Source organism: Malaclemys terrapin, chromosome 7 (assembly GCF_027887155.1).
Source record: "Malaclemys terrapin pileata isolate rMalTer1 chromosome 7, rMalTer1.hap1, whole genome shotgun sequence".
NCBI classification, from domain to species: Eukaryota; Metazoa; Chordata; order Testudines; family Emydidae; genus Malaclemys; species Malaclemys terrapin.
Window position 1 is genome coordinate 86606457 of NC_071511.1, and position 60948 is coordinate 86667404.

The 60948-nt window shown below is 42.5% G+C and overlaps 2 protein-coding genes across 2 annotated transcripts; one reads left to right on the forward strand and one right to left on the reverse strand.

The window, feature by feature from the left end:
- The first annotated feature begins 4508 nt into the window (after positions 1-4508).
- PCBD1 (pterin-4 alpha-carbinolamine dehydratase 1) lies at positions 4509-10897 on the forward strand. The gene is made up of 4 exons (XM_054033332.1): positions 4509-4648; positions 8990-9121; positions 9604-9684; positions 10182-10897. Exons 1-4 carry the CDS (start codon positions 4646-4648, stop codon positions 10278-10280), a joined length of 315 nt encoding a protein of 104 aa, XP_053889307.1. The 5' UTR covers positions 4509-4645; the 3' UTR covers positions 10281-10897.
- Positions 10898-12008: 1111 nt separating this feature from the next.
- On the reverse strand, positions 12009-60503 carry SGPL1 (sphingosine-1-phosphate lyase 1). The gene is made up of 14 exons (XM_054034274.1): positions 60314-60503; positions 42401-42566; positions 38961-39028; positions 36329-36476; positions 32449-32528; positions 30423-30551; positions 23644-23732; positions 22184-22289; positions 21455-21553; positions 20192-20341; positions 18791-19029; positions 17315-17461; positions 15387-15507; positions 12009-15266 (listed from the first exon to the last, which is right to left on the reverse strand). Exons 1-14 carry the CDS (start codon positions 60314-60316, stop codon positions 15126-15128), a joined length of 1686 nt encoding a protein of 561 aa, XP_053890249.1. The 5' UTR covers positions 60317-60503; the 3' UTR covers positions 12009-15125.
- Positions 60504-60948: the final 445 nt, after the last annotated feature.

A 60948-nucleotide genomic window follows, 5' to 3' on the forward strand; every position in this document is an offset into this window, starting at 1 on the left:
GCTTTGGTAATAAGTTTGCCCCTGCCAGAGATTTACCCCTCAGCAAAGCTGGTCTTCAATTTTAAAACAAAGCAACGATACATTTTAAACTTAATATTTTTGTGCATTCTTTTCACTGTGGTTAGCTCAGGTGCAGCCACAGAGCTGCTGGGAACTGACGCATTCCTCTCAGAGTACCCTGAAGCTCAGTTTTATGGTATCATTTTTTTGGCCTTGAGATTCCCCCAAGGCACTTTTGCCTGCAGATGCACAGACCTGTTTTGAAGTAATTGAGACACTAATGCATTGTTTGATGTCTGCATTTAGGCCTTTTGACCTCAGCAGCATCAGCACACGCCAGCAGGTCCCTCAGATTCAGAACTGTTATGAACTGGTCCTAGTAGAAGTGTTTCCATTATGAACTTCTGGTAGGGTTACCATATTTTGTGTGTCCAAAAAGAGGACACTCCACAGGGCCCTGGCCCTGCCCCCAGCCCCGCCCATGCCCCCGCCCCAACTCCACCCTCTCCCCTGCTTCCCGCGAACATTTGATTTGCAGGAAGCCTGAAGCAGGTAAGCAGTGGGAGGAGGTGCGGCCCAGTCTGGGTCCCCCCCAACCGAACAGCTCCCTCCGGCCCTGCACCCTGGGCCAGCTCCCGGCCGAGCGGCCCCGGCCCCGCATGGCCCGGCCCAGCACCGCCAGCCCCTGGCCCAGCACCCCCGGGCCCTGGTCCAGCCCGGCCCAGCACTTCCCTATTTTCCTGGACATGTTTGGCTTTTTGGGATTTCCCCCCGGATGGGGATTTGAGTCCCAAAAAGCCAGACATGTCCGGGAAAATCCGGCTGTATGGTAACCCTAACTTCTGGGGGACATTCTGGACAGGGCCAACAGGCAGCTGCGATATGAGAGGGAGAAGGATTTGCGGGCCATGGAAAGGCAGAAACAGGCTGCAGAGCAAGACGATGGAAGTGCAGCGCACGAGGGGAGGCTTGTAGTGCAGTTTCTGGAGCAGGAACATTAGTTGAGAGAGGAAGATAAAGCGCAGCAGAAAGATCTGTTTGAGAAGCTGCTTACACTTATGGCTGCCAGAGTTCTGGCTCCTACTGCACTTACACCATGGCCTGACTCCCAACCATGGTATCATGGGCTGCAGCCCAGGAATATTCCGAACAATTCCATGGTTGGGTGGCCTATGCAACTGAGACTTAGCACCTGGACAGGGCAAATATACCCCATGCAGTCCTCCAGCCCAGTGCAGGCCCTCACGCATGTGGAGTGGCACTATTTACAATAAACGTGCAAGGAAGAGAAAGGAGAATGGGGGACACACAAACATTAGGGGATGGATTTGTTGGCACTCTTCAATGTTTGATTTATGCACTTTGTTTTATTAATGGTTTTGATGTTGATTTCTTACTGGTGTTTGGGTGTGGCAATGGTAGCTGGCCTACGTGGCCATGGTTTAATGTTGGTGTTTTTTTTTTTTTTTAATATATCCATGTTCACAAATAGACTTATTTTATTAAAGATGTTTATCATCATCACATCACAATGTGTATTTCAAATAATAAACATACAGTAAGGGACAACTGGGACGAAATAGCCAAACAATTTGAGTACTTTTATCTAAAACCAATAGTGTAAATCCACAGGTTTTGCCACATGTCCTCCTCCCCCCTGCATAAGGGATCGTTATCCACAATGACAATGGATGGTAATAAGCCCCCCTCAATACACATGTTTATAAGTAGTCATATCTATAAGTATAATGCATGGCAGTCAACTCTCCCCACCCATTTTATTGCATGATCTGGCCTCAGTTACTATAAACATTGCAGTAACAATCATAAACATAGTATTCTCCCTCTACTATTGGTCAATGCAACTCCATGTGGGAGCACAGAGCATCCCTGATTTGTTGCCCACGTGCATCCTGCCCCAGCTGTGAGGGGTGCACTTTCTGGCTGAGCGTACTGGTTCAGCAATCCTTTGCTGTCATAGCTCCATTTCAGGGGCAAATGACTCACCTTTGGATTCACAAAGATTGTAAAGAGCACAGCAAGCCACAATAATACAGACGGCATTGATGACACCAATCCAAATGAGTGCATAAACAGCACCATTCTGAACCTACTGTGAGTGTAATTGCACCTCTTGAGATCAGGCTATGGTTTTATTAGCCAATATGAAAGGAGGTACGTGGGGTCCCTCAGGATAACAATGGGGACAGTAACTCTGTTTATGACAAGGTCCTATGGTGGGACGTGTCCCTGCCTAGGAATGTAGACAAACCATCAGAAAGCCCCTAGCATCATGAACATTTCCAGTGCAGCCCACATTGGTATCCATAAATCAGCCTGTGAATAACAATGGAGTAGTGTCATTTGTGGTTCATGTACTCATGCTCCGATGCAGTTGGAAACCCCATTCTCTCAAAACCAGCAGTTACTTCAAGGCTGTTGTTTATGCCCACCATCTTTGGTGGAATCACACACCTGATTGCCTGAGAAACCTCCCCCACCATCTTACCCTCAGCTGACTTTTCAATGCCAAACTGGTTAGCAAGAGGCTCTTAGCAGTCCGGGGTAGACAATTTCTAGACAACGATAGAAACCCACTTCTGGACCAATATGGCTGCCCTCATGTGTGTCCTGATGCTGGAAAGTCAGGGCAAGCTGGTCACAAAGGTCCAGAAATGTGGCTTTCCTCATGCAAAAGTTTTGGAGCCACTGCTGGTCGCCCCAGGTCCACATGATGATGTGATCCCACCAGTCTGTGCGTGTGGCCCCGCTACAGAAGCACCAGTCTACATCTGGGGCATCAGCAGTTATACCAAGAGTTACAAACAGCATCAGCCAGTTCAAGTCTTCCATGCCTGTATTATCCTCATCCTCTGTCAGGAACCTTTGGTAGATCAGAGAAGGCCACTGGAATGTCCACCAGCATCTCATGGATGATCTGCCCATTTCCTGAAACAGAAGTGGAAAGCCCAAGCAAGAGACGCCCTCAAGTGGTGACTTCTCCACGTTGCTGGCTCTGGTAGCCACAAGCATGCAGACTCAAGAGGGCTCGGCAGGATGTGTTGGCAGCTTGCAACAATTTCCTGTAACATGCAGGATGGAGAGTCAAGTTTTCCTACACTGTACCACGAGCCAAGGCCTACTGCGACCACAGCAGGGGAGAATGCTAGGAAGCCTAGAATATGGTAATTTGACTTGGATCTGCATGGGGATGCTGGAGCCCAGGTTTGGGGGCCAGGTCCAGAAACTCTAAACCTTTGGTCACCTATGGGTGGAGATGCTCCAGCCCTAGGCTTACAAACTCAGTCTGCATACTTGAGTCTCACTAACCCTGACATACCCACAGATGCCCCAACTCGTCTTTGTCAGAAGTTCCTTTGCATTTTTCACAAGAGCCAGATTTTAGCTTTGGTCAAATCCATTTTGTTTCAAACTACCATCTAATAGGATATTGTATTCTTTATTTCCTGCCTACATCATCATATAACACTGCTTTATCCAGTCAAACACTTGCAGCATTATACACCAGGAATGACTGCATTTCAGTAGTGGGCGATGTAATGATTAACTCAAGCTCTACTTTTTCCAACACACACACACACACACACAAGTTTACTTGGAGGGTAGGGAAGTGTTTTAAGTTGTCCCAGCATGTTGTTTTAGAAAAACTGCGCAGTAAGTATACACAGAGCTGTACATAACACTCCAAGACTGTTATTTTTATTTGTATTTCATTAGAGCCTTCGTGGCGTCAGCAACATTGAGTTAGAATAACTTGCCAAACGAACAGATTGTGAGACTCTTGTGTGTAGATCTGCCAAAACAAGAGCATTTGAGGTTGCCATGAAGGATCTGTTGAGATCACTAGTGGGATGAAGTTGAGTGCATATAATTTCAGTCTCTATTGGTGATAGAAGTGAGTGCCTTATGGATGTGTGTTATTCACCCTGCAGACTCTTCCCTTAACTTATTTACATGTTTTTAAAGAGGTTGGGTAGGTTGGCCCCTATTGCCATCTGAACTCTCACCCCTGAAGTTTTCATTTGTGTTAATTTTCAGAAACTGTATTGTGCAATCCCAGGAGGGAAGGGTAAATAAAATGTTATCACACCATCTCGTGATCAGTCAAACAACCCTCTTATGTAATCAAATGTATCCCCACCAGCAACTGTACATGTAAGCTTTCTATTTTAATCATTATCCTGTTCTTGCTTCAGCAAGGCGCCTGGGATGGCAGAAACGGTTAGTCTCCAGCTGAGAAAGGAAAGGTGGACACAGACCGTTGATGCTTCTACATAAAACAGATGCAAACACAGAGCAATTTTAGCATACCTCAATAGACAGCCAATAGGTCCTGCTGTGTCCATGACAGAGTGCGGCAGAAAACAAGCAATCTCTGCCCTTTGATTCTACTATTGGTAAATCATTAGGACCTGGGCAACAGTTACAGCTGTTTGTAGTGGGTGGATTTAAAACACTTGCCACGCCTCCTCTCTCCCCCCTCCCCTCCGCCTTACCATCTGCAAGAAGAGCTCAGACACAAGCTGTGCCTCTGCCTGTTGCTCATCTGGTCTTTCGTATATACACACACATGCATTTGCTGCATCTGAATACCAGTTACTGAGTCCACAGGCAATCTACAGCCATGGTAAGTCACGGCTTCGAAGGCCAGACTTTGCTTTGCAAGTAACAGCTATGCTATTTGGAAAGGCAGAAAGGTTTAAGCCAGCTGCTCTATTGTACAAGAGGAGGGAGAAAAGAACAAAGCTTTCGTCTTTAGTAATGACTAACCCAGGCAACCTATAGGCAGCTACTCCAGTCCTAAGTGGGTGTTCACCAATGGGAATCTCTCGGGGGGTGTTGTTGGGCTTCCCTTTCTGCAAAGCAGTTACAAATATGAATAGTCCCCATTAACACTCCATCAGAGATGCAACATCCACTGCAATCACTCTATCTTGTGAACCACATTGGTAAAAATTTATAACACTGCTTGGTTTACTATATAGTCCCACTGACTCTTGCATAGAAAACCTTTGCATTTTTTTCCAGATGCATAGGGCCAGGGCTCTGGTACAGCTAAAGCAGGGATGCTGCAGGTTGGACTTGTATCTTATGAACAGAGCTCCATAGGATCCCAGGCTTAGAATAACAGAAATTGCAGATCAGGGCTAAGGGGAATAGGCAGAGCACTACAATAGCAGAGGATGCTGCATGTAAGGGTTGAGATGCACTGCTTTGGGCACATTGGTCATTTGCAGCCCTGCTTGCAATATATCTACCTCTAGCCAATAATAGCGGCTTCTCACTTTCATAAGCACCAAGCAAACTCTAAAAGGAAATTGCTGGATTTGTGTATGGCGATTTTTTTTTTTTTGATGAAATTGCAAAGACTAGTCGAGTTGGTTTCTGTGCACCATTGTGTGGCAAGTCTGCTGTTTCGGACAGGAACAAACAACAACATGGCTGCTGGAAAATCCAGCAAAACATTTTAAGATTTATTAAATTAGCTGTAATGGGAAACATGTTTTAACCAGTGAGAGCATGTGGAAGGCATTAGCTGGCAGTACTGACAAAGAAGCAGCCTCGTGGGGCCAGACTTCAGGACAGAAAACTAGGACACTTCTAATACTGTCCAAGGGGGAGAGGAGGCTGTACAGGAGCATTTGGGTTTAGAGAACTCAGGCAGCTTTGGTAACTGGGAGGAGGGCAAGTTTGTGTGCCTGTCATGACGGGAGGCAGCAAGAGGATTCAGAAGCTAAAGATTACTGGGACTGACGTAAGGCTATGCCCTATCCTATAGCAAGTTCTAGCCTTGATGAGGGAGACTGGCTTTACTGTTTTGCCTCTTTGCCCAAACCTGCTATGGCCCCTCACGCTGGCTTTGAGCTACTCGGGCATGCAATTGTGTCTGGGGTACTCCCACTTGTGAAGCTGGGATTTAGAAAATCCCATAGCTTCATTACACTCTTAATTCAATAGGGAAGTGAAGCTCCAGTGCAGAAGCAGCTTGAGCCAGAGTCACAGGTGGAGGGAGAACGGCCAGGCTCGGATACACTAGTAGCCCATGGGAAAGTCAGCCAATCATGGTGGAACAGGACCACGGTTCATTGCAGTATAGGCAGCTAGGACGTACCTGCAGAACTGAGGGCCTGTCATCCTACAGCCACCACAGTGCATTTTATGGTGATGCAGTTTCTGTTACAACAGCTGCTGTTTTGTAAGAGACCGTTGCACAGTGGGGGAGGGGACGCATGCGTGAGGAGACCATAAGGGTCATGTTCCCATAATAAAGGGGAAAGTACACCTGTCCCCTGCTTAGTCATCACTAACTTATCTTGTTTTCATCATAGTCCCTCCCCCCTGTACTGCTTGCCTAGAAGCCAGACGCACTTCCATCGTGACAGTGGCTGGACTATTAACCTGTTCAGGCATTCAGGTGGCTCTAGCCATTTTATAGCACACCAAGAGGAAAGCAATAGCCCCATCAGAGCCACACACTGGCCAGACTGTTCTTCCTCTGCTGTTGCAAGTCAATTTGGAGGAATCGTACTTGCACGGCAGCCTGGAGCCCTAATCTCTAGATTACCAGGCAGCCAGAAAACATTTCAAAGTGTTGAAATAACCTAAGTGATTCTCCCCCCGCCTCACTCACAAACATGCAGCATATGGGGTGTGTTAACAGCTTTTCCCTTCTAGCTAGTGTCTATGCCACACAGGAGAAAGTGTCTGGTTCTGATGGCGTTATGGTAAGTCAGCTTCCACCCCGCTTTATCCTGGTTGCTAAGATACCTAGAATAAGCTTATCTAGAGATCACACAAAGGGCATTGGCTGAGGTTTTACTGTGCTGAGCGGTGTTTACACTGCATCTTTAATAAAAAAAAAATCTCTGCCTCAGATCACACAACAAAGCAGCCTGATGGGGGACAGGGCTGAAGTGAGCAACAGAAATACAGGGATACCATTAAAAAGTAATACTTCTGTGAGCAGGGAGGGTGTTTAGAATTAGCTTGTTGGTAGACAGGTACAAGGAATGCTTTCACAAAATACACTTTGAATGAATCACACACCTTAAATTATACCTGACATTGATCTATATCTCAAGAGAAGTTATGAAATAAATTCAGTAGCATCACATTTAACCTAGTGTTTCATCTTGCATTCTCTCGGATACAGTTTATCCAGAGCCCATCCACTGGTTTTAACTTAAGTTTGGGTGTCACTATAGGGCACACATACCTGTACCTCATCATAACTGGTTAGTGGGTTCATTTATGATAAATCCTGTCTAGCAGAGGATTATATGTGCCTTTGCCTACATGCGTAATTATAGTCCAGTGTGCTTAAACATGGGCATTCAGAGTTTCCATACAGAATGGCTTGTGGAGCACAACCCCCCCCCCCCCCCCTTCCCCAAAACACACACACAAAAAGAGAAACCCACAATACTAGAGAAATAGTATCTGCTCAGTGACCAGCCTTTTGGGCTCTGCATCCTCAGACTACCTGAATCAGAGAAAACCATGGTTCTATTTCTTTGTCCAGATGTTTCAGAAAATAAATACTAGGATAACTGACCAAAGACTAAGACGACATAGGGGAGTTTAGATTGAATAACACGCTCAAAGTAGCACCACACAAAATGCATCATTTTAAGCAGCTATCAAAAGTCAGACTTCCAAGGCATCCTGGCTATTCACCATTTAAGATTCCACATAAGTGCGTGTGTATGCAATTCCAAAAATACATCAACTTCAGCCCCAGTGAAGCTAGGATTTTTAAAAGGCCCATTATAAAACAGAGCATCATCTAATCTGCAAGGATTTGGGTTGCTGAAATAAGGCTCTGACACCAGCTCACCTATTGCTCCTGCCCTCTTCAATAGGCCCAGGATAGGTGCTATTGGGCAATTCCCACTTATCCAGTTATGCTCATCTTAAACTGAATCATGCTCCAGTTTATCTTGGCTGACTTACTCCACCCAAGCGTGATGTGTTGTAAAACTGAGTCATGAAGAATGGCAGTATTATTCTAAAAAACTATAACAGGAACAGCTCTAGCCAACAATAATGAAAGACAATGCAAAATAATCACTCCTCCCTTTCAATTTTGGGTCACAAATAGCCTCCCTTTATTTAGTGGTTAGATGGAAGAGGTGTTCTGAAACTTCTGCTGTAATGTAGGCACATAATATGGAAAAGTTTAAGCACTGGTTTAATCTGACCAATCGCAAAATGTTCCTCCCAAGATCCAAAGACATCCAGGGACAGCAAAGTGGGGAAAGCAGTTGCTTAAACATTAACAGAGCAATAAATCTGTTACTATGAAATGGTTTGTCCATTCATGCAACTTTTCCTATACCCTCCTGGGAGGAAAACACTGCAGTTTGGGTAGGATGGCATATTGCAGCCAGCTTTCAAAGTAAATAAATCTTGGTTAATTTGAGGATTCCCTCCCCTAACTTTGAAAGGGGCATTCCGCACCAAAGCTGCAGTCCAGATAGCTCCTTTTGTGGAGAATGCTGGATTGCCCTTTTCTTGCCTTCTGGAAATGTTTCAGTTACACAGAACTCGTAAATATCTATCCCTCTGAATAATTTAGTTTTAGTATTAGTTGAAGTTTAAAGTATACTTGTTTGGGAGCTTCTCAGCAGTACATAGCAGAGATGGTTCACATCATACAGCCATCACTCATTTTAGCCCAGTTTGTAGTACATGGTGAAGGCAAGCACAGCCCTGGAGTGCTGCAGGTCGTGACCAATAAGCATTGGTAACCGTAAAATAGCCTAAGGGGCTTAAGTTACTAGGTGGGTGCTTCAGCTCATGACAGAAGTAAGGAAAGCCTCATTGCATGTATACTTTATCTGTGCCTCACTGATTTGAGCACCCACTTTCTATTTACTCAGAGAAAGGAAGCATTACCTCTGCTCAAGCAAACGTCAACAGCCTGTGTCTTCTTGGTCCATTCTTCTACTTTTTATTTCTCTCCTAGGCAGGAAAAGCCCACAGGTTGAGCACTGATGAGAGGGAGCAACTGCTGCCAAACCTGAAAGCTGTAGGATGGAATGAGGTGGAAGGGAGAGATGCCATCTTCAAAGAGTTCCATTTCAAGGACTTCAGTCGGGTACAGAAACTGACACCTACGTCCATACTGCCAGTGCTCTGCATGTCAGTTTAGGGATCCCACCCAGGAAGTTAATGCTTATTTTAAACAAACTGTTTTCCTCTGTTCATAGATGTTTAGATCAGAAGGGACCATTCTCATCTGTTCTGAATACTTGCATAACACAGGCCATAGAATCTAACCCAGTAACTCCTGCAACCAGTTCATAAGCTTCTGGCTGAGTAAGAGCATCGATTACTGAAGACATCCAACTACTCAACCAGTCAGTCAGTGTTTTTGTAGAACTTTTCCCCACACAGAGAGGTGGACGTCTGTGGAAATCTTAGGCAAAGGCAATGTAGTGTTAGGCAAGTTTTGTGTTTGCCTGGATTCCCAAAAAGGAAAGGAAGTTAATTCCATCAAGGACATGCCAACCATAAATAATTGTGAGCCACCATTACAGTTGGCTTACAACTAACTTGTCTTTTGTTCCCTCTGGGCAGGCCTTTGGGTTCATGACCAGAGTCGCTTTGCAGGCAGAAAAACTGGACCACCACCCTGAATGGTTCAACGTTTACAGCAAGGTAAAGGATGGCAGTGGGCGATTAGATCTCATAAGATGGAAGGTGCTTCAGGTTTGACAACGGATAAACAGTATAACATTTTCTGTTTGTAGGGCACTTAGGACGATGGGATGCTGGGCCATGACTCAGGCCCTTAGGTGCTATGGCAGTACAAATAGATAACGCTTAGCAGTTCCTTCTGTTAAGAGTGAGGAGGTTGTTTACATGTTGCGAGGCAAGACAATTGTATAAATCATGCCTATCCCCATTAATAGTATTGTAGCATCACAATGAAGCTCTAGTAGTGGATCCAACTCACAAAAGTTGGAGTGCCATGAAGTTTGCACCCATCTCTTGTTTCTGCTGTCCCACTATTAGAGATTTTATGGGTACTGCTGGGGGAAAAGTAATGGAAGTACTTAACACTACTTCAGATATACCAACATTGTAAATGGTTGTCTAAGTTTAGAATATGGCTGCTCTTTCCATCAACTGCAAGTATTTTTGTTTTGTTTTAGGTTCACATTATCCTGAGCACACACGAGTGTGCAGGCTTATCCGAGCGGGATATCAATTTGGCCAGTTTCATAGAGCAAGTTGCAGCTTCTCTGTCTTGAACGAGGCTGGGAGTACATAAGCCTGAATTGGCTGAACAGCCACCGTCTCCTCTCTCATTCTTAAAACTGAAGTTAGAACCATTTGCTGGTTCCACGCAGTTCCTGATCCAGGCAGAAGACAATGCTATGCTCGGCTCCTCTTCCACCACAGCTCAAAGTTTCAGAGGGAATAAGCTGCCCTAGCGTAAACATATTTCCTACTTTTCAGTCACCAGGATGAAAGCTGCCTTATTTTTTGGTCCAGTGACTACCAGTGTAAAATTGCTTGACCTCTGGCACTTTTGGTATATCTGGCCTTTAGCGGAAGAGAGTAATATTATACAACTGTCAGTGCAAGCAGTTTGAGTTTATTGTTACTCAGACAGTTGTGTGCTTGCTTCTTACTTTACAATTATACTGTTTTGTCTACAGTGAAGCCTATGTCCCCTGGTCTCTTCTGTTAGCAGACCAGTATCTGTGATGTGCAGTTTGGTTACATTTGTAAGCTTTGTTCAAATAACTGATATAATACTATGTGGGATTACCTGTGTTGCAACTGGCCATAATACAGAGCTGGGAGCCAGGAATGTCAGCTGAAAATATCTAAGTGTTTACAATAAAGTTCTCATAACATACCAGTTGTCAGTTTGAAGGGAGCATTCACTGCATAGTTTTGACTGAACAAACTAAGTTGAAAAAACTAAGCAAGTTATTCATATTTGCTCTCTCCTCCCATTCCTCCTGTAATTCACTCCACATGTCTCCAGGTCATTGCATGGGGAAGCCTTCCTGAGGCATAACTAACTTCTGGAGCAGTTGCATGTGCTTTTAAACATCTCTACCTCAAAGAGAAGTGGTCAAAAAACAGGGTCCAGAAGGGGACATCCATGAAACGGAGCTGGTAAAGCTAGTAATAATAAATATCCAATAATTCTAAATAGGGAAAGGTATCCTTGGCTCACAGGGTTTGAAGAGTCAGTATTCAAGATTGTACTGTAGGTATGGTAGGACTTTGAAAAACAGGAGAACATGTAAAAGAGCATAGTGCAGTGTTAAGTAGAAAGGCACTCTGCCTTTAAGCCAGAGTATGATGAAAGCAGTTTGACTCTAAGGGTACGTCTACACAGCAGTTAAATCCCGTGGCTGGCCCGGCTCAGCTGACTCAGGCTGGTGGGGCTCTGGCTGCAGGGCTGTAAAACTGCTGTGTAGATGATCGCGTTCAGGTGCTGCTGTCCAAGCTCTGGGACCCTGTGAGTGGGGGAGAGTCTTTTATTCCAGCAGAGACTTCCCCTAAAAGATATTTTGGCACTGTAGTACTGTCACCTCTCATGGATGCAATAACATGGGTATCTGATTTTGTCAGGGCAAAAACCACAAGATCAACATTCTAAGAGGAGCTCTACAAGTGGCTGACTCAGGTCTAACCCTTATATTTGTCCAACGCCAGAATTCACTATAGAAAATCCACAGCTCCTTAATATAGCCTTCCTTTAATACCCTTAAACACCACACGTTAAGAGCAGTCAGAGGCAATGCCCTTATCTGGGCAGCAGGAAGAAAAGCAGTTGCAAAGCTGTAATTCACATTAATGAACAGGAAACCACACCAACGCACAAGCCAGGAGCAGTGGCCTAGGCTACGTACCAGCATTGAAAAGACACCACCTCCCTGCAAAATCATGGCTGGATCACCAAGGATTCCAGCTAGTGGTTTAGAAAACCCTTCTTCAATAAATACAGTGGGCTTGGATAATTAAGTGAACCATTTTAATACAAAAAGGACTCTCCACTACAGCATTTTACCATCTCTTCAATAATTTCAGTCTACAGAGTTTTAACCAGTAATAAGCGAGAGTGAATGTTACAGAATATCACCATCAGAGCAAATCCTGCCCTGGAGGCCCCTTAAAAACAATGGGTGCACATGTAATGTGTGTCATAGTCTCATTATATGCATCTTAATCTTCTTGAAAGCATCAAGAAAGCGCAGATGGAATCAATGGCTCAGCAGTATCCACTGCACCCTGACACTTTACATAGGATATAGTGTTCCATTTGGCAAATAAAGGTCAAACATCTGCAAGCAGCTACCTTCCTTGTGAGCCCTTCACAGGCACATTAATTCCTTTCCACCCTGAAACATTGCCAGTGTTTAAATACCTTGTTTGAAAAACTCTTACAGGAAGATAGAATTTGATATTTTGAGAACCTCCTGCCCCTAGAAAAGTACCATCAAGTTTCAGATTACAATCCACCCTGTAGAGTTTAAAACCCAGTAAATAATGTATTAATGTCACCATTTTTCTAAAAACAGTATGCATGATAAAGCAGATACAGATTCTATATTAAAATGGCAAAGGCAAATAAAAACTGCATACTAGTAACATACAGTGTGCAGAACAGATTACATTTACAGTATAGATCAAATGTACATAAAACATAATCAAAGAGTCACAAGCATCAACAGTACATGAAGCCCAGAATGGAGTACACAGAGACAAATACCTCTTCAAGTACATGTAAAAAAAAAAAAAAAAAGTGAATTGAAACACTGATTTGTTAGCCCCATGTAATTCCTGGGGAAGAAGGTAAGGAGAATTGGAGAGGGTTTTTTAGAACTGTTTTTCCCTTTTTTTAGGTCTGGGTTGGAAGTCAACTATCAAAATAGCCAGGAATTTATATAGAAGATCCCTTTCCAAAGCACAGTATACTGTGAGAGATGTAGTGATCCTCAGATGGCAGGATGCGAATGATTAGGTCCAATACATGTTGGCTAAGTCAGCAAGACACAAATGGAGTATCTGGCAATCTGAATTAAATGTTTCAAGAAGAGGGCTGAAAAGAATTCTTTGAGTAAGTAGACATGTGCCCACCTTATCTTACTGAAATCTATAAGATGGCTACGCTGTATTGACTCAGAGTTCAGAATAGTAGATATTTTAAAAAAGAATATCCTCTTCCACAGACTTTGAACCCAGCACTAAGCTTGCTTTAGCAATGGCTCGTAATTCACTCTCACTTTGCATAGCTACTGTGCAAGTGTGCGTTTCAGACATGTTGAGTCACTCAGGAGCAGTCTGGATGCAAGCAAATCCAGTACTGGAGGTGAAGGGGGCCCTCCTTTAAGATTTACAGCATTTCCCGCCACCTCCAGGAAGCATTGCATAATGCAACCACCTCTTGTGAGAGCTGTTTGCATTTGAAGTGTCTAGTAGTTTGCAGAAATGGATCAAAAGAACGAGTATTGGAAAACGCACTCCACCCTAATTATAAGGCTCTACAGGGCTAACTACACCAATGATTAGCATCAAAAGCTTTTCTAGTTTGTTTAGGGGGCTGCAACCATTTTACAAGTCTACTCAATGCAGTCTGCATAAAGGACAAAGTAAGCTAATTCTTGATAGAGACCCCCCTCCTCAGAACCAAGACCTTCATATTTTCAATATTAATTAGATCCCACCATAACACCTCACGCTCAGCACTATATCAACACCTTTATAACACTGAAAACACTTGGCTCAATAAGATTATTACATTGAGGGTGGAGTGTACTGTACCTGAGTCCAATTTGCTATGGATTATTTTCAACATAGTACCATAAGGAGATGACCATGGCCACATCACAGTCAGCAGCTGATCCATCATACTCTTCCTGACGTCTCAGGAAAAGCTGGAGCAGTGTCAAGGCACACTGGTGAATGCCCTTTGAAAATGTGCCTTAAAAGAGTCAGTGCAAAGAGCAGACAGAAACCACTACTTTCTTTTACAAAAGTCATCTCTTCATATTAAACGACTGTGTAAAAAAAGTTAACTTTGGTGCCATATGTTTGCACAAATCCCAAGCCATTACACAGAGCAAGGCTCAACTGACTTCACTGCAGCATTTTAGGATAGTGCAAAACCTTCAAGTTACATACAATAAAATAATCATTTTGCTCTCCTCCAGAGTTGTGCAAGATACAACAGCATTATGGGTGGTAATGTAAAAGTTCTAGAACAAGAGGCAGGAAAGCAATGATACTGCATAAAGAGTGGTTCTTGCCAAGTACCTTCAGACTCTTTCCCCTATCCTACCAGTTTGGTTTAAAATTAATTTTCTACTTCTATTGCAATTTATACAAGGCTCAGGAAGAGTTGCTTACATTAAGAAAGTCATCCAAAGAAATTACTATCTATAAATTGACAACTGTATCTAACTGGATCTCCATATGTAGAGAATTCAAAGACTGGATTGGTGAATCAATAAAGGAAAGACTATCATGTTCAGAGTTAGCAAGATATAATCCCCCCCATCACACAATTTGTTAAACACGGTTTCCTACAGTAGTTAGCAGTACCGTTGGAGGAGTCACTGAATACTTGTGTTCAATTCACTTTCTACCTCCAACTTCTGGGGAGGTTGCCTCAATGTCTATGTTTCAGACAATTACAGAGAACCCAAATCCTAGTGGGGCATTCACTAAATAAAAGATCCACAGCTTTTCTTCCAGGAAAAAAAAAATAGTACAGAATAAACAAAGACAGAATACCTGAGGAGTTAGGGGGTTGTGGAATGGACATTCAATTGCCATAACAATGCCATTCCACCCAAGACTTTTAGGACTAGTCTTGGTAGCTAACTACGGTGATACAATAGAAAAATTAAAACTAAACCAACTATTGAGAAGTGACAAAGACAGCTGAAATTACTCAAAAGTTGATTTCAGAAAGTAGAGGAATGAGACAAAGAGAAAGGGGAGGAAAGTTCTGTAGATAAAGCTGCCGCCTGCATTTGCAGGATCAAAGACAGTAGCTTAGTATGATCTCCTTCCTCCAGGAATTCAGAATACCACCTCAGAGCTGGCTGGTAAAGTACCAGTTACTACATTCAGGAGTGTCCAGGAGAACCGTTCATGTGTTTGTCACTGGAAGGGATGTCTGTGCTATAGAGGCAGTCCAAGTATGCATGAGAAATCTCTGATACCATGTTCCTGTCTGGGATGGACTGCGCCATTCCATAGATGGCACCCTATGGTTAAAAAATGAATAAATTATTATGCAGTAAAACTCTATCCCAACAGGGATGTGTGAATTTAGAGATTTAATCATTTCAATACAACTTCACTCTTATTGTACAGGGTCTCCTTACCATGCCGGTGGTCTTGGCTTTAGGGTCCTTCATGATCTCTAAGACACAGTCTCTGACATCCTCCAAGAATTGTTCTGCAATGCCAGGTTTTGTGTGCAACAGCGTAATGCAGAGATGGATGCTACAAGCAAAGGGGAGAGGAAAGATAAGCCATTTCACAATGGAAAGGGCAGAAAACTATTCCTTACATTTTCAGAGTAACTAGGAGGGTTTAAGTCATACCACTCCCCTTGACTGATGAGGCCCCTTCGAAAATTTAAGATATAACACGTTGGGCCTGCCAGCACCCATACGTAGGTGTTCTAAAGAATAATCAGATTGATTGATTTTCAAAAAGGAAAAGCAGGTAACTCACTGCTATTGCCCCTTCAAATACAATAAATCCAGGGAGAATACACATTAAACAGTGTTTCCCAGACATTTGAAAGCTGAGCCCTTCTTTACAGAAATGGCAGTCACACCTCCCTCTGTAACCTCACCACATGTTAAAGACCCACGCATCTTAATACATGTAACTACAACATCCCACCCTTCTCTAGTTAATCTTTCATCCTTTCCCTCAACACACACACACTTTAGGAAATGCTTGTGTGGATCTTCATAATATACTTCCCTCTACTTTCTTACATGCTTTGAAATATTTTAAAATCTCAACTCTGATAACTATTATTAGTATCTGAGCTAGCACCTATTGAAATGAATGGAGCAGCTCACACCTCAGAGCTATTGTTTCAGCTTCTCTACAAACTCACCTCTACCTTAGCCTCATGTTTTGAAGGTTTTCTTTAAAAGCGATTTTTTTTTTTAATTGCAAACTGAGAATCTGGAGAACAAGTGAGAGGTCTGTCCTTGCCTCCCCACTCAGGTACTGCTTCACATCCTTGAGGGGCATGTGCCCCACCCTTTGGGAAATACTCACCAAGTTCTAGCAGATTGTTGTATGTAATCAACTTTTAACACAAGCACCCTCAAATGCTCTGTAATTAGTGTGCATTTTCACTAGGAAGTGTGTACTTACTTTGTGTTAGCCAACACGTTAACTAACATGAGATAGAATACTAGCAAGGACAAGGCAGTTTGTAGTTTTCACACATTAGCAGGTTGAGGTGGAGAGTAATAGGAAGCCCAGCGTTTACCTTGACCTAACTCATGTTCAAGCTATGAACTGCCTTGTCTTCCTTAAGATTTTAATGTCCATGCTTTGATGAGCAGTGAGGACAAGGCCTAAATGCAAGTTGTTAGCAGATGTGCATAACCAACTCTTGACAAAGCAAGAGGGGCCATTTCATACATAGGACATAAAAAGCAACCATTTTGTTTAGTCAGGCTATGCAGACAGCTCAAACACAGTAGGCTAAATGGGAATATTTACATATTGTAGAAACCCACAAAATTTTGCACCATTCTAGGCTTCCAGAAAACTCTAGGAACTAGCATAATTTAGGTTCCCCTCCAACTTTGCACCTCAGTGAGTTTTTTTCTCTGTGTTGTGCAGTTTGTTTGGTTGTGGTTGTTTTTTTTATGAACACATTTTAGAAGTCTACTTTCAGAGATGCTTGGCTAAGAACTGTAGACAACTACAATCTCCTGAAAACCAGAGATCTATCTCGACAGATAGTCAACATGGTGTAGAGACACATAGATGTGACTGGGTTTCAGGAACTCAAATTCTAATCCAGACCGCCACTGACTCACTGTGTGGCCTTGGGTAGCCACATCACCTCTCTGACTTGATTCCCTCCATCTGTAAAGTGAGGGTGCTACTTATCTACCTCCTGCACAGGGATGTTGGGAGAACTGGCTATAAGAAGTGCTGTAAAGTTGCTCTTCCTGGATCTAAAGGCATTTCTTGACCACAGGTGTATTTGTCCATCTGCTAGGCTACAATTGGCCTAAATTAATTGTTCCCATTTTGGCAGTCAACTCACCTTGACGGGTACTGCAGGACATTTAAGTTCCATCCTCTAGTGCTTAACAAATTTGACAGCCGATAGATATCAAAAACATCTGATCCGATAGAGATGACAGACACCTCAGGTTTCCCAAAGATTTGGATGTTGTCAATTTTCCGCAACCTTGAAACAGTTAAAAGTCATTTATTTTCTCAATAGTAATAGAAGATAACTATTTTGTGGGCCTTCTCAGGCCCAAGGGAGGGAATTCCATAGCACTGGAGCATAGAGTGAAAGATACAGACAGTATCCATGGCACCAAAATCCCTCAAGAATGGGTAACAGTTCAGGGAGTCAGTATGTAACTAGGACACAGCCTGTTAGCCTAAACTTAACCCATGCCCACAAAAGGTAGATTTAGTGATCTACATTATCAAGTGCTCCTAATAAATCCAACAGACTAGAACCAAGATTATCCAAACCCCACTTACCCAAAACAATCATGTTTCCCAAGAATCTCAGGTACATAAGGATGACTATCTCCCTGCCACTTCTTGTGGGGGAAATGAACTTGTGTATTTACAATGTTTACTGAAGGGCAGACATTTCCTCCCCACCCCGCCCTCAAGCCTTCTTATTGGGGAGCCAATTCACTATGGAAGTTGCATGTTATGGAGAGTCAGGAACAACTTGGTCACTCACGAGACACCCATGGGATGCGTTACTGGTGCAAGACATTAGTTTCTGGAAAATTTAAACCTTTCATTTAAAAAAGAAGTTTAGCTCAAATGGTTAACAGCAACCTGCTGAACAAAGATGCCATGTTATTTTCCTGTTGTAAGTCTACAGACAGCTTTAATGCCTGTGCTTGCTGCTCATCGCGCTGCCAAAAGCATCAGTACAAATCCTATGGTAGCAACAAAACTGTCTAGAATTACACTGCTGCAGCTGCAGCTAACCACTCAGGAAAGCTATGAGACCAACAATCAAGAGTGCTCAGACAAATAGAGGCTGTGAAGAGAGTGAGGTAGCAAAGAGCACAAGCCCTTTGGGGCCAAAAAGCACCAAGGTTGTCTTCAGAGAGAACAGCTGCTCCTTCTTTCAGCCAGTGGAGTGGAAAGTTTCACATTTCATAACCCATTAGCTAGTGGCTGATACAAAATACAACACCCCCAAAGCAAGGTTCAGGGACAGCAGTGTGGTAGAAATTCCTACACCTTTTCCCCTCCCCCCACCCCAAACTGTAAATTGCAGGGAAGGGTTGGGTTTGAACCAAGGCATTATTGCTAACTTCATGGTCAGAGACCTGGTCCCCTCCTCACCCTCATCCTTTGCACGAACTTATGGCTAGTCGGTGTTTGGATAAGCCCATAGCATATCGAGTAACACTGGACTTTGGGCTCTAGCTTCTTCAGTCTGGAGGGTGGGAGCTAAGCAATTTTGGGAGGGGTTCTATGTTTAAGCTCCAGAAAGGCTCAAGAGGGATGACAAAAATAAAGCCAAAAAACATACCCTGATTCAATGAACCGTGCAGTACTAATGATCTTCTTAGTAGCCTCAACATAACCATCTTCTCCCATGTACATCAGGGTTGCCCAGCAAGCTGCAATGATGCCACCAGGTCTGGAGCCAGCAATGGTGGGGGAGGCATAGATGCCCCCTTGCCAGTCAGGTGCAACAAAGAACTGATAGTGCCTGTATTTCTTGTCACTGTACAATACCACTGAAGAGCCTTTTGGGGCATAGCCATACTGCAAGACAGACACGACGACAGGCAAAGGGTATGTATGAGCACGTACACAGGTAAAAGACTACAGATAAATTGAAGTTCACATTAGATAAGCACTGCTGGCATCCACATTCCCACCCTTTCTCATGTTCTGAAGTATCCAAATATAGAAATAGTTCATTTTAACATCTCCCCTTCCCCTGCCTTTCCTGGATATTAATGCTACTTTATGGTACAGTGGTGGCACCAGAAAAATTTTGACAAGCTCTGGCAGAGATCCAATCACTCAGGCTGCCTGGGGAAAAATGCCAAAGCATAGCAGGAAGGAATCAACTTATTCTCTGAACCATGATGTTGTATATTCCCCTTATTTAGTACATAACTATAGTATTATGGGTCATAAAATTGTCCATTCTCGTTCTACCTGTTGAATTTACAAGATATGACAATATACAAAAATATACTAATTACAAGTACTAGATATATATATTTTCAGAGGACAAAGAAGAGTTCAAATCCAGCTTCAAACACAAAGTACACCGAATGATGAAAGACTGCATAAAGCAGAATTTCCTCTCTTTATCCTAAATGGACTGCCCTTTATTTTCATTGATAGTTTCTTTTTGTGTTAAGGAACAGGGCTGAAAAGGGGGCTAAATACTTACTGTACCCATCATGAAGCACATATTTTCTGAACTGCAGCAGTGAATCTGAGATGTTCTTACCTGCTTTGGAATTTGGGTCCATAAGAAAAAGGGGACGTTTAAATACATACTGTTGCAACACAGTACGATTGGACCACACCCAGGCAGAAAAATGTTACTCCAGATGCCTAAAATCAACCCCTAATGCCAGCAAGAATACAGAGCACTAAGATGTTCATTCATGTGCATTGGTTCCCTGGCAGTTCCCACAGCCACACGCAATTTTATTCCTGTTGTATTTCTGCCACATCCTCCTCCTAGCTCAATTCTAGTGGAATGCAATGGAAGCAATACAAAGTGCTATAGGAATGCCAAGGACAGGGTTGACATTAGAACTCTTCCTTGAATGTCCATTATGGCAGGCCTGGCTACTCCACTTTTAAACTGTAACCGACTCTTATAATTTCTTAAAGAAAGTGGATCTGGTGCAAGCAATACCATTTAATTAGATAGATATCCCCAACGGCTTCTCCTTCTCACCTTGTGGGTATCTGCAGAAATGCTAGTCACACCTTCCACACGGAAGTCAAATGGACGCTGTAGCGGAAACCCTGCCTTCTCCATGAAAGCAATGAGGAAGCCACCCAGACAGGCATCCACATGGAAGGGGATTCTATACTTCAGTGCCAGCTAAACAGAGACAAGAGGTCCTAGTTAGTTACTCAAGCAAAACCAAAGAAGTAAGTTTATTAGAGTTCTTGGGACAGCTGAGTTAATTTTGTATTTCACATTTGAGACAACGTTTGGAATCTCCAGAAGGGTCCAAAAAGCATTACTGCATCAATTCTCAAGCAGTGGAGCACTTGGTGGGGGGTCCAGAAGATCTGGCTGATCATATGATGTTGTTTCTTCTTGCTTCTAGATTTAAAAATCCACTATGAGACTGCTAAAAATGTATTACTTGTCCTGTTATTGACATAGGAACGTAACATGACTTGAATGGGAGGAGGTGTCCACGATACACTACTATGGCGTGGTCCACGTTAAGAAAAAAAAAATTAGAGTCCCCCTGATTTGTAACATAAAAAATAAAGTGAAATATAAATCAAAAATGTATCCAATATTCTCTCCTCCCACCACTCCAGTTATGAACCCACATAAAGGTATTTCTAAACCCTTTGATTTTCCCCAAGTAGTTTTCTAATCATATTTGTTTAAATGAAACTGTTCCTCCTCCAACTCCCCACCCCAGCTCAACCTCCTGCTGCTCTCCCCAGACTTGGCCCTGCAGTGAAGAAGTCTAGTGCCAAACAATTGTGAAATAGCCTGACAATAAAGCATCTTCAGCAACAGAAGAAGGAAGATACAAGAGACTGGCAGTGTATTCCACTTTTGAAGACAGAAGCATGCATTTAAAATTTGCCATTTTGTAAGAATCCTCATCAGCATGACATATCACTGTATGAAACAGTTCAAGTTGTCATTTGAAATACTTAAATCTTGCACTATTGGGGCAAGTTTTAAACTAATCTGTAATAAATTATACCGAAACCTGAGAATCCTATACTCCCGCCCCCCGCCCCCAGACTGCTTCCCAACCTCATCACTGTTGATTAGCAGCTGATCTGCTTCAAAACAGTTGCTCTATTTCCCACTAGCTTGTTCCTCCTTCTACCAGATTCATTCAGCAGTGTCACAATTCTGCATTTACATCCTTTTCTACAAAGGAAACACTTGCCCAGAATATTCAAGTTTTTTTAATCCCTCTTCCCTTCCAACCTCATACTTCAAGGGGCACTCTACCTTTGCCACCTCCTCAATTGGATCCATAACTCCATGGGGGAACTGGGGAGCTGAACAGGTCAGCATCGCAGTGTTCTTTGAAATAGCCCTTTTCATTGCCTGAAGATTTAAAGACAGAAGATAATCACATGCCATTTTCCAATTTCCACCCTGCCAAAAAATGAAGCTACTAGATTTAAGATAAACCAAAACACAAGAGCTTATGAACAGTGTATATAGGAAGACCTTTGTGCACAGGCTGTAGATGGGTGTTCATTTCTACTTTCTGTAAGAACTCTAACTACAGTAGTCTGTATCCTGTCACTTCAATTTCATAGCTGTTGTAATGAAGTAGCACACTCAGCACTTCAATTATAGACATAAGAGACCAATTAAATCCATTAACCCAGCCCCTGTCAGTTCAAGATTATATCCCAGGTTTTCTAATATTTTGTCTGAAACCCAATTGAAAGTGCTTCTGCAATGCCTAGACACAAGGATATATTCAATTCTAAATTAATGTGCTAGGCCAAAGGGAACAGTTTAAATCTAAATTGTTTACAGCATGGCCCAGTGTAGAATGCAACAATTATTTTTGCTACAGTTTTATTTGCTGTTTCTGATAAGCACTAATCATCACCACCATGTCTACCTATCAACCCATCCCTGATGGGCAGACGACTGCTATTTCAGGAACATTATTGAAAGTTTCCCACAGAAGAGGTGTCTAGTGCTGTCTAAGAGCAATACCTGAACATCCACTTGCATGGTCTTGGTCAACGGTATGTGCACAATCTTCAGTCCAAAATAATGAGCTGCTTTATCGAATGCTGCGTGAACACTCATTGGAACCAGTCTGAAAAGAAGGAAAGGCAATACTTCAACCAAGGAATGTTTAGGCTGAATTTGAATACCTATCCAGGTGCAAGCCAAAATTCATACCGCAGGCATTTGTACACCTTATCCCTTGCAGGCAGGATACTCAGCCTATTGGCACGATTTATTAAAAACAGGAAATGCGGGCCAAAGCTTATTTTGGGCACACAGGCCCTGTGCTTTTCTGAACTAAAATATACAATGTTCCACCATTCACTTCAAACTTCAAAGGGACAGTTAGAGGAAACTGCTTCAAAAAGACTATTTCTTTGTATTGACTTATATGAAGTAAATACAAAACTCATCATTCTCCAGCTCTTTAAAATAAAGTTCTCTCATCTCTTCCAAAATGAAGTCCTGTTTATAAAAAAAGTGTTGAAAATTGTGCAATGTCACTGAGGTTTGCTCTGCAGGAGCACATCAGAATACAAACACGTGGGGATGCAAGTACACCAAAGGAAAGTAACATGCAATCTATAGTAAATCCAATAGATGGCAGTGACTGAAGGCTCAGAAAGATTAACCAAAGATGAATTAACTTGGATTCATGATGCTTCACAGTTGTTCAGCAGTCTGCAACAATGTTAGGAAGAGAGCTCCTTCCTTCAGGCTTAGAAATTTGGAATCAGACAAAAGAACACTGTTCTTATCTCTATTATAATATTTCCTCCACAAGCAATTTACCAAAGAAACGCTTACTGTTGCTTCATGAGCTTTAAAAGAGTACACACTGTATGAAGAAGAAATCATTGGAGCTTGATGATGTAGTGCTCAATACAATAGCCTTTCAAATTCCAGCTCAAAATCATATGCAAGAAGTATTTTGGTAATCTTAGTCTAGCCCTCCTATTTGAGCAAATCAAAACTCCAACACATTTTAAACTCTGCTCCAGAGAGGTCCAAAGCTGAAATGGTCTGGGTTTTGTAGGCGAGCATTTAGGTATTGGCAAAGCTTTTGGGGCTTGGAAGTGGAGATGCTTCTCACCTATCTCTAATTTTAGATTCAAGTGTGCCTATGCCCCGAACATATACACTCAAATTCAAATTAGAAGGGATGAATCATGAGCAATGCTGTTCATGTTAATGTCATCTCAGACTGTTGAAAGCCTGCTGTACTATTTTGCATTATTTCTTTCAGTTTGGGTTTTTGTCCTAGGTTTGGCCCTCAAAGTTAACAAATGAATGGAGGGGGACGTAAGAGATTAAGAGAAATGAGAGAAGAATGCAGCACACCACCTGCCCCAAGCCAGGGCTGTGAGGTGATCATTTTTCAGGAACAATAAAATCAGACAAATCATTGAAAGAAAAAACAAGCCATGGAGGTAGTTACATACATTTCTGGGTGCTTGATTCCTCTCTCGTAGGCTAGATCCCTGTAGGCTTTACAGGCCATCAAAATGCTCTCAGTCCCACCAGAGGTCATCTATTGTGAATAGAAGAAACAAATGAAACAAAGTACATTTGCAGAAATAGGGGTGGGAAGGGAAGGGAGGAGTTGAGAGGTTAACATGCCAATGCTCTGAGTGAGGTTTCAGGCCAGAGCGTCATAAGAAAGGCTCAGTTCTACAAGTGAACTGGAAACCAAAGAAAAGATTAAAGTAGCTTTCTAGTGCTTGAGAACCATCACAACACAAAATGTGTATCTAAAACACAAGTTGTCTTCATTCTGAAGACAGGTGGCAGAATAGGTTGCTCATTCACAAGTTGGTAGAGATGGTTTTATCACAAATGAAACTACAAAGGGCAATAGCGCACCTGAGTGGTGCTTTTTCGATCACAATACAGGAAAGCAAAAATCTACAGACTTCTGATCTTCATATCACCAACACCAATGCCACAAAGAGCTTTTTAGAGTGCTTCAGTTATTTACAAAGGAGAAAGAGCTAATCATATGGGAAAAGTGTTTAATACAGACCAGTAATTGTTGTATAACTACAGCTATCTATACAGTTGATTCTGCCTCCATTAACTTTGGAGCATAGAGGCATAGGTATGAGAGAGCAAAAGCATAGACAAAGCTTTAAAGAGAACATTCCAGGGTGCTCTTGTGGGAAAAACTAACCATTTAATTTTCATATTAGTCATCTTAGACTGTAAGCGATTATTTGCTGATCACCTGCTGCATATAAAGTCACTGCTACCCTGGGTCAGGGGTGGCCTAAAGGTTCCAGTTAACTGGGCTAGATGTTCATAATTAATTTGCCTTTGGAGAGCTTTATATTTGGATCATCAGCCCTGCTTGCCAATCCAAGCACCACTAACATAAGGTAAATCAGAAAAAAGGTAACGGTCAATGTTTTTATGCCTTAAGATGTATTGCTGGTCTGCTACAAAAGCACAAAAAGCAACATCTGCAAAACTAAGTGGAAGTGCGAATGTGTGACAGTGACTAAAAACACATACAGATATCATGAATAAAGGTCACAAACAAAAAATCCCTCTGTATTTATTCCTGCTGCTCTTTGTGCCAAGCAGCAACAGCTGCTTCAGGCCGTATCCACACCAGGGATCTGAAAACAAACTGTGCTCTTCATAATTTGCAAAAGCAGCAACCGAAAGGCCTGAGGTAACAGAGCTTCAAATCGGGAGGGGGAAACCGCTGTATTTATTGTTAAGCAAGCAGGTGGTGGCAGGAATATTATAAACATGTTTTATAAGCCACGTCAGTCATTCCCAAATTCTTCTCCAAGCCCTTAACCTTTTTTTTTTTTGTAGGGGGGTGGAGAGGTGGGAGAAGCGGGGACTGCTGACACATTTGGAGACCTCCCTACTTAATGTAGTATAATACTAACAGAATTGTTCCTCTTTATTATTAGTTGGTGGTATTTAAATGAACATGTCTTATTTATTGAAACACCTACATTCTGCTATTTATTTACCACAATCTTCCATTTATATTATTAGATGCTAAGTGGTTTACGCTACCAGATCCTGGTGCTTCGCTGAGGAACTCCCAATCTTGCTTCAGCCTCTCCTTCACTTTCGGGACAACACCGCCACTGATAAACTGAGCAGATACCAATTTGCTGTGAAGTTTAGCTTGTTGCACCCGATAATGCCAGCCACAAAGTCCTTAAGATTTCTGTCAGCATAGCTAGTCAGATATGGGTGTTAAAGGTTTTCTATGATCCTAACCAACATAGCTATACCAGCAGAAGACCTAGTGTAGATGCAGATATACCAGTGAGAACATCCTTTTGCCAATAAAGCTTATTTTGTTTGGGGAACTGTTATAAACTAGATCAGCAAAAGCACTTTTTTGCTGGTATAAGCTGTGCCTCCACTAGGAGGATATGCCAGTATATAGTTATATTGGCAGACCGTTTCTTGTGTACACAAGACCTGAATCATGTCATAGGATCTCTCTTCCTCTAGTGTCTGCGGTGAGCTAGGCAACTGGCCAATGTAGGGTGATTCAGCACCAGCTCACAGCCTTCTTAGATATTTCTCTCTGCTCCCTTCAAAGGAAAGTCAACGGTAACAGGGAAGTTGAAAGGATTAAAATCAGACACTGCTTTTGCGTTTTTCTTACCCTAGTACTCTAGTTTCAGAAGCCAGTACAGAAAAGCACATGCAAAAATCAAGAACAGGAGTGTGTTTTGGGAAATGGAGGATAAGAAACAACAGAATCCCTCCATCCTTTCTAAAACTGTGTCAGTTGTTTCCTTATGAATTCCCTCAGAACTTCAAAGTACCTCTTTATACATCTGAAGTTAGCGTTTAAAAGTGAAAATGTGATGTTTAACCAGAGATAGATTCTATCCTTGTCTCTTTCTCAAGGGAATGAAAGCTTATGGGTCCTTACAAGTTACTATGAACCACCACCCTAAACATATCCCTTTTCCATTTACCTCTGCATTAAAAAGAAGAAACCCATCCGACCCCTATCTTAATGCCTTTCGCAGAATTGTGGATTCCAGAGTTTAATTGTTGACTAGGAAATAAAACCTTTAGAGATGGGAGACAAAGCTGGCAAAAAATCCTTGATTTTCCAGGTTGTACTAGCCCCATGAATGATATCAACAAATTGTAGTTTGTTGCTGGGGAAGCATGTACACCAAAATCCAGTGCACAGCTATTCCATGGTGGCAGCATCACACAAGGCCGCTACAAGCCAACCTCCTGTCAATCCCACTACTTACACCTCACAAGGTGATCCAGTCTCATCATTGGTAGATAAAACCCACAGACCTGCAAAAGGGCAAGTCTAGGTCCACAAGAATGGTGCTCACATTTCACGTTTAAAAGCCGACTTCCAACGTGAAGCTAGCTACCTGACAAAAGTTCAAAGCACTGGAAATTGGGAGAATGGCAGAAGGAACAAACATGCCAAGTTTTAGAGAAGATACAAGGGTGACTCATTTTCTTTCCTCTTTCTGCCTCATGTACATACTTTAGGCAAATAACTTAAAAAAGACACAGGCAAAGCTTTAAAGAGAAAAAACACCAAGACTTTATGGTAGCAAAAGCATGTGCACACAGAAGTCAGCAAGAGCTCTGAGTTGACTGCTTGTCTCCAGCTGAGGACAGGGTGGGCACGAGGAGAAACAGGAATGGAGAGGGTTTTGTTTTGTTTTTTTTAAAGTGCTCCATTCTCCTCAATGACACTGCACTCAAACCAGGTGCTAGTCTTTAAAATGTCATGGATTTTGCTGAATAACGGGGGGGAGGAGGGGGAGGAAATTCATTAACTGAAGTTACATGGAAAATCCCCTCTTCACTGGAATTACAGGGGAAATCCATAAACATTCTCAGAAGGACGCCTACAAAAAGAGAAAGCTTGCCGTTGAGAATCCAATTCCACATCATAGGAGAAAGAAATCCCCAGACTATGCAGTGAACATTACATGATTCAGAACTGATTGTAAGCCTCCATCTGGAGTCTCTTGTTACTGCCCCCTAAAATTAAGGGCCGCAAAAAAGAGAACTGATTAAGAAAAAACTGGAAACACGTTTTCCTGTTGGAAAAGACTAGCTTGAAATATTTCCAGAAAAATGAGCATCATCGTAAAAAGTAATTCAGGGGGGAAAAGGTGAGTTGAAAACTCCTACAAGGGATTAGCAATAGTAGTATTTAAACATAAGGGGAACAGTTTTATGAACGTGTCCAGAATGAAGACAACTCCCATAAATAATGAAAGTTGTGCATCTAATTTAACATTCACTACACTGATAATTTACTCTATTTTGTTTTTACACTCGTCCAAGGCATAAGTATCATTCAAAATGCTGCAAGAAGTCATACATGATTAAGAAATAAGAAATCCTGAGAGAAATCCAGTTCTAGAGTAACAAGGAAATAAATTTGACCTCAGTGGAAAGCAGTTACAGAAACAAAAACCTGTTCCTATATATTCCCCAGCACTCTGGACACTGAATTTTTACTATGTTTATCCAACATGTTCCACCTGCCTTAATAGACCACTGAGGGGGGCATTACTGAAATTGTATCAACAGTCCCAATTCAGATTAGTAACAACAGTGGTCACCTCATCCAGAATGAAAGAAACCAGACAGTAATGTCTCCAGACATGGCCAGACTATATGTCTCAAAAACAGCAGTTATGGCCAACAATTTCAGGAGCAAATGTATATTTTAAACTACAAGATTGTAAGTGGAATAAAAGTAAATCAGAGACTTTATACATTAAAAAGGGACAACAACTTTCAGACTACTCAAATTTGTTTAAAAAAAAAAAAAAAATCACAGAAGTAGATTCAAGCACTACAGCTGTCCATGGTCTGCTTCATTTTGTTGCCTCACACACCGCCTCAAATGTTTCTCTTTTAAAGTCTGAAAGAGTCACACAGAGGGAAAGCTGACTGCCCCATACAAGGTCAGCAGTGTCAAATACATGAAAAAACAAAGCGAAGGCACAGATAAAAATGCTTTTTCCCTGGCCCTTCAGAGACAGTGATCTTAGGTGTTAATCTGAACAACAGAAGGTGGGGGGGAAACATGCAAGTCTGAAAAGTCTTCGAAGAAATATTCCTTTAACTGTTTGGCACAACTCTCTGGAATGACTATTTGAGCCATCAGAAATCTTGATGAAATATTTAGGTACAAAACCTTACCTAGAAGTTACTGTTTTGAAATCATGGCCCACTTCTAACCCTTTGAGACAGTCTGTCACACTATGTGCTCAAAACATCTGGCCTCCACATCACCTCTCTGGGGCCTTCCTTTAGCTCTGACACTTCCCCAGGATCGTGAGGCACCAAGAGGTCCCTTAGTCACAAACTGCTAGTTCCATTTTTGAAATCTGCTGTTTCAAAGCACCTGTCTTGTACATTGGGGGAACTCAATACCTGCAAGGCTAGTTTCAGGAAGTTAATTACAGGGTTAGGTCAATTTTATTAGTTTCTGGCTAACCATTTCAACTCTCCCACTGGCCTTGCATATTGGGTAATTATTCAACAAGGTAGTATGTAATTTCCACACCAAATTTAACACTTCCCTGACTGTGGCATGGAACCTTCTGCTTGAACCTCAGCAGGACTTATGCCTTATACCCCAATTTGCAGAGCTTGAGGGAATGCTGCAAGGCCCGTTTAATTACTCAGGCTTTAGTGAAGGGAGAAGGACATGTGCTGGTATTTTTATTAGGGGGTATTTGGGGGGCTGTCATTTTTATAATTTATTTTCTAGTTATGAAGAGAGAAGCAGCTGGTGAAATTTTTATTTACCTTATATGTGACTTGTATTTTCATTTAGATAATAGCGCTAGACCGAAAGCTAGACACTTTTTAAAGCTATCACGAACAATTAAACACAAAAAACCCATTTTAACCATTTTAGGTGTTGAGAGTTTGTGAGTGAAGTTCTCCAAACGCGAGAGAAGTGTTGCAAAATTCTGCTAAGTACATGACAACTATTAAATTAGAGACCAATTAAAACCACAATTGTAGAGAGAGATTGGTGTGATCCAAGCTACCCTCCTCAGATAATTTAGTCAGTGTTCTATGCAACTGCAAGTCAGTATTGATAAGAGGTGGGGGTAAATGTCTTTCAGACACAAAGATTTTTTTTTTTTTTTTTTTTTTTTAAACACACACCTTCAACTGGCCATATAGTACACCAGCACAGTCACCAGCAGCAATTATGTGGCAGGTTCTGACAACTTAATTCATGATTTGCCACCAGTACCTTGCCCACGATAGAATTAGTTCTCTACAACTTACAAAGACAGCCTACTTCTTACTTGTATTGCAGTAGTGCCAAGAGACGTCAATTACTGACTAGATGCCACTGTGCTCGGCACTGCACACACACAACTACAAAAATAAATAAACAGCCCCTGCCCTGAGAAGCTTACAATCTAACTTTGAGACAAGAGGAGTATAAGAAAATACGTGCTGTATTTTTATGGGAAGGATCCATTTCTCAATGCAACAAAAAGTGTGACTGTTTAGAAAGTATGAAATGAGGGACATGGACTAAAACTCGTTTTGCAAGTAACTAATTCAATCAATGCTTTCGAATTGTTAATTTCAGTGCCTGTGAGCTTTAAAACCATGCAAGCTAACTTGTGCAGACAGCTTACAAGTTGGACAAGGATAATATGTACCATACCCTATTGATCAAAGCCATTTAATACCCTCAACTGCTTCTTAGTGGTCTCCAAGCCAACCAGCCGGAATTGTTTGCAATCCTAGTTGTGGCCTGATAGATTTCTAGATTAGAGCAAAATTAAAGAAAACCTACCCGCCCTCAAACACACCACCCCAAGCCAGTTACATTTTAGAGTCGGTTGTGTCCCTTCCCCCATCTAAGGCCTGGTCTACGCTTACAATGTTTTGCCAGTATAGCAATGTCAGAAGACATATGCCCATTAAGACATAGCTATGTGGCTATGCCAGAGTAATTTCTCTCTTTCAGGGAACTGGTATAAAACTATACTGATGAAAGAATTTGCTAGTATAGCTACACTGGTAAAGCCTCCTAATGGAGACTCAGTTTATACTGGCAGAATTCTTTTTAAGTGTAGAAAAAGCTTAACACGATATACAGGAATAATCTTAGCACAACTAGTAGAAAAGGAAGTGTGCGGAGTCAAATTAGGAAAGTTCATATGTTTAAGGCGGGCGCTGATTTAGCTTCTAGATTACTTACTACTCCACAGGAATTAGGTCCCCCATTGAAGAGTGTGCAGGCCATCCTCACCACCTCCGCTTCCATCTTCCTCAGGCCTGGGAATACATCTGGATGAAGGGGATTACTCCATGCAAACTCCTCATAAACCTTCAGAAAGAAACGAGCAGGTCTGTCTTGCACTGATATATTGCAGAACAAGATCTGGGTTATTGTTTAACAAGTTCTGCAATGGGAATCAAAGGTGGCAATACAGACAGCATTACAAGTGAGCTAATTCAATGAGCTATTTTCAGCCACAGTAGCATGGAGCAGCAGCAGCAAGTCTTAGGCAGCCCAAAGCAGTGTTTTGCAGACTTTAGCTGTAGTAGGAGTTTCTACAAGTAATTGAAGCTACAAATGTGACGGAGACACTCACACCGTCTACCCACTGTGGCTAACTCCAGAATTACCCTAGGGCACATTTGGCCCGTGGTACGATTATGCAACAACGACATGAGGAATGGCCTATTTCAGTAACAAATGTTGTTTAAATAAGTTATAAGGTGCAAATACACCTGTTCTCAGCTTACCTCTATTAAAAGAAAACAAATGGCTGCTTTACAAGATTAACTTTTACAAGTACCAGTTTTTATTCTTTTAAAAAAAAAATAAGTGACTAAAACTCTCATTAGTACAAGAAGCAGTTGATACGTTTGTTTGAATAATTAACTTTAGAACGAGATCTACAACAGTAACAGACAAGTTTGTGGCCACAGGAGAATTCTGGAGTAACTTACAGGCAGATGGTTCAGCTGGGAAAACAAACTCTTAGAAGCAGTAAGACTGTCCACCCGATATGCATCAAAAGTGTTCTCAAAAGCTACCATTTCATACCAAAGTATTTTGCAACCATGGCTTTACATGACAAGCAAAAGCTAGTGCGGGCCTGATTCTGTTCTCCACTCGCCAGAACCAATTCTACTGAAGTCAGTGACAGCGTAATCAGCCAAAATACAGAACAAGTGTCCACCTATCTAGAACCAAAGAATTTAGCAAGATTTCCTGAAGAAAAGCTGTGATGGGGTTTATACACTCAAGCACCTGAAAGCAAGGAAAATTAATAGGCAATCAAACACTGAGTTAAGTACCCAAATGAAACTCATTTCAATTACTAAAAAGGCTACCCCCAGAAGAGGCTAACTAAAGAAAGGACGTTCTTTTTTCCTGGGAGAAGAATTTCTGATCTAGGTATCTAAACAGGTCTTTGGGCTGTTTAGAACTCTTTCAACCTTCCCAAGGAGAGAAGTTTCTGGCTACGACACAACAGGGACTTGGATAGAATCATAGAATATCAGGGTTAGAAGGGACCTCAGGAGGTCATCTAGTCCAACCCCCTGCTCAAAGCAGGACCAATTCCCAATTACATCATCCCAGCCAGGGCTTTGTCAAGCCTGACCTTAAAAACCTCTAAAGAAGGCGATTCCACCACCTCCCTAGGTAACCCATTCCAGTGCTTCACCACCCTCCTCATGAAAAAGGATGAAGCAAGCCAGCCTTCTGATTTTACTACCGTCAGAATATTGGCTGCACTATACAATTTGTTACAAGTGTTCATTTGCCTTGGCTGCAGGGCCCAGCTCAACAGGCTGTCCCAGTCAGAACTTCCACAGAAGCCTAGACCTGGAATAGGTAGCTGCAGGCCAGATTCAAGGTGGTAGTCAGCCAATGTCAGTTTACTCATTCCCTTGTAATTTGTTACTTGTTTTATCATTCCAAATGTTTTACCCAATCTGTTCTTGAATATCTACAGAGACAGGGCTTTGACAGCCACAGCCTTTGGTCATCTATTCCATGGCGCAAATGTTTTGCTAATACTCTCGTTCCTTCAGCCATATCTATCTCAGTCTTTTCCTTTGACTTCAGACCAACGTTCTTTGTTCTACCATCTTCCAAGACAAGATAAATAGGAATTATAAATAGGGAATGAAGGTGTTTATGGATCTTCATCCCACAAATGTATTTGTGTGAATCACATATAAATTATACTTCTTGAACACTTATTTACCTTCACTAACAGGTGAGTGAGTTTCTCTTCCCCACTGTATACTGTCCCAGAGACTTTCCCATCCTCCCAATGTACTTTACCTGAAAAATAAAAAGCATAAACAGCATACGTTTGCATAAGCAACCATCCTGATATGAAAGCTACACAAAAGTGCAAAAAATAGCATCTATCCTAGTAGCAATGCATACTACAAGCGTGATCCTCTCAGTTACTAATTAGCACTAAATTTCCTCCATACTACCATTAAAATAACTCAATTACATGAGGAAACTCAACTTTTTAAAATCAAGGCAAAGAAAGTAACTTAACTGGAGTGCCTGACTGACTAGCAACTTCTAAGAATTGGCACGCCCTATGTAGGTTTGTCCAAATTTTGCAAATGTTTAGGTCAAGTTCCCCCCGTTGATTATCTATTACTGGCTCATAATGTAAAAGGGCTCTGAAAAAATAAAAAGGCTGTGGTTAGTATGTTACTTCCAGACTATACTTGGGTGGAAGCATTCAGAATGTAAAATGCTAAACCCTTCCTCTAGTATATTTCCTGCTTCCCTGGTATCAGGATGATTAGAACAAACAAAATGTCATAGTAATAAATTAGAAGCCATAAGTATTCAGTCACATTTTACCGAATGCAGTGGCTATAAAAGATGCAATAGTTGAGCAATATGCAACTACAACAGAGTATATGTAGTAAATGTAAACAACTTTGGAACTTGAATGGGAATTATTGCAAAAACTTGTCCACACTGCTGGATTCTATTCACTGAGGGTGGTAGCTATACCAACAGAACATTTAACAATGTTACAAGATACTTGAAAAACAGTTCAAACCAATCTGTACTGCTAAAATATGCAATGCAACCTCCAGCAACTGTTTTCACCTAAAAGTGCATGCAAATTACTGCAACTTCAGAACATAGCAGGTATGTTTGGCAGAGCTAGGGCTGCGCCCTTACCAATAAGCACCTCCACATGTTGTCCAGCATCCAAGTGTTTTAACTGGGTAACCTTCTATCACTAAAGCAAAGCTGTAATGCAAATGCACCATTTCAGGGAATGTTTTCAATAGGATTTGGTTCCCCGCTTTACCCAATACCATCTTTCTCCTTTTAACCCCCACCCCCCCCCCAAAAAAAGTTCCTCTTCCACTTGGAAGGGGAAACTTTCATAACTTGGGGGGGGGGGGGGTCAACTTCACTTGCATACATAGAACTCAGGACCAATGCTCTCCCTCCCAAATAGCTTTTGGAGAAAGGAGAAGTGAACAATAAAGGTAAAAACAGACGGGGGGGGGGGGGGGAGAAGGGAAGATGGCACTGTAGTAGTAGGATTTTGTGTTTGTATTAATATAATTTAGAATGAAGGATAAAGAATAATAATGTAGCATGTATTAAATGTATTATGTATGATTTGATCATATCCTGCCAGCCATCCTTTTTGAATAACAGAAAGGAATGGCCTAATGGGCCATTGGTAGAGATATATCAGCCAGAATCTGTGTCTGGACTGATTTCAAGGCAGTGACAGACCTTTGAGGGTTACCAATTTGTTGTAGGTTTAGCATTTTAAAATAAGTAAAAGAATGCAGTGATTGTTTTTCTTTTGCATTGCAATTTGATGTTCCTGTTCAAAATGTTCTGTGTACATTAATTCTGTTGTGTGTGTGAATGAGAAATGTATGTGTTAAGAGATAAGTTTGAAGGCCATCGCTGAACCAGATGTACGAGGGAGGAACCAGAGACAGATGCAAGGGCGCCAGGAGGCTGCAACGCCCTTTATTGAAATGTCAGAGGAGGGCAGATTGACAACGCTAAAGATGAGACAGGCACCTATCAATGGGGAAGAGATAGCTGTGATAAAGAATGAGAAGGACAATTTAAGAAAACAAGCTCTCGTCAAACAACAATTGATTACAGCATGACAGAGCAAAACTCATTGGTCCCAATGAAAGAAAAATCACTATATAAACAGGGTGCCTTGCCATGACACTTTGGGTTCGTCCTGCCAAGACTTCCCCAGAGCATCGTGACACAACCAATGGAACCTGGCTCCTCCCTACCTCGTGATCAACCTAGCTGGCCACTAGGTTGATCCGGACTGGTAACTATAACATCGACTGGCAGGGCAGTGTGCATGGTGTATGTGTGACTGAGAAGCATATGCTAATTGTTGTATCTTCAATAAATGTGGCGTGTTGCTTTCTCCCCTACAAAAGATCAACGGTGCTGTTATGCTTATACAAAGCACACAAGAGGGAGTCTGAGGAAAAAAGCATTTTGAAAATAGAAAATTGAGGACATAGAAAACAGACACAGAAAAAGAGGGCACAGCAAGCTCTAGAAGAAGTTTGGAGAATAGGAAAATTGTAAGATTGATTTTACTGAAAATTTTCCTACATGCAATAGTGTTTATTTCAGATTTAGCAGTGCCAAACTGTTTCGAGAAGAAAGTCCCGAAGCCAGGAATGGTACAATATTAGCCAGTCCTCCTAACCAGACTCTTTTGGAAGCTGTAAACCCCCCCTAAGTTTTCTGATTAGAAGGTGGCAGCTACGTTAACGGGAGTAGAGATTTCAGATGACAGAAGCAACTCAGCAGTGAGGTTTCAGATGCTGTCTATGTGGAACCAAGCCAATGAAACACTATGGCATATAACAAACTACAAGTCTCAGTGACGGAGATAAGCAAGAAATTTCATGTAAGCAATGTTTTGTACTTTGCTTTTTGCTTTAAAAAACAAACAAAAGCCTCGCATTGGGTTAACTGCTCTGAAGCATATTCAGACCTGACTCCAAAATATTTTCCAAGTTACAAGTGTCAGTCAAGAAGAAACTGTCTTGCTTTTCTGGGCCAAAGACTTAGTGTTAGGACACTGCACAGTTTAAAAAGAGACCTCACTCTTTCAATAAGGGCAGTTAAAGTGTTTCCCCCCCCCCCCCCCCCCCCCCCATTGCATGCTCACTGATTTGTTGCGGTGGGGTTGCTCATCAGAGCTGGACTACTGCCGCTGATTTATTTCCCTTAGGATTGGAGGTGGAGAAAGGAAGAAAGTGCATTGATGCATCTGTTTTGGAAAAAAGATCCCCAGAAGAGTAGTGGTCAAATTGGCCCATCCCCACCTCAGACAACCAGGAGACTATCCTTTCCTCCTTACTGTGACAGACTGGTCAGTGAAACAGAATAAAGACTTTCCAGTTACCTTTGTAACCATTACCCTCAAACCCAGATTGTCTGCATTATATATCACTACCATGATGGAACAGAATTACTTTTCCATTACCTTCAGCATTAGAACACCAGGCACCTGAGTTTTTTTTATGGGATGCCTGAGTATTAGTTAATAATTGTAGTTAACTAGAAACATGAGGATTGGTATTAGTCATTTACAGGACAGCACCAATTAACATTTGATGAACACCAAGAAAAATATTTAAGCTGAAACTATTTGTAGCAGTCACCAGAGTCCATTTTACCTTCATAGGTGTGTAAACATATAGCATAATTCTAATATTAAGCCTATGAAGTAGACCTGCATACATAGGCGCCAACTCTGTGGGTGCTTAGGGACTGGAGCACGCCCGGAAAAGACAGTGGGTGCTCAGTCCCTGCGATCAGCTCTTCCCCCACCCTCCCAGCGCCTCCCATGGATCAACTGTTCAACGGCATGCAGGAAGCACTAGGGGGGTGGGGGGAGGGAGATGAGGAGGAGCAAGGCTGGGACATGCTCAGGGGAGGGATTGGGAAGAGGCAGGGTGGGGGTGGGTGCTTGTGGGAAGGGGTGGAGTAAGGGCGTGGCCTGGGAGGGGGTCGAGCACCCCCTGGCAATTGAGAAAGACAGTGCCTCTGCCTGCATATATACCAGTATATTCTCACTATCATACCCATAGAGCTGTACTCCTTCATCTTCTCTAGTAGTACAGGTTGGCTCATGCCTTGCGCTGGCAATGCTTTGATATAACCCTTTCCGTCATTCAGGAAGTGCAAACCAGAGGCTACATCATCCAAGGCCTTGTTAAACTGCTTCTGTATCTAAAAAGAAAATGAAATGCCTTCAACAATAGGGTGCACACATTTTATGGTACACAGAACATTCAGTGCTAATGACTGGAACAGTGAGCTCAACACTTAACTGTGTTAACTTCTTAAACGGATACTGTCAAATAGTGTGCATGTTAATTTCATCCTTTAATGCCTATTTAGAATCTTGAAAATGATTTTGTTTGTCAAATGTAGCAAAGCAAGATGTTGGGCTCCCCTCCACCCCAGCATTTTTATGGTGTTCAAGACCATGATGTTGGGGTCCACTAGGCATAGCTACCAGGTAACTCGGGAGAGTGGAAGGCCACAAGTGCCGATGAAGCTCTTTTGCTCTGGGCCTATCTGAACCCCCAAACCCCATCTTGTGAACTCTCACCTACTTCTATGCTAACTGCTTACATGCTCTGAAGTAGGTTGAAGCAGAAATGTAATGTCAGCTTTTTAGCAGATGGCTGCAGTTTCACTCACACTAGCAGAAATAATAGAGATAAGAAGCGGGGTAGTTAGTTTGCAGGCGTCTAACTCAAGGTCGCAAAGATTGAGAAAGTTTTCTCACAAGCTTATGTAGAGCTTATTGTAACAGTTGTCTGGAAGGGAGGGGTAAGGAGGAACAGCCAGACAAAGAGATGTATGTAAACAGTTTGAAGTATAAAAGGTAAAAGTTGTTTGTATTTGTTGCACTGGATTTGAGACATGCTAGTCTCCTAGTGCCATTTCAGAGCTCTGAAATAAACTTGGCTTGCTTTCTCCCCTCAGTGTCTTTATTGGTGCCAAGCACACCGGGCGACGGACCATTGTTGTCCCCTCGAGCCCTTTAGGGCAGGCAACAATGACAATATAAATAGCTGATTTTATACCAGTTACAGTTTCAAGATGAATTACTTTATGGACCATCTTGCTTCAGAAATCAGATATACATTTAAAAACTCTGAAAAAAATATCTATGTTGCACAATAACGTAACACAATGAAAGAACACAGATAAGATTAGGACACTTTCACTTCTCCCCCAATCTACAGTTTGAAGGCCCAGGTCTGCCCTCACAGCAGCACAGATCTCTCTCCCAGAAGCATTATCTAATATAGCTGTTGAGATACCATCAGTAACAGAGACTTTTGAACATTGGAATACCTGGACATCAAGGCCTCTTGTAAGCAACATGATAGGCTTGTGTGTCAGACTCTACTGATCAGTGGACGCACTAGGCAAATGAGACATTAAACCGTTTCTTTGCAATGGGCCAACATCTCAGTAGCCCTATCCTGAAAATGTGGGTCATGTAAAAATAAGAAATAGTTGTAGGGAGCCCAGGACTACTTTGTGTCTCCTTTGCCAATAAGCAAGGAACAGACATAAATGGAATATAATATTAAGTTATAAATTAATCTGCCATAGCTCACTGGTTATGACAACCAGGTCAAACGATGGAATGTTTTGGTCAGGACATCAGCATACAGGGAGATACTTGTAGCTTATAAGAGCTGGATAAAAGCTTTCAAAACTAGTTCCATGCATCAGTAATAATGCCAAGAGAAGATCTGGGAGAGAAAGCATTCTTTATCATGCTAAGCCAGTGGTTTTCAACCTGTGGTCCCCAGCCCCCTGAGCGTTCGCAGACTATGTTTAAAATTTCCCAAAGGGGTCTGCACCTCCATTCAAAAAAATTTTAGAGGTCTGCAAATGGGGGGGGGGGGGAAGGGTTGAAAACCACTGTGCTAAACCATTCATCTGTTGCATCAAAAGATGAACTTAAGACAAACCTGGCCCCCGAATCCTTCATTTTATTTAGTTTATCTATTGTGACTGATGTCCTCAGGGCAGGAACTGTACCTTGTATGCCACCAAACACAGTATTGTCATTACCAAATACATTTTAAAAGAAGTTATACCCTTCTCGATGGTAAGAATTCATGACAATTGCTGAATCTTGTAGTAAATAGGTTTAAGTTTAAGTAAAAAAAAAAAACTCCATTGTATTTCTTGTTTTAATGATTACATAGCTTCTGCTCTCTTAAGAGTAGAGTCCAAGCTATTCCTAACACAGATAGGAGTTCTAAACCAATCAAAGACAAGGAGAATAACCTCTTCCTCTTGCATAACACAAGATTCAGTTATCACATTCAGTTAACTACATGTGGAGGACACAAACAGAATGGTAAGTTAGGCAGAGAAATAACCCAGAGTAAACTCTGTGGCCTTCATCCACCACTTAAGGCTATTTTCAGAAAGTCTGATAATATACAGAAAGGAGTTGGGGAAACTCAGCTGCTTGGTATTACTGGCAATGAAAATGTCATCTCCCTTTTCTGAGGCCAATACTGCTACAGAAAGATTACTTGGACTGTAAGCTCTTTGGGGCAGGGACTTCATGTTTGTCCAGCGCCTAGCACAAAGGTCTCCTGGGCATTATTGCAATACAGATTACGACAGACAGAGAGTTGGCTGAATGTTAAGGAAAGCTGTTCAGATACTTACTATGGCGCCAACAAAAGGCAGTTTTCTTAGAGTTTTAAAGAACCATTTTTTACTTCGTGATGTTAAACCTGAGATAAACAAGAAACAAAAATCAAAATTGAGCAACCTGCTCCGAAATAATAAACCAAAAAAACCCTAGAGTTTAGTATGCAAAGGTGATTTAAGATCCTTGTTTAGTCATTAGTAGGCATTTGTCTAACTCACCATATACATATATTCTTGCATTATTTGGCATTCTGGACAGGAAAGCTGTAAGAGGAATACCAGAGGAATACCAGAATACCAAATTCTGGCTCTATTAAAATCAATGGGAGTTTCTCTCAACTCCAGTGGAGTCATAATTTCACCTCAGGTGTCCAGCATGTCTTGGGTGAGACAGGAGGAGAACAAACATGAATAGCACCAGCCTGCAACACCTGTCTGTAGAGTTCTAAATACTGGGGGGAAAGGACAGACAGACAGACAGACACCTCATTTCTATGAGGACCATTACTCAGAAGAGAAAGAAGTAGACGCTTATTGAAAGCATTTTTCCATTTCATATGCAGAATATTACTGGCCAGTGATTGCACTCTGACAACACAATCTCTGCTTTTTGTTGCAAATGGTCAAAGCAAGTGGCCAGGTACCAGGAGAATACTGTACATGTGTTCTGGTTAAACTACTACTATCTCCTTTTTGGTGTGGACAAAGTCACCTGATTTGTGCCACACACATCCAATTTTCCATCCTGGTTATTTAGAAATCTCATTGAAATCCAGATTCTGCTTCTGACCTTTGCTGGAGAAGCAATGATAGGGTTAGCTATGCTCAATACCATCTTTGGAAGGCAGTCTCTCGACAGCTATCGGGATTTAATCCAGCAGAGGGATGCCACAGATCCTTTAGCCATAGAAAAGTGACTTGAGGTTAGATCAGAGGAATTAAAGACCCCATACACTACACACACTTAGGTAAACATTGGCAGCTACAGATAACACTTTCATGAAGAAACAACTGAAACTATTTTAAAATCTCACTCTAGAGACTTCATAATCTTTATCTTTGATACTAGTATGACTCCTTTACTCTGCTTCTTTTCTTCATACTATCTATCTTGCAATCTTGAGACACCAACAGGAGAATACAAACTCAGCTAACTTTGCACTAATGTTCTGCAGTAAATACTTAATAGCTTAGACTTTGGAAAGAATTTGTATTACATGCATTGTCGATAATCTGCTTTTTGTTTGTTTGTTCGTTCATTCCTAGGAATGCAAGTTTCTTCAATTTTTACTGTATACTTAGATTAAACATCCTGAATTTTATGTAAGATTTCCCAACACTATGCTAGTATTTAAAAAACAAATATTAAGAAAACTCAGGTACTAGTACTGTTCTAGCTTGAAACTCAGAGCCAAGAAATCTTCTGTTTATTCTTGCTAAAAAGAGTGTTTTTAGCTATTCAAATGTACTTTTCCCTCCCCTGGGAAACTGTGGGGGAAGTATAAAATTAAACATCAAATTAATATGCTGTTACTCCTAATAACAGCCACTAGAAACTACTACATACTCCTATGGGACTCACAGGGCACTACAGCCTCCTCTCTCAGATAGGTCCAGTGATCTTTATCACCACCTTGCCACAATAAAGAAGAATGTACGGCAATAGACCAAGAGATCCAATTTAATTTTTACAGTTCAAACAAGGAAAAAGGCTCAGAACAGATGAAAACATGTGGGTATGTACCTTAAATAACTGACTCTCAGACAGTAAATATGTATGATTAATGGAAAGGAAAGGGAGCCCCCTTCTTCAGCCCAAGATGCGTTCTAGACAATCCTCCACGCCTGATGTTCCGCTATTGTATCATGATTTCCCATCATGAACCTCACCAGAGTCACCTTTGAGTTCTGTGCGATTTCTGACTTTTGAGCCACAGGAGTGACCAGCAAATGAGTGTTGAACCAAAAGTCCAATGGGAGGGGAGGAGCAGGGCAACTTTTCTGCATCACACAGGCACACTCTAGACTGTCTTCCACCACTCCCTAATATGGAATGGTTTAGCTACTGAAACTTTGCCACATCTTGACCTTAATATGATAACCAGAGATTTTACTGGTACATTCTGGGTTATGTCAGAAGCCTGTTTATAATGTTGTGATGCATGGCCAGAAAGGGTTAAACATCCTACAGGATGAAGGACTTAAATTCAACCCTTAAAGACATATCGGGAGATAATGTTTGTGTTTTAGTGTATTTTTACATAAATATGGGTAGTGGTCAACAATGTAATCAACAGACCCTGTCTATGCTGTATTCTGATAATTCAGAGATCAAAAGAACATCCTAGCATTTAAATGAATTGTAAACATGGGAGATCACTGTATTCATCTCTTTGAAATGTATAGCAAATCATCTGTGAAAGGTGGAGAAACAGGCCATTGCCTTATGTTAATCTGTGTGAATAATTTAACAATGAGTCTTAGGGAATGGGGGCCTATTGTTCCCCGAGGGACTCCAATTCTGTCAAAGAAGGCCTGAAATTGTATAAAAAAAATCCTTGGGTCCCAATCCTTTTTATTTCAGATCTGCTTAAGCTTCATCAGGGGAAGTTTGAGTTGCAAGATTGAGGTCCCAGTTCAGCTGGAAACACCCTGAATACAATATTGGACATTGGACTACAGACAGTCCTCGACTTTACGACACAGCACTTATGACGTTTCTGAATTGACACCCTGATTCAACTTACGACAACTGGTTTCGACTTTACGACGCTCTGTCCGCGGATGAAGTGCATTGTGGTTCCAAGTTACGACATTCTGATGCATGACGCAATTTTCAGGAACCAATTGTGTCGTAAGTCCGATGACTGCCCCTATAACTTATGAACTAAATTCTAAAAGAACTCTTTGTAACTACAAAGCTCACCATCTCTGCTATGTATCTGAACCTCAAGAATTGAACTTGTGTGTATGAATAAATACATTTTAGTTTAGTTAATAATAATTAGCTGCAAGCATGTATTTGGGTAAGATCTAGAATATTAATTAACCTGGGAGGTAATGTGTCTGATCCTTTGGGATTGGTAGAACCTTTTCTTTTATATGATGAAATAAGATTTTCAGAAATTTTCATTATATTTTACTTGGGTACCTGGATGGAGGCCTGAGACTGGGTCGCTTTAAGGGAACTGCGTTGTTGGTTTCTGGGCAACCAGTGAGGTAATAAAGACACTGTTTTGTGCTGGCTTGGTAAATCTAAGTATTGAAATATCCACCAGTTTTGGGGATTGTCTGCCCCATTCTTTGCAGGCCACCCCTAATTGAATGACCTCAGCTGGCCCTCACTGGGATCCCAGTCACAAATGTATAAACAGAAGAATATTTACATGAGAAATAACTGTCCCCACAAGCGTATTAGAAAACCCGACTCCAGAGAGACGTGCCAAGGTACTCACTCTCTGGTTGGAAGAGGATACCGTGCAGCCACACCACCACCAGAGTAGAAGCAAATGTCGAGCCAATCAATTGCCAGGGTTCAATGCCAGCACACTGTCCATTCACAAAGGTCCTTGCTTTTTCTAAATACATGAGGATGATTTCCTTATAAGGAACAAAGGTGTCCTGGGGGGGAAAAAAACAAACAACATATTACAGAAGGTAAGTCCACCCTACACCTTTTCAAATCCTATGAATAAGGGCATTGAAGAGTTGTTCCTAAAATAGACATTGAACTGCCTCCCAGTTAGATAGAGCTCCTACTGAAAAAAAGTGTTGCCAACTCTCAGAATTTTATCATGAGTCTCTTGATAATTATTGTTTTCCTTAAAGCCCCAGCTCCTAGAGTCAAGGGGATACATGATGATTTCAGCCTCCATTCTTAAAGAAAAAGTAAGTTTCTAGCCCTTGTGGCTGTGGAGAAAACTTCAAAATGTGACCCCGGTGCACCCTAAGGCTCAAAAAGAAGGCAAATAAAAAACACCAAATCTAGTATTTTTACATGATCTCATGATTTTAAAGCCCCCCTCATGATTTTAGAACATTTGGGGTTGGCAATACTGCGACATACTTCCCACAAGCAGGACAGGCAGGCAGTTGTCATGAGTTGTGTTCCTGATTAGCATAGGAGAAGCAAGTGCTAGAATATGTACCGTATATACTTGTTCATAAGCCGAATTTTTTTTAGTAAAAAAGGGAAGCACCAGAGAAGGGGGTCGGCTTATGAACGGGTATAGAGAGGGAGAGGTGGGACACAGCCCCTCCGCACAACAGAGGGAGCAAGGAGAGGCAGCAGAGCCAGAAAGGAAGAGGCGGGGCCAGAGTCTCTCCGCTTCTAGCCACGCTGCTCTCCCCCAGCTCTGGGGCTTACAGGCTGCAGCCATGCCGCTCAGCCCCGCCCCACAGAGCACGCTGTGGCTGCGCCGCCTGGCCCAGCCCACTGGAACATGCTGCGGCCGCGCCGCCCGGTCTGGCCCGCCGGATCAGGCTGTGGCCACGCTGCCCAGCCTGCCGGAGCAGCTCCGGCCAGGCCAGACATATCCTTCCCTGGCCCTCCCCAGATAAGGTGGGAAGGGATGGGAAGGGGAAAGTGTGGGGGGTTCCAGGGGTTACTCCCCTGACTGCCAACTCTCCCCCCCCACCCCCAAAAAAATTTCCCCACCAGTTGCTGTCCCAGCCCGTCAGGGTAAGCAGATGGCGTGCTGGGACACTTTGTTTACTTAGGTTTACCTCCATGCCTGCGGACGCTCGAGATAAACAAACCATCTCGGCCTACCAGCGGCTTATCCTGATGGCCCGGGAGCCAAAGTTTGCTGACCCCTGAATTATAGGGTTGGCTTATGAACAGGTTATAAAAAATTTTCATTTTTCCTTATCCATCTTGGGGGGGGGGGAGAGGAAGGAGTCAGCTTATATACTCGATCATAAGCAGGTTCGTTTATATGATAGTTTGTTAAGCCTTAAAAAAAAAAAAAAAAGAATAATTTTTGAAGCACTCTTCAACAAGAAGTTTTGAGCAGTTCTGACCTGTAAATAGTAAAATTCTGTTTGAGCACTTCCCAATGACTTCAACATTCTGCCTATGGGTATGTATTAGGGACCATGCTTTTTCTACTGTGTTACCTGAAAATCTTACTATTGGGCCCAATAGCAATTAAAATGAAAAAGCTACCCATTCACCACAAAATACCCAATAGCCTCATGATTAGAGTGCTCGCCTGGGATATGGAGACACCCAAATTCAAGTCTTTAGTTTGGTGCCAGACTATTGGCTACTCTGCAGTGGGTGGGGTGGTGCTCTAGCTCTCTATTGTTTTTTATTAATAATTATTATTATTATTATTATTAGGAAAGCTCTCTTTCATTCCAATACAGAACAGGAACATTTTTGAAATCTCAAATTTTCACAGGAAAGGAAACCATTTTCCATCCTGTTCTAGTTGCGAGACTCCCATTGAAGGAAGACAGGATTCCCTGCAAGCAACGTTAGCGTACATTTACCATACTTTGGAAACCTGCTGGAGAGAATGTTTTGTTGAATGGTTTCTATTTGCTTCAGAAAAGCTGCATTTAGCTACAAGTAGTGGAATTAACATCTATTTGCTTGACAAAGAACAAACTATAGACATATCAAGAGTCCCTGCAGGGAAACAAGGATGGTAGCTTAAATCATTAGTGATAAAGGCTAGAAGTACTACCATTGGCCTCTTAGAAGGTAGTCACATTTCACATTATCCAAGTTCCCATAAAGTTGTTACTTCACTTAGAGCTAAATCAAGGTGTCCTTTAATCTCATCTTCTGTGCAACTAACAGTGTAAAGGCATAAATCTTTAATTTTTACTTTGCTTGTTCAAATTTCCAAGAAGGCAGTACATCTACTCCCCTTCAGGGATTTTTTAACAGAACAGAAACAAACACTGATGCTTTTGGCTTATTGTCCAGTAGCTGGTGCATGAAAATTGCATAGGTCTGGAACACCATTAAGAGGAGGAGGAAGAGCTGCTAGTGCACTAGTTTCTTGATTGCCATTTTAAACTCTTAAGAGAATACTGGAGTTCCACCAGAAACTAAGTGAGGTTTTAGAATCAAGGATACTCACTAAGTGAATACAGTAATATCAAATTGTATTAAGTGGAATCTAAACAGAATGTTCTCCAATTATGTTAGCTTGCCTGACATCAAGCCTTGAGTTTCCACAATCAGCAGCTTTATTTCTCAGGAGACAAAACATTTTATGATAACGCAGATTGGAGCCAGTAACTACATAAAGCTCTTTGGGGAAAACTCCAGATTACTTTAGTGACTACACATAGAGAACCAGAGCAGTTAAGCCTGCGATGGGAGGAACAATTTCTGGTGGCAAATTCACCTCACACAGACCAAGATTTTCAAAACAGGAGTCTAAGGTTAGACTCCTAATTCCATATTTAGGCACCAACATTAAGTGGCCTAATTTTCAAAAGCATCGAACATCTAGCTACTCCCACTGAAATTACCACATTCTGCAGTACTCTAGAGTTTCAGGGAGCGAGAAGGATTAGAGTTCTCTATTTAAGGCATTATCTACACTACACAATTAGGTCGACATAAGCTGCCTTACATCAACCTAATTATGTCAGCATACACACTACAGCCTTGTCCTGCCAATGTAAGTGCCCTACTACACCAACATAACTCCACCGTCACAAGAGTTATAGGGCTTACGTAGGGCAACGCAGTGTCTGTGTAGACACTATGTTACTTACATCGGCCATTGGCTGTCTTGTCAATTTCACGGCTCCATGCTGGAACTGTGAAATTGGAACTGTAATATAGCATGGAACCATGAAATTGATAAGAAAGCAGGACAGCTAGAGCCTGGCTCCCCACTCCCAATTGGGTTGCTGCTCTGAGGCTCCCCACTCAGGGAGTCAAGAAACCCGGGTGGCTGCCCTCCTTCCCCCACTCCCAGACAGGAGCAGAGAGCCAAGAGCCCGGGGGGCAGCTGGGCTCCCACAGGGGAGCTGAAAGTCCTGGCTCCCAGGACCTCCCCCCAGTCAGGAGAACCGTGAGAAGGGGACAAAAAAAAAAAAACAAAAAAAAAACAAAAAAAAACAGGCAGGTGGAGACCAGGATGGGGAGGGAGTGGATATGGAGTAAGTAATTCAAGCATTATTTATTAATTCTGAGCTTCTTGGATGGTAAAGTGTTGAGCATTTTTAACATGTCAACTGATAATATACTGGGCTTCCCTGCCCAAAAGTAATCAGCAAATTAGAATGGATCACTAATTTTAGAGTTTAATAGGATAAAACCAAACAGTATAAAAAAGAAAGATAGAGTCCACACTAATTCATTCCAATTGGCATTGGATTGTTTGTAAGTCAGTGTAGCAATGCTGTTTTCAACCTTACCATAGTTTTACACCCTGTTTCCTAGCAGCAATGCTAGCTAAATAGCTTGATCCACACAGCTCTTTTAACTCCGCAACACTTGGTGAGTCCCACACATTTCTCACTTTCCTCTGAGCAGAGCATACAAGGAGGCAGGTTTGAACAGGTCCTAGACAATGATTCTGTGTCTCTTCCATTCTGTCTTTTATGCAATAACTAAGGTTAAGATTGTGTCATGGTTATTTTTAGTAAAAGTCACAGACAGGTTGCAGGCAATAGACAAAAATTCACAGGAGCCCCTGACTTGTCTGTGACTGTACTAAAAATAACCCTGGGGGGGGGGAACAGAGTTCGGGGGGAGGAATGACAGCTGGAGTCCGACCACCATGGGGGGTGGGGAGGAGCGCACAGCCCTCACTCCAGCAGCCTCAGCCACAGGGAGAGTGGGAGAGCCTGCACAGACACCCACAGGCCAGGGGCACACGTCCCTGACCCCAGCCCCGGAAGGGAGGGGAGGTGCACAGCTTCAGCCCTAGGTCCAGTTGCTGACAGCCAAAGAAGTCACAAAGGTCTGGTAAAGTCACGGAATCCATGACTGCCATGACCTCCATGACTAAATTGTATCCTCAGCAATAAGTCAAGTTCTACTTTTACTGAGGGTTAAAGTTCAGATACAACTGTACCATTTGCTATTTTCAGGACACTAGCACAGAGACGCACTGATTAAATCCTGCAAACCACAGTCCTCTGCCTGAATACAAGAGATAACAATCCCCTCCCTTGTAATCTTGTTCACAGACTGGTTGCATTTATTGTCTTGCTGCTTCTTCCTCCAGCAACACTGGAACTACTAACCATATGTGCTTAAAGGGAATATATTTCTAGCTTTACAGAAATCAATCGACCCTCTTCTCCTCCAGCACCCACTCTCCAGGCTGGGTAAGCTTAGTGGCCTGGACAGAATTTAAATCAATCTTTATAGAACTATAAAACCTTGTGAAAAAAACAAAAACCTGTTCTACCCAGATGTGCGTGTTGTGGGAGCAACACAAGAGGCCTTATATTTGAGAGTGAGAGTCAGCTTCTGTGATGCATTTATGCCTTAAAAACTCCAAGTCACTCAAAACTCACGAGTACACTGATAAGTTCTTATGTTTCTAATTGACTGAAACAGTCCCCTAAAGGAGAAATTCACCACGAGATCATTTATTCCCTGCCTTCCAGAAGGAATGATCCAAATATTTGATAAAACATTCAATTATTTACATCATTAGGACTTGCAATATTCACATTTTTTTTAATGTAAATGCATTCAGAAACCTGGGCTATTGAAGAGCTTTTATCAATAAAGATTGGGAAGACATCCTGATGATCCTGCTTTTTAAAGTCCATTAGTTGGCTGGGTTGGTTCCAGGTGTAGCAGTCATGCCATCACAAACATATTAATATTAACAACTGTTACCATCTTCCACCTCAAAGGGAATTATATTCAGACAGCACAGTAAAAATCCATCAAAAGAAAATCATACATCTGAGCCAAAGCTAACCAGACTGGACATCATAGTTGTGCCAGAAAAGTATTTTCCTGGCAAAGAAGTTTAAAACTTCAGTAGGTCCCTGTGCACCAGATGAACAGATCACACAAGCGATAATGTGGAGAACCTTGCTCTGTGCTGCCACAGTGAATAACTAGAATGTAGGTTTCCATGGGTATCAAAATGACAGCATTTACTAACATTAAATTCACTTATAGGAAGAGCTAAAAATAAGGTCTCTTAAGGAAACAGAATTCCCCCCGGTAGGATCAATAAAATTGTTTGAGGACTAAGATTAGCTTTTTAAGGAAGTATAGATTTATTTTAAGTACCAAGAGAAATTCTGTGCTCATTACATCATTAAGGGTACGTTTAGATCCACTTCTAGAGTCCAAATTGTATATTTTACAGATACCCACATCTCAAAATGTGTGACAATATGATAGAATGACAATTTCAGCATTCGGGAGGCACATTTTCTGGCTTGGCATACACAGAATACTTAAGTCATCTCATCTTAGCCCCCATTTATAATTCCTACAATCATCTCAAAATACTGAATAATTTTTCTTCAAAACATTGAAAAACAGGAACTGAATAATATTTTCTGAGGTTTCAATAGACATTATGGCTAACACAGACTTTAGTTAGCTTGCATTCATTTTTATCTAATGAATGTTGTATGAAGCAGTGTTTGTTAAACATTATGCCTTAACTTGATTATGTTATCATGTGTAATACCTAGGACTTTGTGCATACTTTATTTGGTTGGTGTGCTATTATTTTTCAGTTCAATGTCATTGGGCTCCTTGAGGTTAAATTAAAGACAGCAAGTGTAGAAATAGTTTTGGTCATGACAGTTTAAAAAGTTTAAACTGTTTACAAACTATGACGTATTCTTCACACGTGACAGGAATGAAAATGCTACTCACCTGTCAACTTGTAAACTCCAATTTAAATGCTCGGAGTGTAGTTTTCAAGTAGGAAAGCCTTGTTTACACATCAAGCTATCTGCTGCTGCCAAGGAGTGTCAGCAGCAAACAGAGCTGGATCAATGTTGAAGACCCTGTAGTTATTTCATGAACTGTGGCTAAATGATATTCACTTATTTTTCAAGCTTATATATTAACTGATCAGACATTTCTATGTTTGAGTATTAAGATTTAAGTTGATCACTTTCCTCTAAGTGTCTCACTTTAACAAGCCTTGATTTTTAGACAGACATTGTATCAGATGTGACTACTCCGAATAAGAATTTAAAACATACGGGCCTAAATATTGACCCTACTAGCTAGGTGACCTCTATTTAGAGCTAAAAAATAAGCCCAGGTCTGCATTACAAGTTTTTGTCATCACACCTGTGTTGGTCAGGGGTGTGATTAACTGACCAGCTGTGCCAGCAAAAGCCCCTAGAGTTTAGCCACAGCTTATACTGGCAAAACTGCAGTTATGGTTGATTTTGCCCTGGGGAGGCCTGGAATAAGCAATGCTGGCAAAAGATGTAAGCAGCAACCATAGGAGGAATGCTCTGCCAGTACAGTATACCAGTGAAGTGTTGCTAGTCAAGACCTGACCTAACCAGATTTTCAGACTCTCTGCCTCAGACAGCAAGAACTTAACCGTATAAAACTAGAATAATGATTGTTCAATGCAGTCTGCTATTCCAAAGGGAGTTGCACCTGTTACACTGAATTATGCCTGAGTAACAACTGTATTCCTGTGCCTACTCAAGGTCTTTAATGAAATTAAGCAATATCTTAAATATATAAAAACTAATAGTTAAACATTTGTTAGAATAATACTTCTTCAGCAGACTAATTCTGGGGCTACATGTTGTAGGTAAAGCTGGTATGTCAGGCCCCTGCTCCCCAGGAATGAAGCAACTCTGATAGGAAAAGCATGCGCACTTCATGCGTACGTGCCACCTAACTCTGAACAGTGTGCCATATGACTGGAAAATAGCTAACACTGTGCCTATATTTAAGATAGAATAATTCAATTCATAGAAGTAAATGGTAAAGGGGGATGCAATGCAACATGGGTTTGCAAAAGATGAGATCAGGCCAGACTAACCTGATTTTTTCTTTGAGAAAACAACTGATTTTTTAAGATAACAAAAATGCAATAGATTAATATCCTTGGACTTCAGTAAAGCATTTGACATGGTGCCACATGGGAAGTTAATAGTTAAATTAGGGAAGATGGGGATCAGTACAAGATGTGTAAGGGGAGAAGGCAACAGGTTGTGCTGAAAGGAGAATTATCAGTCTGGAGGGAGTTACCAGTGGAGTTCCTCAAGGATCTGTCTTGGGACCAATCTTATTCAATATTTTTATTAGTGACTTTGGTACAAAAAGTAGGTGTGTGCTACTAAAGTTTGCTGATTATACTAAGCTGGAAGGCATCATCATCAATACAAAGACAGATTGGAACATCATATAGGAAGATGTGGATGACCTTGAAGACTAGGGTGACAGACATGGGATGAAATTCAATAGTACAAACTGCAAGAACATGCACTTTGGATCTAATAAGAATTTTGCTACAAGCTGGGGGCTAATCAATTGGAAGCAACAGAGAAGGAGAGAGACCTAGTTGTGTGGGTCGATCAGGATTACTATGAGCCACTAACGTGATGCAGCTGTGAAAAAGGAAAATGCGATCCTTGGATGTGTCAGGCGTGGCATTTCCAATAAAGATAGAGAAATATTAATGCCATTATACAAGGCACTGGTAAGATCTCACTTGGAATGCTGTGTACAAGAAAGATGAATTTAAACAGGTGCAGAGAACAACTGCTAGGATGATCAGGAGAATGGAGGAGGCTGGAAGAAGAAGCTTGTTTAGTCTTGCAAAAAGAAGGCTGAGAGGGGATAGGATTGCTCTTTATAAATACATGGGAGGTAAACACTAGGGAGAAGGAAGAGCTATTTACATTAATGGAGAATGCTGGCACAAGAACAAATGGATATAAACTGGCCATGAATACATTCAGGCTGGAAATCAGAAGGTGGTTTCTAACCATCAGGGGAGAGAGATTCTTGAACAGCTTCCCAATAGAAATTGGGGGCAAACAACTTAATTCATTTTGAGAGAGAGGTGGACAAATTTATGAGTGAAACTGTATGACAGGGTTGTTTGTGATGGTAGGGGGCAGGGCTCAACAACTCTGGTCACTTTCAGTTTATGTTACTAAAACTCATGCTTCAAGTTTCCATCTGGCCACCAGCAGGGGTCAGGAGGGATTTTTCCTGCTTCCACCAATGGATTCTCAGAGGGATGTTTTTGTTTTTTTAAATCTCTTTCCTCTGAAGCATCAGAAGATTGCCAAAGCTGGAGACGGAACATTCAGGGGGTGGGCCAGAGCTCTGAGGTGACAATGAGCATTCCCTCAGGTGCTTGGCTGGCTGGTTCCTGCTCACATGCTCAGGGTCTAACTGATCACCCTAGGTGGGGTTGGGAAGGAATTTTCCCCCAGATCAAACTGACAGTGACCTTGGGAAATATTTCACCTTCCTCTGCAGCATGTTGGTGCAGGTATCTTGCCAGAATTACCTGGGTATATCTCATACTAGTTTCACTACCATTGTGCGAGACTCAGGCCCTGGTGCTCCTCGGTCTCTCCTGTTCTCTGCCTGTGGTACATAATAGTCTAGTCTCCTGTGGGCTGTAATACATTGGTCTTGATTGTTGGGTTTAGTGCAGGGGTGGACAAACTACGGCCCGCGGGCCGTGTCCGGCCCGTCAGAACTTTTAATCTGGCCCTCGAGCTCCTGCCGGGAACTGGAGTTGGGTGTTTTCTGCATGGCTCCCGAAAACAGTGGGATGTCCCCTCTCCAGTTCCTATGTGTAGGGGCAGCCAGGGGGCTGTGCATGCTGCCCCCTGCAGCTCCCATTGGCCAGGAACCGTGGCCCTGGAGCTGTGGGGCAGTGCCTGCAGATGGAGCAGTGCGCAGAGCCGCCTGGCCGGGCCTACGCACAGGAGTCGGAGGGGACATACCGCTACTTCCGGGAACTGCTGGAGGTAAGCACCACCCGGAGACTGCACCCCTGGGCCCCCACCTGCACCCTAACCCCCTGCCCCAGGCCTAATCCCCCTCTCGCCCTCCAAACCCCTAGGTCCCAGCCTGGAGCACCCTTCTGCACCCCAAATTCCTCATCCCCCAACCCCACCCCAGAGCCTGCTCCCCCAGCTGGAACTCTCACCCTCCCTCCACACCCTAACCCCCAATTTTGTGAGCATGCATGGCCTGCCATACAATTTCTATACCCAGAAAAATCTGCCCACCCCCGGTTTAGTGTGTGGGTGCTGGGTGTATTGGTGGCCTGTGATATATAGAGGAGGTCAGCCTAGGTGATCTGGTGGTCTCTTCTGATCTTAGATTTTATGACCAATACTTATTCAGTTACGTGAATGTTAAATTTATTCCCCAAACTACTATACTGAAATGAATATAAAAAGCTATCCTTTAGAAAGAAAAACTTCTTTGCCAGATTACCTTTAGTCTAGCATAGAATTTAAGGTACAGAAACTGAAAGAACCCCCATATGTACCAACCGTTCCAGCAAATCAGGATGACTGGCTATGCAAAGGCCTATTATAGATCAAGCACAAAAATATATTGAGGCAGAATAAACAGAGCAGTAACTAAGAATAAAACAGAAGAATTCTAAGTTCCACTTTACAAAGGAAAAACAAAACCATTAAAAGTGAGACAGGGGCCCACTTTAAGCACGTCCTAAAGAATGTGTAATTATATGAAGTGCCCAAGGGAACCCAAGAGCAAGACAAAAATAAGTAAAGGCTTAGATTTCACATGCAAAACCAAAGATTTTGATCAAGAAGTCAAACCCCAGAAACCTGTCAGCCCTTACAGTTGTCCCCACTAGAAAGCTGACAAGAGACTAAATACTGACCGCCTTAGATAAACCAGAATTACACTCCAATTCCAAAGTGACAGCATTTACTCTGAATTATCGGCAAATTGCTATGTATGCTAATTTGCTAAAATAAAACTGCATTTACAAAAACATAAATTTCTCAGAGGTAAAGTTTTCAAGAGCGCCTAAAGGACAGAGCCCAAATTACTTATGAAAATGGGACTCAGCTTCATGTTGATAGGCAATGATTTTCTAGGTGGCACATCCTCTCTCAACAGACTTGGTAACTTTTAAAAGCTCCTAATTCACTTTTGAAAAAGGGACATAGGAGCCAAAGTCACTTAGGCAGTTCTGAAAATTTTACCCCCACTCTCTTAAGAAAAAAATTGATGGGTTTCCAGGTGGCAGCTCTTACCAATAGGAGGCTAACTTTCTGGACTGATTTAAGGGCTATTGACTTTACCTCTAGATTCCCAAAGTGAACCCATTCTCCCAGTTCACAGAAGAGCAGAGACCTGAAAGCTCTCCTGATACAGAACACCAGTGTGTTCAGTTTTAGTTTTCTATGACTTATCTGTAGAAATCCATTGACTGATTTGGTTTACACTTCGTGTGTTGTGGATCATAATGTACTTTCTCATGCCTCTCTAGAGCATAAAACTCTCTACCATTTATGCAGCACCATGCAAAGGTATCAGCAGCATTAGATACTGAAATCTAGTAGTAGATAATTGTAAAGCAGATTAGACCATTGTAATTGTGCTTTTTTGATGAATTCTAGCACAAGGCCTGGCACAGTTAGCCAATATAGTAGAACCTCAAAGTTACGAACACCTCAGGAATGGAAGTTGTTTGTAACTCTGAACAAAACATTATAGTTCTTTCAAAAATTTACAACTGAATGTTGATGTAATACAGCTTTGAAACTATACTATGCAGAAAAATGCTGCTTTCCCTTGATTTTTTCAGTAGTTTACATTTAACAAAGAACTGTATTTACTTGGGGGGGGGGGCAGTCTCTGCTGCTGCCTGATTGTGTACTTCCGGTTCTAAATGAGGTGTGCGGTTGACTAGTCAGTTTGTAACTGTGGTGTTCATAACCCTGAGGCACTACTGTACAGTTACGCAAAACCATTAATATAATCACTAATTGAATGAAACTATTACACATTAAGGATCCACCTTCTCTGTGACAATCACAACTTCCCTTCTAAATACCGATACTGTCATAATAACAAGAGGTTTTGCAATATACCTCAATGAAGGTGTCATATGCCCTTACTGACATTTTGCATACATGGATCATTCTTGGTTAGCTTGAAGGGACACAGTCTCAAAATGCAAAACTTCCAATTATATTTGCAGGCACAATTTATGAAATAAGAATTTCATTGCTCTTTCACAAACAAACAACAAAAAAACAAGACACTAAAAAAACCTCATGCCAGCTGCCAACAGGCCAGGCCATATGCTGTTCTCAAAAAAACACCCAATTTTGAGAAGCCTCAATTTCAGTTTCTCTACTCCACAGACTTCATTATAAAACTGAAGAAAGTATAAAAGTGTTGCTTATAGTTCTTTGAGAGAGCCCATTTGATAGAAAGACCATGAGAGCATTTAGTCTATAGAAAGAGCATCCGGGCCATTAAATACCCTTAAAAAGTTTTTTGCCAGTTTTGTTCAAGAGTTTCTTTAATCTCTTAGGAGAAGGGGAAAGAATTAAAATAATGTGAGTATGCTATTATTTACAAAGAGATGGGGAAACACATAAGAATTCAGAGAGATTATGTTGTATACGTTTTTTAATTAAGTTTCCTAAATTAGTCTTACTTCCAAAATGGGCTCTGCAGTATGAGGAAGAGGGAGATGTCTATGCTGATTTCATTAGGTTCTGCAGAACTTCAACAATTTAAAAGATTTTTTTAAGGAACAAAATAATCCTGTGAGAATCACTGCTTTCACCCTGTAATGGCAGAAATAACCAAGGCATTGTACACAGAGCTGTCAACAAAATGTATGTTGATCAAAAAGTGCCATAATTACATCACTATTGCATGTTCACACTATGCTCCCTTGGTGGGCAGAGTGCATCCACAGTTGGTGCTCTAGGATCGGCAATGAGAGCAGTGCTCTGTGGGTAGCTATCCCACTGTGCTACTCGCCATCTTCTGCAGCGAGGACTTGTGGGAAGGCGGAGTGAAACACAGCGCATCATGGGTGTGGGCTCAACATCCCATGATGCATTATTTTCTGTCCCCACATTCCATGGATTTCCAACTGCTTTTCACAGCATTTTTCCAACAGCCCCTGTTTACTGTGCACCCGTCATCTCTGTGCAAAAGGATGGATTCTGCACTGCTCTCTACTGTTGTGGTAACTGTTAACACATCGCGCATGGTCATGCACTATATCGTGAGCTCCCAATATGAACAGGAATCAGAGTTGCCTGACTGTTGTGTGCCATGGAAAGAAACAACACCAGATTACTTTTGGCATTCATGGAGCACCTGCACATGGTGAACCATCGCTTTTGGGCTCGGGAAACAAGCATAGAGTGGTGGGATTGCGTCATTATGCAGGTCTGGGATGACGAGCAGAGACTACAGAAATTTCCCATGTGGGAAGCCACCTCCCTGGAATGGTGTGCGGAGCTCGCCCCAGCCCTGCGGTGCAAGGAAACCAAAATGAAAGCAGCCCTCTAGGTGGAGAAGCACATGGCGATTGCAGCATAGAAGCTAGGAACTCCAGATTGCTACCGGTCAGTTGCAAATCAGTTTGAAGTTGGAAAGTCGAGTGTTGGGGCTGTGTTAACACAAGCGTGCAAGGCCATTAATTGCATCCTGCTACAAAGGACCGTGACTCTCAGCAATGTGCGTGAAATATGGATGACTTTGCAGAAATGGGATTCCCTAACCTCAGGGGGCGATAGATGGAATGCATATTCCAATTCTGGCTCTGGACCGTCTTGCGACTGAGTACATCAATGGAAAGGGTACTTCTCCAGGGTATTGGGGGTGCTTGTTGATCACCAGGGGTGTTTCACTGGGGTGGTCCAAGGTGGTGTATGATACACACATTTTCAGGAACACTGGCCTGTACAGAAAATCTAAGCATGGACTTTCTTTCCAAATCAGAAGAGTCCAGTGAGGGATGTTGAAATGCCCAGAGTGATCCTGGGAGACCCAGCATACCCCTTCCTCCCATGGCTCATGAAGCCTTACACAGGAAACCTGGACAGCAGCAAGGAGCACTTCAACAATAGGCTGAGTAGGTGCAGAATGACCATGGAATGTGCGTTTGGCAGATTAAAAGCGCGCTGGCAGTGCCTTTACAGCAGGTTAGATCTAAATGAGGAAAACATTCCCATGGTCACAGTAGCCTGCTGCTCGCTCCATAATCTTTTGAGGCTAAAGGTGAAAATTTGCCCCAGGAGTGGAATGCTGAGGCAGGTCCCCTGGCTGCTGATTTTGAGCAGCCTATACAGTGGCTATTAGAGGGGTGCAACGAGGGGGTGGAGGGCAATTCAAATCAGGGAGGCTTTGAGGCAACATTTCAATAATGAGCACCAGTAATGTGACAGAACTCTTCCATGCTTCATTAATTTCATTTATCTTATTTTGCCAAAAACTTGTGATGAATCCTGAGTGGGATTTGTATAAGCAATTGATTAAACTGCATGTATGTTTTACTACCAGCAGCAATCACTATGTGTAGTACACAAATAAAGATTGGTTATCTTTCAGAGAGTTTGTTTTTATTAAACACCAATTAACACACACACAAAAGCTTTGGTGGGAAGAGAGGCAACAGTGCAGGGCACTGGAGGCTCTCATAGCTGTGCATAAGTCCCACTATCATTTTGGAAGCTGTCTGAAGGAATGGAGTGAACTGGATACCGAAATGTTCTGGAAAGTTGCAAGGAATGTGAGAGAGAAGCTTGGGGAGGGAATGGAAAACAATTCTGTATCGCCTGCTGGGAGGGAGGGGAGCAGCGGCAAGCATGCATCTGTTCTGACTGTAGCGTGATTATGGACTTCAACATCTCTGTTTGTTCCTCCACCACTTTTATTATCTGCTCATGGGCATTTAGAATGAGAGACTCGCTGTCCTTTCTGTCCCGCCTTTTCAAGAGCAAGTTAAGACAAGGTACTCTCAATGCACTCTCAGAAAAAGAGACTAAGATCAAAACAGACTTTGATCATGCAGTGTGGCTTCTAGAACACAAGGCCAGTCTAGATCAATCACACCCTGGCCATATTGTGAAGTGTTTATGTAGTTCAAAAAAAAGTTAGCAGGACAGTTAAATGCTGTTCTGCTATTAGAATGCAAGTTCCGTGGAAGAGAGTCCACGTATTACAAGTTTGAAGAGAGTCAGACGTATGCCCATCTGTAAGTAATATGTTACACCTAGCAATTTTTCAAGAGATCCTGATTCAAAAGCAGCCTAACCAGTGAAGTTACTTGCTCCATCGCTTTTGGCAAAAGAAAAAATAGGTTCTGTTTCTGTCAAGTGACCTCTTGCACATGCCAGACTTGTGTCAGCCCTCACTATTGCAAAGTTTCCTCAATATAATGTGGTATTGCTCATATCCTATAAATGGATATATAGGCAACACCAGACATTACTTCACTGAAATTCTAACAGTAAACACAAACCACAAGTCACATTCCTCTGCTATGTAGATCCGACCACCAGATCACAAGACGAGGAGAGAGAGAGAGAGAAGAGAAGAGAATGAACAAGTAGGATCATATCAGCCACCATAACATCTTTTGTTCCAACAAAAGATGTTCCACATTCTGTAATACTCTATATTTGATCTTGAAAGGGCCCGTGGCTAAAAAATAAGAGCATGGTAACCTGGTTTAAGATGACCTTTAAATGCATACCCAGGACACTGCTATTGCAAAATACTCTGGTATACATACGGTACAATCAGAACACTAGTACTGAGGGAACAGCTACTGTGTAATGCATTTTTGACAGCTGATTGAATTTTCAAGCACACATAAATGACATGTACTTCTAAATCACTTAGGTGTTTGAAAATCCCACATTGTCTCTCAGACGTCCCTTTTCCACAATCCTTCAACCTTCGCTAAAAGGTAAGTAGTTTGCGTAGCAAGTGCCTTTGCATGCATACACACATACATCTGAGCTCTTTGCTTTCTGCATATAGTTTCCCATCCCCAATCTACCCAAGGGAATCACTGTACTAAACTCTGCAGAGCATTTTCACTCTCTCAGAAACACTCTTCCTAGTACATTGTAAAACTCGCATTTAAGGATGCTGCCCAGCGTAACTGAGGGGAGGTAAAACCAGCCATCCCACTCTTAATGTCAAACAAGTCTGCCAATCGCTATATTTATCCTATATACAGAAAAGGAAATCAGAGTCATATAAGAGAGTATGGTCATGACTACACTGGAAACTTCAAAGCGCTGTCGCGGGAATGCTCCCGCAGCAGCACTCTGAGGTGCAAGTGTGTGGTCACGCGTGAGCGCTGGGAGAGCACTCCTGGTAATCCACTTCCACAAGGGGCTTAGTTCCCAGCGCCAGTAGCCTGTTTACACTAGCGCTTTAAAGCGCTCAGACTTGCTGCGCTCAAGGGGGTGATTTTTCAAACCCCTGAGCCAGCAAGTTAGAGCGCTATAAAATTTAAGTGTAGAGAAGCCCTATGTGAAAATAAGTTGAACTACAACAGAGTAACATTCAAGAAGTAATAGCTGTCTTTGGAAAGATGGGATTTTGAGTTTTAGGACACAGTTCCTGGCAATCAGGTTTATAAACAACCTGCATGCTTGTTCTTCAGCCCCAATCCCCAAATTCTAGCCCTGCTTTTAATCTCCTCTGGATATCATCTTAGCTGATCCTCCCCAGGCCACCACACAAAAACCCTTTTGTTTATTGCTATAGAAAAAGTTCATTTTTATAGCAGCAGAACACAGCCCCAAGAGAGCAGTCAGATTGAGAGAGCCTAATATAAAGGAACATTGCGAAATTACACGTTTTAAATAATTAACTACACAAAACACACAACAAGCCATAGAAATGAGCAATGCATGACATGGACAAATGACAGCTGTTTTGGGGATTAGTCCTACTTTGAGCAGGGGTTTGGACTAGATGACCTCCTGAGGTCCCTTCCAACGCTGATATTCTATGATTCTATGACAGCTTACTATCCCACAACACTTAGTAAATAAAACTAGAATATGAAGAAGGTGCAGGTGTGTCTGAAATAAAGAGGAACCAATCTTCAAAGAGATCAGTTTCACTGATATATATATACACTGGTGTGGGGGACAAAAGGGGAACAATGGATGAAAAAGATCAGTTCTCTCTGCGTTAATTGTCTAGATGGGCAAACACACTTTGGGGGAAAACGCTGTGGAAGCAAATCCCTTGGAGACAGAGGAAGATGGCAGGGGTCCCAGCCCAGTTAACTCTAACACAGGATGTATTCTCTCTGACAGGTCCCCTTCCTTACTAAGCCCACCACTAGAAGTGCTTTGGAGGCAGTAGTTTCACAAAGCATGACTTAATTATTCACACATTTAACAAGCCCCAGAAGTTTCAATGACTTCCCATTCCTAGATCTAAGAACCTAAGAATGGCCATACTGGGTCAGACCAAAGGTCCACGTAGCCCATTATCCTGTGACAGGTGCCCCACAGGGAATGATTAGAACAGATAATCATCAAGTGATCCATCGCATGTCCCATTCCCAGCTTCTGGCAAACAGAGGCTAGGGACACCATCCCTCCCCATCCTGGCTAATAGCCATATATGGACCATGAATTGATCTAGTTCTTTTCTGAACCCGGTTATAATCTTGGCCTTCACAACTTCCTCTGGCAAAGAGTTCCACAGGTTGACTGTGCCTTGTGTGAAATATACAAGAATAGTAGTTTGCAAATCCTCATCAGAATGTGAAATCACTCCGTAGCAATAGGACAGGACTGCCTTTGTCCAATATGTTTTACTCTTCTAAGGCCATAGCTATACACAAAGTTGCACTCGTTTAACAAGAGTTGTGAATTTATACTTATGCAACTTCACGGGTAGACATACTTATATTGGTTTAAACCCAGTTTATTTCAAGTGCAAGGTACACCAATACATCCGGTTTTAAAACAATGTAAGAGCGAGCATAGATACACAAAAACTCGCAGCGATTTCACTAAAGCCAGATTTCCACTAAACCAGTACAACTTCTATGTCTAGACAAGATCTCGGCTGGCACAACCTCACTGCATAACCTCTTAGTGTGACCGAGAAACTAAAGACGCCACCACCTTTCAGAAGCCAGGTTAACCCCACGGTCGCCACCAGCTCCCCCCGAGAGCCCCTCTCCCGGGGGCGCGGCACAGCGCTCCGCGGGGGTGTCACACCGCCGGGCCCGCAAGAGACACACGGGCACTTACGACAACCGGGCCGGGGCTGCCCCGCAACCCCCTCTAAAGCCCAGGCGACAGCCCGAGCGGCCCCGGCCCCTGACCCGGCCCGGGAGAGCGGGGGCCCCGGGCCGGCTCACAGCGATCCTCGCCGCCAGCTACCGGGGGAAAGGGCCGGTGCTCACCATCTTCGCCGCCTTCCCGCTGCTCCGCGCAGGGGCCCTCGGAACGGGTCGGGATTCGCCTCCTCCCCGGGCCCGCCCCACACTCAGCCCACCCGGGCGCTGCGCTGCGGCTCGGCGGCTGGCCCCGGCGCGCAGGCCAGGCTGAGATTGGGAGCAGCGCCACCGCCTGTGCCTGTGCTGCCGGCCCGGAAATGGCCCCATCGCCCGGCCCCGCTGCCTCAGCGCTCAGAGAAAATGGCCCCGCCCGCCCCCAGGGAGGCGGCCGCAGCGCCCCCTGCTGGAGCAGAATTGATCCGACGACACTCCGCCGCAGGGCATCCGATTGACCCCAGGCAGTCCTGCGGGGTTCCCCCCGTTAGCCCCTCGGCCCAAGGCAGGGCAGAACCTACCGCTCCTCAGCCTGGCATTGCTTGAAGGGATGGTGGGTTGGTGTCACCTCTCCCCTGCAACCAGCCCCCCAGGCCGGGTTCTCCCTGCACAAGGGCTCCTCACCTAGCACAGCAGGTCAGAGGCTACCCTTTCTTCCTGCAGCCAGCGCGGAGATGTGCAGGGGACTGGAGGCTACCTGGGGGTTGCAGCTGGTTGGGGGAAAAAAAAAAAAGAGTTCAAGTTTTTAGATGACAAACTCAGCCGAC

What these genes read in the sequence shown, in the direction of transcription:
- SGPL1 (XM_054034274.1), bottom strand. An exon ending in GAAGGAGTACAGCTCTATGG is followed by an intron (nt 32,529 to 36,328) that starts GTATGATAGTGA and finishes TTTATTTTTCAG; the next exon opens with GTAAAGTACATTGGGAGGAT. An exon ending in GCACGGTTCATTGAATCAGG is followed by an intron (nt 17,462 to 18,790) that starts GTATGTTTTTTG and finishes AACTGTTTCAAG; the next exon opens with GTTGCGGAAAATTGACAACA.
- PCBD1 (XM_054033332.1), top strand. An exon ending in ATTTCAAGGACTTCAGTCGG is followed by an intron (nt 9,122 to 9,603) that starts GTACAGAAACTG and finishes CCCTCTGGGCAG; the next exon opens with GCCTTTGGGTTCATGACCAG. An exon ending in GGTTCAACGTTTACAGCAAG is followed by an intron (nt 9,685 to 10,181) that starts GTAAAGGATGGC and finishes GTTTTGTTTTAG; the next exon opens with GTTCACATTATCCTGAGCAC.